The sequence below is a fragment of the Papio anubis genome, chromosome 3 (assembly GCF_008728515.1).
Source record: "Papio anubis isolate 15944 chromosome 3, Panubis1.0, whole genome shotgun sequence".
Lineage (NCBI taxonomy): Eukaryota > Metazoa > Chordata > Mammalia > Primates > Cercopithecidae > Papio > Papio anubis.
Window position 1 is genome coordinate 161,063,375 of NC_044978.1, and position 71,431 is coordinate 161,134,805.

Consider the following 71,431-nt stretch of genomic DNA (forward strand, 5'->3'; position numbering starts at 1 on the left):
TGAACCCTGCTTCCTGTTAAGATGTTTATCAAGACAATGTGTCCCCAGCAGGACATGGACTCTCATCAGTAATTCTAATTTCACACTTGCCTTATGCTCTTGCTCTGCCCTTTGTCTTGTGATCTTTTATTGCCCTTTGAAGCATGTGATCTCTGTGACCCACTCCCTATTCGTGCACCCCCTCCCCTTTTGAAATCCCTAATAAAAACTTGCTGGTTTTGCAGCTCAAGTGGGGATCACGGAAGCTGCCGATATGTGATATCACCCCCGGCAGCCCAGCTGTAAAATTCTTCTCTTTGTAATCTTTCTTTTTATTTCTCAGACCAGCTGACACTTTGGGAAAATAGAAAAGAACCTATGTTGAAATACTGGGGGCTCGTTCCCCTGATACAGCCAGGCTCAGTGGCTCATGCCTGTAATCCCAGTATTGAGGGCCAAACTTGAGGCCAGGAGTTTGAGACCAGCCTGGTCAACATGGTGAAACCCTGTCTCTACTGAAAATACAAAAATTAGCTGGGTGTGGTGGCGTGCACCCGTACTCCCAGCCACTCGGGAGGTTGAGGCTGGAGAATTCCTTGAACCTGGGAGGTAGAGGTTCAGTGAGCTGAGATCATGCCACACACTCCAGCCTGGGTGACAAGAGTTTGACCCTGTCTCAAAAAATAAAATAAAATAAAAAGGTATAGGCAAAATTAATTTTAATTAATATATTTTATTTAACCCAATATAACCCAAGTAATATCATTTTATCATGTATTCAATATAAAATATATTAAGATCTTTTGCATTCTTTTTTTCAAACCAAGTTTTTAAAATCTAGTGTGAATTTCACATTTACAGCACATCTCCATTCAGAGGCTAAAATGTCATTGGAAATAATCTGTGTCTAGATGTCATAAAATCTAGTTGAAGAAGTTGAAGAAATAGAGTCACAAAATTAAAAATTTGATAATACCAGTCACAAAATTAAAATTTGTTAATACCAGCCAGGCATGGTGGCTCACGCCTGAAATCCCAGCACTTTGGGAGACTGAGGGCAGCAGATGACTTGAGGGTAGGAGTTTAAGCCCAGCCACTGGCCTACATGGTGAAAATCTGTCTCTACTAAAAACACAAAAATTAGCTGGGCATGGTGGCAGGCATCTGTAATCTCAGCTACTCGGGAGGCTAGGGCATGAGAGCTTCTTAAACCTAGGAGGCAGAGGTGGCAGTGAACAGAGATCACACCACCGCACTCCAGTCTGGGAGATGGAGTGAGACTCCCTATCAAAAAAAAAAAAAAAGCTATTCACTTCCTTCAAGCACCACTTAAGCTGCATCCCATGAATTTATTTAAAAAATTATTAATCATTTTAAAATCATATTTAAATAGATTAAAATTAATTAAATAAAATTAAAAATTCAATTTCTCAATCACCTTAACCACATTTCTGAGGCTCAGCAGCCACACATGGCTACAATCTGCTGTACTGAACAGGCAGCTTTACGCCCTTATTTATTTATTTATTTATTTATTTATTTATTTATTGAGACAAGATCTTGGTCTGTCACCCAAGCTGGAGTGCAGTGGCATGATCATGGTTCACTGCAGCCTCGACTTTCTAGGCTCAAGTGATGTGATTTCTTCCACCTCAGCCTCCTGAGTAGCTGGGACTACAGGCACACATCACTATATCCAGCTAAATTTTTAAAATATATATTTTGTAGAGCCCTGGCATGGTGGCTCACACCCATAATCCTTGCACTTTGGGAGACTGAGTAGGGCAGATCACCTGAGATCAGGAGTTCGAGACCAGCCTGGCCAACCAAGCAAGATCACCTGTCTCTACAAAAAATACAAAAATTAGCTGGGCATGGTGGTACAAGCCTGTGGTCGCAGCTACTCAGGAGGCTGAGGCAGGAGAATCGCTTGAACCTGGGATTCAAGAGATTGTGCCTTTGTACTCCAGCCTGGGTGGCAGACAGAGACTATGTCACATACAAAAATTATATATATGTATAATTCCACCTCTCCAGTGGAAGAATGGCAAAACATGTGTGGCCTTCTTTAATCCATGAGATTTATGCTTAGAGTGGTCACACAACAAGTAAAGTATTTCCAGTGATCATTTAGCATCTGAATTGAGATGTGGTGTAAATGTAAAATTCACACTGAATTTTGAAGCCTTTGTGTGAAAAAGGAATGCAAAATATCTCATTAGTATACTTTATATTGACTACAAAAATAAAACTTTCTTTAAAAATCTAAGAGTGACCAGAATAATAGTGAGGTGTTTTTGTTTTGCTTTGTTTTGTTTTTTGAGATGGAGTCTCACTCTGTTGCCCATGCTAAAGTGCAGTGGTACGATCTAGGCTCACTGCAACTTTCATCTCCCCGGGCTCAAGCTATTCTCTGGCCTCAGCCTCCCAAGAAGCTAGGATTACAGGTGCCCACCACCACACGCAGCTATTTTTTGTATTTTTAATAGAGACGGGGTTTCACCATGTTGACCAGGCTGGTCTTGAACTCCTGACCTCAGGTGATCCACCTTCCTCGGCCTCCCAAAGTGCAGGGAGTATAGGTGTGAGCCACTGCGCCCGGCTGGTTATTTCTTAAATACAACCTTTTCTTCTCGGACAACAAGTCAGCTAGCAGACCTTCATGCTTCCAGTTGCAGAGAACTCCTACCTAGCTCTCTGAAGGTTCCACTAAAGCCATCTCACCAGACTTCGAGGGAGAAGGAAGCATGCCCATTGTCTTAGTTCATTTTCTGTTGCATTTTAATACCTGAAACTGGGTAATTTATAAGAAAATAAATTTATTTCTTACAACCATGGAGGCTGGGAAGTCCCAGGTTGAGGAGACACATCTGGTGAGGGCCTTCTTGCCACTGGGGACTCTGTAGAGTCCCAAGGTGGCACAGGTCATCACAAAGTGAGGGGGTAAGCGTGATAGCTCAGGTCTCCTTATGTTCTTATGAAGTTCTTATGAAGTTCTATACCCACGATAACCCATTGATCCATTCATTCATGTATGGATTAATCCATTTGTGGGTGCAGACTTCATGACCCAATCACCTCGTATTTATGTATGTATTTATTTATTTATTTTGAGATGATGTTTTGCTCTGTTGCCCAGGTTGGAGTGCAGTGGTGAAATCTTGGCTCATTGCAACCTCTGACTCTGGAGTTCAAACAATTCTCCTGCCTCAGCCTCTCGAGTAGCTGAAACTACAGGCGCCTGCCACCATGGCTGGTTAATTTTTGTATTTTTAGTAGAGATGGGTTTTTACCATGTTGGCCAGGCTGGTCTCGATCTCCTAACCTTATGATCTGCCTGCCTCAGCCTCTCAAAATGTTGGGATTACAGGTGTGAGCCAGCACGCCCAGCCTCAATCACCTCTTAAAGGCCCCGCCTCTTAACACTGTTGAATTGGGGACTAGATTTTAACCTGAGTTTTGGAGGGGACAGATATTCCAATCATAGCACCCATCTTGGACTGGCCGTCAGATGAAAACATATGAAGGGGTGGGGAGCAGGAAGTTAGTGATCACAGCCAACATTCCTCAGCTTAGCTTGGGCCACCAACAGCCAGGCCTGCTTCTGCCCACACTTCTTGCTTTATCTAAAAATATCTCTTGATAATGTCTTCCATCCACCACATACAGATTCTTAATACTTACGTTCCTTTTTTCCTTGGGGCGTAAGAATGAGAGTGATAGGAAGATCAAAGAAGTGTCATAAAACAAGCTTGGTCATGTTAAAATTTCAACCCATTTCCTGCTTGCCCCCCAAAATACTCGCCAGTGGCACTTGCAGCCACAGTGTTTACCCTGAGATAATTTTGCCACAAAAGATCTCGCTTTTTTAATTTTTTTATTTTTTTGAGACAGAGTCTTGCTTTGTCACTGAGGCTGGAGTGCAGTGGCTCGATCTCCACTCACTGCAACCTCTGCCTTCCCAGGTTCAAGCAATTCTCTGCCTCAGCCTACCGAGTAGCTGGGATTACAAGCACCTGTTACCACGCCTGGCTAATTTTTTGTATTTTTAGTAGAGATGGAGTTTCACCATCTTGGCCAGGCTGGTCTTGAACTCCTGACTTCGTGATCCACCCACCTCGGCCTTCCAAAATGCTGGGATTGCAGGCGTGAGCCACCGCACCTGGCGCTTTTTAAAATCATTTTTGCATTGCTCTATAATATAGATTTTGGAAACAAAAGCCATCATTCTACTTAGAGCATTCTGTTTTCAGTGGTGGTATTTCCATTGACAAAATATAGTCATTCTCAATCACTGAAAATGTGAAATCCTAGAAAACAAAACATTCCTACGCATGATGTTAGCATTGTTCTTGAATACTTGTTGGCCACAGATTCATTTGATGAATCTGATTTTTCAAAAAAAAGACCATTCTGATGATTCAGAGGATTCTGATGCTAGCTATGTTTAGAAAGAACTCCAGGAACAGTTTTTATATCTTCTTATTACATTGAAAATCAGTCAGATTTGCTTCAGCCTCCAAGAGTGTGTTTATGTAAAATTAAATGAGCGCTGCCAGTGAGCTGCACTTTTTGTTCTCTAAACGGGAAAAGAAGTAGAGTTTATCTAAGCAGGCAAGGATGAATCAGGTAGGGGCATGAAGGTGAGGCTTTTATAGGGTGAATGAAGAGGCAGAGCAAAGAAACTCTGTGATTGGTTCGAGTTTGAGCCATTGCTTTACTTGGCCTATCCCAGTGGGAGGTTAATGGGAAGACAACCAATGCCCAGGTAGCTGCCCGTGCTGGGCAGAGTTTAAGCTTCCTTTTCCTTTAAATTCTGAGTTAAGTTTCCCTTTGCTTATGTAGGATTCCAGGCTAATGACCTGTCATTTAATTATTTTAACAGAAGGAACAAGATTTTCTCACTGTTTTCATACAGAATGTTGGGGGACCAGGGGCAGGAACAGGGCCAGAAGTGGACACAATTTTCTAACCAAATTTTCCCATTGGTGGCCAGGCCTGGGGGCTCACGCCTGTGATTCCAGCACATTGGGAGGTCCAGGCGGGCGGATCACATGAGGCCAGGAGTTCGAGACCAGCCTGGCCAACATGGTGAAACCTCGTCTCCACTAAAAATACAAAAAAATTAGCTGGGCGTGGTGGCGGGCACCTGTAGTCCCACTCGTCAGGAGGCTGAGACAGGAGAATCACTTGAACCTGGGAGGTAGAGGTTGCTATGAGCTGAAATCGTGCCTCTGCACTCCAGCCTGGGCAACAGAGCAAGAATCTGTCTCAGGAAAAAAAAAAAAAAAAAGTCTAAAGATGGCGGCCTTAGCAGGGAGAGGTGCCATGGCGCTGCGTGGAAGTATCAGTCGGCCAGTTGTTTTTGTGAGAAAAATTCCTTGGACCACGGCGTCAAGACAAGGAGACTGGCTTTCACAGAGGTTTGGGTTGGGTTCAGTTTTCTTCAGAACTTCAGAATGCACTACAGCAGGAAAATCATATTATAGGTGGAGTAAAGCTCCAGGTTTAAGCTCAAAGGCCAAAAGTTTTGCAAACATCTGATGATGAAGAGAAAAATTTTTAAGAACGTTTCAGCCTATTAACTGAAGTTAACATAACTGAGAAAAACAACAAACGAACAAACAAATGTCCTCATTGGCTACCAGGGACGATAAACTCCAAGGGAAAGAAGGGTGACAACTTCTTCCCTCCACCAGCTAACCTCAAGGTTCTCACCTGGTTCCGAGGCGGCCTGCAGTGATAACCTCATTCCCTTTCCCCACAGTCGTGGATATTTGGGAAGTGATCTTCCTGCCTTGACACACAACGTGTCCCACAAATACTTCATGCAGTTGTGAAATGCAAGGACCAGGTCACTCCCGAGGACAAGGAAGCTGGGGCTTAATGACCTTCAGTAAGACCGAGTCTCTGAGTCTGAAACCTTTTCCTTTTTTTTTTTCTTTTGAGACAGGGTCTCACTCTGTCGCCCAGGCTGGAGTGCAATGGCGTGATCTCGGCTCATTCCAACCTCTACCTCCTGGGTTCAAGTGATTCTCTTCCTCAGCCTCCCAAGTAGCTGGGATTATAGGCCCATGCCACCACACGTGGCTAATTTTTGTATTTTTAGTAGAGACAGGATTTCACCATGTTGGCCAGGCTGGTCTGGAACTCCTGACCTCAAGGCGCCTCGGTCTCCCAAAGTTCTGAGATTACAGGCATGAGCCACCGCACCCGGCCTGCCCTTTGCTCTTATATCTGGGTGGCTCTGCAGCCTTTCTCTAAGTCCTTCCTTCCAGACACCTTGATCCTTCAACTCCCATGCGTCTGTCCTGCTCTAATAACTGTGATTACTGTGAGGTCAGTGAATCCCAAGGCAGCACAATTCAGTGGTCCAAGGGGTGGGCTGTGGATCTTAACCCTCTCATCTTGGGACCCTCAGCTATGTCCCTGGAAGCTTCTGCATCTCTCTCTCTACTAAATGGAGATAAATAACTCCTATTTTTCAGGCTATATGATGAGTCAGTGAGGTGATGAATGGAGAAGGCCTATGTAGGGCTGGGTGCAGTGGCTCACACCTGTAATCTCAATACGTTGGGAGGCTAAGGGGAGAGGATTGCTTGGGCCTAGGAGTTGGAGGCTGCAGTGAGCCATGATCATGCCACGACACTCCAGCCTGAGTGACAAGAGGGATACCGACTCTGAAAAAACATATATATATTTTTTTTTTAAAAAAGAAAATGCCTCCAAAATAATGAGGATTATATAAGAAAAAAGAAAGAAAGAAAATGCCTATTTTGGGAAGTCACCTGCAGTTCCTATTATGATTTTTTTTGTTTGTTTTTTATTTTATGAGACAGAGTCTTGCTCTGTTGCCCAGGCTAGAGTGCAGTGGCAATCTTGGCTCACTGCAACCATTGCTTCCCAAGCTCACACGATGCTCATGTCTTAGCCTCCTGAGTAGCCGAGATTACAGGCATGCACCACTATGCCTGTCTAATTTTTGTATTTTTAGTAGAGATGAGGTTTCTCCATGTTGGCCAGGCTGGTCTTGAACTCCTCAAGTGATCCGCCTTTCTCAGCCTCCCAAAGTATTGGGATTACAGGCATGAGCCGCTGCACCCGACCTTACTAGAATGTTAGAGTGGGACCTTCAACCACCCAGAGCATCCACGGTTGTCACATCTGGGCCTCCATGGCATCTGATTGTCAAGTCTGGGAGGAGAAAGAGCATGCTGAGCTCTGGAGCTCGCCCACCCATGGGTCAGCTGGGGAACCTCATGACAAGCTCCATTCTCATGGGAAAGGCCTGTAGATTCACCTCTGCCTGAGCCTGGGTGAGAAAATTCGTTTAATTCAAAGGTAAAGTGTTAGTAAGTTCCCCTGTCCCCACCTCCTGGCAATTCTAAATGCCACATCTTACAATTAGCTTCCTTAATAAATAATACAATGAATATTTTCATCTCCATCATTCTGTCCTGTGTGTCTTATTTTTTCAATTGATTCTAAATTCTGTAAGGTGGCCAGGCGTGGTGGCTCACACCTATAATCCCAGCACTTTGGGAGGCTGAGGCAGGTGAATCACTTGAGGTCAGGAGTTTGAGACCAGCCTGGCCAACATGGTGAAACCCCGTCTGTACTAAAAATACAAAAAAAAAAAAAAAAAAAAAAAAGAAGCCAGGCATGGTGGCGCATGCCTGTAATCCCAGCTACTTGGGAGGCCGAGGTACGAGAATCACTGGAACCTGGGAGGCGGAGGTGGCACTGAGCTGAGGTGGCACCACTGTACTCCAATAGAGCAAGGCTCGGCCTCAAAAAATAAATAAGTAAATAAAATAAATAAATAATAAATACATACATTCTGTAAGGGAAGAAAAGGATGTTATTTACTGACTTCCTAAGACTCCAACGAAGTAAAATGCAAAACTACAATCTCAGCACCAACAGGCAGGTTCCAGAGCCCCTCTGGGTCCTAGGTAATTAACCGGAGCCAAATCAGAAGACGTAATTTTACTTCATGGCAGCGTAATTTATGCTGTCCTCACAGGCCATATGTTAACCAGGGCCTGCAAAGGATGATTCACTGTGCTAATACGGCACACCAATGACTTGAAGCTGAAGCTAGTGATTTGTTTTTAACTAAAAAGAATATTTTTTAGGCCAGACATGGTGGCTCACACCTGTAATCCCAGCGCTTTGAGAGGCTAAGGTGGGTGGATCACTTGAGGTCAGAAGTTCAAGACCAGCCTGGCCAACATGGTGAAACCCCGTCTCTACTAAAAATTCAAAAATTAGCTTAATGTGGTGCTGTGTGCCTGTAACCCCAGCTACCCAGGAGACTGAGGCAGGAGAATCACTTGAACCTGGGAGGAAGAGGTTGTAGTGAGCCAAGATCATGCCATTGTATTCCAGCCTGGGAGACAAGAGCAAAATTCCATCTCAAAAAAAAAAAACAAAAATTTTTTTTAGAGACAGAGGCTTGCTCTGTTGCCCAGGCTGCTGTGCAGTGGCAAATCATAGCCCACTGCAGCCTCCAACTCCTGGGCTTTTGTGATCCTCCTGCCTCAGCCTTCTAAGTAGCTGGGACTACAGGCTCACACCATCATACCTGGCTAATTTTTAAAAATTATTATTATTGTTGTTATTGTGAGACACAGTTTCATTCTCTCACCCAGTGGCACGATTCTTGGCTCACTACAACTTCTGCCTCCCAGGTTCAAACAATTCTCATGCCTCAGTCTCCTCAGTAGCCTCCTGAGTAGCTACTGAGGGACTACAGGTGCCCGCCACCATACCCAGCTAATTTTTGTATTTTAGTAGAGACAGAATTTCACCATGTTGGACAGGCTGGTCTCGAGTTCCTGACCTCAAGTGATCCACCCACCTCAGTCTCCCAAAGTGCTGGGATTACAGGCGCAAGCCACCGCGCCTGGCCTAGACAATTTTTTGTAGTGACAGGGTCTCACTTTGTTGCCCAGGCTGGTGTTGAACTCCTGGGCTCAAGTGATTTTCCCACCTCAGCCTCCCAAAGCACTGGGATTGCGAGGTTGAGTCATTGTGCCTGGCCTGAAGCTAATGATTAACTAATGCACCCTGGTGAACCTGTGTCACCACGCCAGGCAAGAGACAGGAGGTTTCTTCTCTGAAGGAATTAACCAAAGGAGCCACAGTAAGAAGGACCAAGGGTGGGTGATGAGCTGCAGGAAATACAGCAGACTGAAGCCACGGTCTACACTTCAGTGTTGAATTCTGTATCCGTTATCTTGTGCTGTGTAACAAACAACCTCAAAATTGTAACGTCGTAAAAACAATCACCATTTTATTTGGTTACTCCATGGTCAGCAATCGGGACGGGCTTTTCTGCGCTGTTCTACTGGCCCCACCAGTCAGGCAGGATGCTGGCTGGATGCTCTATGGTGGCTTCATTTGCATGGCTGGTGACAGTGCTGACTGGATGCTGGGCCTGTCTCTGCTCCAGGTCACTTATCCACAAGATTCTAGAAGACAATGGAGCAATACTTTCCTTATGCCGAGGCAGTGGTTTTCAAACTATTGATCAATCTTGGGGCAAAAATACATTTTCACACACACATGGACTCAACGCATAGACCCCAAAATTTTATTTTCTCTATATCCTTTCTTGGGTTTGAAAGAAAGAGAGAAAGAAAAAAGGAGGGAGAGAGGGAGGGAGAAAGTGCAGAAGGTGAGCAAAAGAAAGAGAGACAGAGAGGGAGGAAGGGGAGAGGAGGTGAGGGAAGGGGAAGAGAGAGGGGAGGGAAGAAGCCAAAAGGTTGTCAGGTGATTGAAAGCAACTGGGGAAGATTATTTATAGGTAGATGACAGCACTGATGAAAACAAAGAAAGAAAATGTTGGTGCACTATTTAGTTCTGCAGTTTATCACATTTATATAATAATAATATTGTAAATATTAACTACTGGTTGGGAGAAGGAGTCATTGGTAGTGAGGGTGAGTGGCATGAGAACTAAATTCTGTCTTCTCCAAAACAGATCAATGGTTGCGTTAAGAAAAAGCCACTATAATCATGTGATAACTGCAGAACAAAATACAGAAGAAAGCACTGAAAGAGCTGGAAAGGATGATTGCCCCTGGGGAGCCAGACAGGAGTACTGGACAGAGAGGGGAGCAGAGCAAATGGCAATGTTGTTTATTGTACATCTCTAGAGATTTGATTTTTTTTCTGAGATGGAGTCTTGCTTTGTTGCCCAGGCTGGAGTGCAGTGACATGATCTCGGCTCACTGCAACCTCTACCTCCCGGGTTCAAGCGATTCTCCTGCCTCAGCCTCCCAAGGAGCTGGGATTACAGGCACCCACCACTCCTGGCTAATTTTTTGTATTTTTAATAGAGATAAGGTTTCACCATGTTGGCCAGGCTGGTCTCAAACTCCTGACCTCAACTGATCTGCCTGCCTTGGCCTCCCAAAGTGCTGGGATTATAGGCATGAGCCATTGCGCCCGGCCAGACATATGTGATCTTCAATCTTGACAAATAATAATGTAAAAAACCCTTTTAAGGCCAGGCGCGGTGGCTTGCGCCTGTAATCCCAGCACTTTGGGAGGCCGAGGCAGGTAAATCACTTGAGGTCAGGAGTTCGAGACCAGCCTGGCCAACATGGTGAAACCTCGTCTCTACTAAAAATACAAAAATTAGCCAGCCATGGTGGTGGGCACCTGCAGTCCCAGCTACTTGGGAGGCTCAGGCAGGAGAATCACTTGAACCCAGGAGGTGGAGGTTACAGTGAGCCGAGATCATGCCACTGCACTCCAGCCTGGGTGATAGAGCAAGACTCTGACTCAAAAACAAAAACAAAACCTCCTTTAAAATAACACTCACCACTGCCATTAGTTGGGACTAGAAAGTGAGTTTACAGAGCAACGATTTGTTTTGGAAATGTTGAGTGGTCCTTGGCTCCTGTCCCGTGGCTGCGGAGCCCAGTCCGAGGACTGCTCCCAGGCCATGTGGCATTTATTCAGCTCATCCTAATAATCCCAGGCCAGTGCTGGCCTCGGTTTCTTGGGTTGGTAGCAGCCTTCTTGATTTGGCATGTCACTTTGGAAATACTCAGAGGGAGAAAAATGCAAACAAGCGTGGGAAGTGTGTCTTGTACATCTGCCATGCATGTTCATCCCCTATATTTTGAGGCAGAGCCATATGCCAAGCACTTACAGTAAACCCACCCTGGCTAAATATTTACATAGATTGCTTCATTTGCATAATCACAGGAAACCAAGTGTTACTGTCCCATATTCCAGATGAGGAAGTTGCTATTGAGACAGTAAATGACAGAACTACGAGTGAAACCCAGCAACCTGAGTGATTCCAAGTCCAAATTCACTGTGCTCTGCAATCCGGATTAAGCCCTCAGTACAGCTGACCTACAAAGAGGTGTGACCTGCTTAGTCCTGCAAATGTTTCTTAAAGTCAACTCTTCCGTAGCAAGTTATTTATTTATTTATTTAAGAGTTTAGCTCTTTTTGCCCAGGCTGAAGTGCAGCGGCACGATCTTGGTTCACTGCAACCTCCTATTCCCAGGTTCAAGTGTTTCTCCTGCTTCACCCTCCTGAGTAGCTGGGATTACAGGCACCCGCTACCACACCCAGCTAGTTTTGTATTATTTATTTATTTATTTATTTACTTATTTACTTATTCATTTATTTCAGACGGAGTCTCACTCTGTCGCCCAGGTTGGAGTGTAGTGGCGTGATCTCGGCTCACTTCAAGCTCCGCCTCCCAGGTTCAAGCGATTCTCCTGCCTCAGCCTCCCAAGTAGCTGGGACTATAGGTGCCCACCATCACGCCCAGCTAATTTTTTGTATTTTTAGTAGAGATGGGGTTTCACTGTGTTAGCCAGGATGGTCTTGATCTCCTGACCTTGTGATCCACCCTCCTCGGCCTCCCAAAGTGCTGGGATTACAGGTGGGAGCCACTGCACCCCACCTAGTTTTGTATTTTTAGTAGAGACAGGGTTTTACCATGTTGGCCAGGCTGGTCTTGAACTCCTGACCTCAAGTGATCCACCTGCCTCGGCCTCCCTCCCAAAGTGCTGGGATTACAGGCATGAGCCACCGCACCCAACCAACATGTTATTTGACTAGCACAGGTGGTTGGCAGAACACACAGCACTGAAAGGCCATACTTTCCATTCAAACCAGAACTTTGTTTGAATGCAGCAAAAAGGTAGTGGCACTCCAAGGAAACAAGCAAGGAACAACTAAGAAACTCTATCCTGTTTTTCTCAGGCTGAAAAACGCTAACTTGGAAAGGGTGGCCCATTGCTCTTTTTCCTTTCAGTTTTTCCTTACTCATCAGGAAGGCAGAGAGCATGGGCAGAACGTGTACAAAACGTGAAATCAGGCTGGGCAGGGTGGCTCATGCCTGTAATCCCAGCACTTTGGGAGGCCGAGGCGGGTGGATCACCTGAGGTCAGGAGTTCCAGACCAGCCTGGCCAACATGGTGAAACCCCGTCTCTACTAAAAATACAAAAATTAGCTGGGCGTGGTGGCACACACCTGTAATCCCAGCTACTTGGGAGGCTGAGGCAGGAGAATTACTTGAATCCTGGCGGCAGAGGTTGCAGTGAGCAGAAATCACACCACTGCACTCTAGCCTGGGCGACAGAGTGAGACACTGTCTCAAAAAAAAAAAAAAAAAAAAATTAGTGAAATGAAAACAATTGAGTTAGTTTTGTGCAATGCCCTCACTGTTCTTTTAGGAATAAAATACATGTGTGAGCTACAAGTAAGAGCTACGTCATGTCAGTGATTCCACAGACGAGTTAACAGGCCTTATCTTTGTGTTTGAAATTGGCATTGCACAATATAAAACTACACTTTTCCCCAGGTTTTTGAACAAGAGGCTCCACAAATTATGCAGCTGGAGGGTCAGATAGTAAGTGGTGGGTAGTGACATTCGGTAAGGGAAGAGACCTCACTTCTTTATAAAATAGATCCAAGGAGGTCCCTATTTCCCTGTAATTAAAAACAACGTACTCCTTTTGGGTTTGATTATTTTATTTATCCCTTCCCACAATCAGTTAAAAAAAAAAAAATTACAATCAGGCCTGGTGTGGTGGCTCACGCCTGTCATCTCAGCACCTTGGAAGGCTGAGGAGGGCGGATTGCTTGAGCTCAGGAGTTTGAGACCAGCCTGAGCAATACAGTAAGACCCAGTCTCAAAATTATTATACAATCAATGCAAGTACAAAGATTCAATTTTTAAAAATCACCGGAGTACAAAGATGGCCACAGCCCCTGCCCGGGTTTAACTTACGTATATACAGAGTGGGTGGGGCGGGCATGGCCACAGAGGTGGTATTACAAAATATACAAAGTGGTTTCTTTCTTTACATTTCATAGAAGAACCCTGCCTCATTTCCAAATGAGAGCGCTAGAAGCACAAATCATCCAGACCGTTTACCATATAACTTATGAAAAATGCTGTACAGGGGTGTGACTATAAATATCGAGTATTCAGCTCTGTTTGGGAATTGGTATCTACAAGGGGGAGGGTCAGGGGAGGACTGTCTGATATCCTGACCTGCTGGGGTGGTGGAGAAGCTGGGATGGGGGAGGCCCCAGTCTTGCCACACAGCTACACCCACTCCTCCTTTCCTAGATAAGGCTGGAGCTCACTGGCCGGGAAGAATTGGAATGGCTGAGGGTGGGGTGGGGGCAGTCGTGTAATAAGGCAAGAGGCTGTGGAAGGCACAGAGAAGGCATCTAGGATGAGAAGGAGCACACCCCTTTGACCCGGGGACATACCTGTGCTAGACTGTACTCAGTGATCCCAGTTCACTGGGCAGTCCAGTTGGGTACAGCTTTCCCCAAAAATCTGGAGTTTTGCAGGCATGGAAAGAGGACAACTAATCAAAGCCCATCTACGGGAAAATGGAAAAATGTTTGGAAAAAGATTCCAGTGGGTGGGTGCATGGAAAGAAGGAAGTAAACCCCGCAAGTCATCTTGCACAGAAAGTGAGGAAGCAGAGCAGGGGGAGAGCTATTCCAGGCGCAGATACTCCCTGGGTTTCAAGGTGGCAGCATGCAGGCTATGAGCCTGGAGAACTTGCACGTTTTATTTCAAAAGATCCAACAGGGACGGTTTTTGTTATCTAACCAAGAGAGGAGCATTAGGCTTTAGCCACAATGCTTTTTAATTTGGCTTCTTAGTTTGCTAAATTAAGAACCTGAGGCCTTTTTGGCAGATAAACCATATCCCCTGAATGCTATGCTACCCATTCCCCACTTTCTTCTCCTCCATCTGCCCCACTCTCTCTGTCTCTTAGGAAGACAAGAGCAGCAGGTGAGCACGTGTATCCAGCCTGAACTCTCTGTAGTTCAGGTGTGGCTCCCATTCCCGAAGCATGAGGACAAGGACACTGCAAGTGAAGTGCTTGGACTAGCACACCTGCCCACGTGAGGAAACCCTGACGGGGAATGTGGGGAGTAGTAGGAAGTGGGATAGACCCACACCTGTGGTCTGCAGTTTCCAAACAATGACACTATGTCCCCTGACCCGGGCTGATCTGGGGCAAGGAGGCCATGGAGCTGCTGCTCTTGGTTGCCAGACTTTGGTTTAAAAAAAAGGGAGAGGCCTGAGCTTGATAGTCATGGAGAATATACTTCCTTATCTTAGAGAGCCTCTCATACATTCCTTCCCTGGGCCTTTTCTTTCTGAAGATGGTTTTTGAGTCTGAAAACAGGTTCTACTGACCAACCCAGCTAGGTGCAGGATTAGACCCCCGTCCAGCCAGGTGCATTCTCTAATTCTCTTTAGGTACTGTCCTGTGCCTTCCTGGAGTAAAAGACTACTGAGTGACCAGGGGCGGGAACAAAAGTGCCCTGCAGACCTATCCACCAAGCCAAAGGGAATCGAGTTAGGTAGGACTGCACCAGTTTCATTCGCTAATGGGGAACAAATCTCCTCGAGGTGGTGAAAGGGTGCAGGGTGCAGAAGTGGGAGAGAGGAGAGCATGCAAAACTTAAGGCCCATCCCCCCACCTCTGACAATCCGGGCCTCCCCCTACAAGGCTGTGCATTCGGTCTTTGAGTCTGGGGCACGGACCTCACCCTGAGCCTCTCTGCTAATGGTTATGTTATCAAAGGTCTCAGGGGCCTTGACAGGGACACCCTGCGCCTCCTGCCCCTCCTCCAAGTCCTTGCAGCACTTGCTGCAGCGGCAGCAGTTGGGGCAGCCACACAGCAGGCAGCACACGCGGCAGCACACGCGGCAGCAGCAGCAGCAGGGCATCTGGAAACAGCCGGTGAACTTGGAGATGACGGCGTCCCAGGGCTTTAGCGAGTGCATGCACAGTGGCAGGAAGTTCCAGTTCTGGAGTTTCTTGGGCAGGACGCGTGGACAGCGGGACTGCAGGAGTCGGAGGCACAGTACCAGGATGATGATGAAGACGACGGGAACCCCGACGCCCACCAGCACCGGCCAGCCGGCCAACGAGAGGCCAAACACCGTCAGCGGGATCAGGAAGAAGAAGATGATCAGGTAGAAGACGGCGAACCAGCGATACTTGGCAGAGATGTTGCCCAGCCCCTTGGCCATGCGGATGGGCAGACGAGTGAACGGGATCGGGTACCACAGTAAGATGCCGGAGATGTTGAAGAAAAAGTGGCACAGGGCGATCTGCAACACAAGAGGTTGGACAGGTGAGGGGCCTGTTGCCTAATGGGGTGGCAGTAGGGAGGAGGGGACGGGGGAGGTAAGCTAGCAGGCATCACAGGTAGCATAGTCTCGGGCCTTCCAGGCCTTCCTTGTCTTTACGGTTCAGCCCAGAGAGCACCTGGTTTCCATGAGGACCTACTACATGTCTGGGAGGGCCAGGAGCACTCAACTGTGCATTAGCTCAATCCTCAAAAAACACTCTACAGAGTGGCAACCATTATTTCTTGACATGAGATAATGGAGGCTCCTCAACTCCCACAGGTGGGAGATGGAAGAGGTGGAAATTCACATCCTGGGATCCTGGCTCCAGAGGCCAGGCGCTTAGTCACTTTTCCAAGGCTGCCAAGGTGCAAAGTACCATGCCCAGGCTATGAATCAGCACTGTCCAATACACTAGCCGCATGTCCACACGGAGATTTGCTTTAAGTACGAAATACACACTAGATTTCAAAGACTTAGTCCCAGAAAAGAACAATGTCAAATATCTCAATTTTTGACAGACTGATTACATGTTAAAGTGATAATGGTTTAAATCAAGCACATTATTGAAGAATGAATCTGCCTGTTTCTACTTTTAAAAATGTATCTGCTAAAATCTTTTAGGATGACATATGTGGTTAATTTATATTATATGCTTGAATTTCTATTTCTGTTGCATAGATTGCTTTGCCTCATCAGATCTGTATAATAATCCTAATGAGATAGGGGTTATATCCTCCATCTTTCACATGAAGGAATTGACACTCAGGTTAGATCACTTGCCAAAGGTCATTTGGGATGTAAATGGTGAGCTAAGAATTCAAATCTCAGGCTGGGTGCAGTGGCTCACGCCTGTTATCCCAGCACTTTGGGAGGCCAAGGCAAGTGCATCATGAGGTCCAGAGTTCAAGACCAGCCTGGCCAACGTAGTGGAGCCCCGTCTCTACTAAAAATACAAAAAATCAGTCAGGCGTGGTGGCAGGTGCCTGTAATCGCAGCTACTCAGGAGGCTGAGGCAGGAGAATCACTTGAATCCGGGAGGCGGAAGTTGCAGTGAGTGGAGATCGTGCCACTGCACTCCAACCTGGGCAACAGTGCGAGACTGTCTCAAAAAAATAATAAAATAAAATAAAATAAAATAAATTCAAATCCCAAAGGTCTTGCACAAAGTAACCTAGATGGTCCACGCCAAGGAGTTCTCCTAATTGTAAAGTTCCCCACAGGAGGCAGTGAGGAGATGGGAGGTGGTGGCTGTGCTTCTTAAGTACCCTTTCTACATCTATATCAAGGGGCCACCCCACTTCTGCTGAAACCACCACCAGTTATGGGAGTCTTACTGCCTGTCTCAGAACTGATAGTTTTGATTGTTCTTATATCAAGGTCCTGAAAACTTTACCTGTGGCTTCCCCTCCACATATCAGTTCCATCTTTTGGACAGCACAGAGAAAAGCCTGGCTCTTGTTAGAGACCAGTTTGCAAGATCATGTGTGGTCCCACCCCCAGGGCCCCTGCCCCCGGGCCCCGAGTCCTCACCTGGAGTGAACTCCTCAATGTATTGCCAGGGCTGGCTAAGGCGGCCAGGATGGCGGTGGTGGTGGTGCCGATGTTGGAGCCCAGCGTGAGTGGATAAGCCCTCTCAATGGTTATCACTCCGATTCCTTGGGGGGGATACAAACACAAACACATCAGCCCCATGGGATGACAGGAAATGGCAGTGGTGGCCAGAGGGAGAAGCTCAGGAATAACTCACCAATCAGGGGAGTCAAGGCCGACGTGAACACAGAGCTGCTCTGCACGATGAAGGTCATGCCTGCCCCGACGAGGATGGCCAGGTAGCCAGTCAACCACGCAAAGGGAAAGGGGAAATCTGGAAGACAGAAGGAAGATATATCAGGGCCTCTCTGGAGAAGGAATGGGCTGGTGGCCTGGGGCAGGGGCTGGGCTTACGGGTGAGGTTGTACAAGCACCGCCTCATCCCATATATGGTCTCAGATTACAGAGTAGAGTTTTAGAATCCAGTTTCATTCCCCATTGTCTTTTGCTCCACATATTCAGATGGAAAAACCAAGGATGCAGGTAAGTGTTATGGAAACAAAAACACAGACTCCCTGGAGGTCAGGTTAGAAAGAGTGAACCCACCCAACTAACCACTCTCCTTCCAGAAAGGCTGAGAGTATGCTTCCTCCCCTGCCCTGGCCTCCCATTAGCACCCACATTCGACCTTCAACCTCCATGTCTGCCTTAAGGAGTATCAGGAAAACATGCCTACTGAGTCTTCCACCCAACCAGCACCAGATCAGGCCCTGCCTTTCCCACAAGCATTCAGAGTTGCTCTGTTCCCCCAAGACAACCTGGGGTGGGGGACGAATTTTCTTGGCTATATTTAACTGAGTTGTCATGGAGTGATGATGTCATTGGCTTAGTGAGCTCTCATTGGCCAGGACACCCTACTTGGCAGGAAATCCTCTTGGCCAGCAGTCTCATTGGCCACCTCTAGATGCTGATGTATTTACACATCACATTTCCTTCACAAGAGTGAAGGGAGGTGGGGGTGAGGGTGGACACCTGGGGTCCTTTTTCTATGGGGTCTTGACAGAGCCAATAAAGCCCTGATCATACAGGAAACCCACTAGGAAGGAAGGCCTGATTCACAGTATAGATAGGATACTTCCTATAAGAAGATAGGAACTTCTTCTCAGGACCTTGCCAACATGCAATGGAAGCTTGGGCCTGCTCCCTAGACCCCACCCAGGACACCAAGAACATTTCCACGTGAATGATATCCTCACTTCTGCTGCTGATTCAATCTGAGAGAGAAACTCCATGAAGAGGCCATTGCTGGATGGGAATCTAAAGCACCCTCACACCCCATGCAGTGGCCATGATGACACCATCCCTCAAGGCTCACAAGTGAGGGCAGTGTACCTACCAGTGTTGATGGTCTTCTTGATGACAGTGGCGACCTGCCCCTTGAGCACAGAGCCCAGGATCTTGACAATCATGATCAGGCAACCACAGAGGACCAGCAGGGAGATTATGAGCAAGATGATACCCACAGCAAGATCCGGGAGGTGGAAATTCACGAAGATATGCTGGCCTAAAAAGACCACGAAGAACCTTGTCAGGAGGGCATGGAGCCACCATGGCTATAGATTGTTATTTATTCCCCCAGATCCTATCTTTCCTACGAACAGATTCCTGGTTGTTAGTTTGACATATGGCAGCCCCAAATCAAGACAGCCCTTCTCAGCCTCCTTTGCAGCAAAGGGCACCACTGAGATTATGTCATAATCAGTGGGATTGCATGAGGCTGGAAGATCAAGTGATGACTTTAAAAATCACACAACTACTCAGGGGCAGACCCAGCCCAGTTCTGTCTCTAAAGACTATGCTGTGGATGGTCTAATTTTTTTTACTAATGATAAGTATGCTTTGAGGGGTTCGATGGGTAAGTCAAAGTAAGGGGCATTGCTAATTATAAAGCCCCTTCTGCATGCCCTAGATAATTCCAGCAAAACATGGTTATGTGAATTAATATATAACCATTATATAGTGCCTAGAATGTGGGAGGTGGTATGTTAACTTGGTTCTTTGGGGTAATCATACCTAGAGTATTAAAGTATACTGCTCAAAATTAATGTAGTGGGAGGGTGGGAAGAGAGAAGCAGAGATATACAAAAGTATATGCAAGGAGTAATTAGAATAACGAAGGGTAGCTGGGTTGGAAAAAACATTACAGCTTCTTAATAATCAGAGCATCATGCAAGCTCACTGTCTGTTCAAGTGCTATAGCCCCAGTGCCCTGAAATGGGGCCCGCTGTACAGTGGGGACTGATTGAGTGAATACATCTGTTCTATGTGGGTCCCACATCTTCCTTCAAATCTGGTTGTCATCTCCCTAAAGTTATTCTATTTTGAGACAAGCTACCTCCCTGTTGCCCAGGCTGGAGGGCAGTGGTGTGATCTTGGCTCACTGCAACCTCTGCCTCCTGGGGTTCAAACGATTCTCATGCCTCAGTCTCCAAAGTAGCTGGAATTACAGACTTGTGCCACCATGCCTGCCTAATTTTTTTGTATTATTTGTAGTAGAAACAGGGTTTCACCATGTTGGCCAGGCTGGTCTCGAACCCCTGGCCTCAAGTGATCGGCCCACCTTGGCTTCCCCAAAGTGCTGGGATTATAGTCATGAGACACCATGCCTGGCCCCTAGAGTTATTGACTAAAGGAGTCTGAACAAAGCACATACAGGAAACCCTACAAAATCTGTTGGGCTTTTCTGAGGTGGTGTGGAGCTGGCAAAGGAAATGGACTCCAAGTTCCAGTTTTCCCCTTGCTGTGGGACATTGGGCCTGTCACCTCAGTTCCTAAGCCATAGTTTCCTCTGCTGTGAAAGTGTGTGGCTCCTGCTTGATGTAGGGCAGGTGCTTAGTGACTCCTACTGTCCTTTTCTTCACTTACTGGGACTTCACACAGATAAATACGTCACCCCCAGACAACACCTGTCATAGCGGCCAATCCACTGAGTTCCACTCACATTTGGCGATGTTCTCCTTGTAGGTCACATTCTTTATGGTCCAGGTTTGGATGCCATCCGTCCAACAGAGGGAAGGGGAGGTGCAGTTAGCCGTTGAGGGAACAGTGACGTTCATCTGGGTCTGGATGACAAACATGACAAATGCCCACAACGTTGGCTTTTAGTGGGGAATGGGAGGCAATGGCAGGGGTGGGAATGAACGGGCACAGACACCACACACGGTGCATGTAGTGTGGTCCCAACAGAACAGTTCTTTTCTCTCGAAGACTTATTTGTCACCTTTATTAGAAATCTCTTAGAATAACTGAGGACAACTGAAATCAGCCTTCACCATTTAAAAACATCTAGTTTATTTTAGTCTCCAGTCTTTAGCACCCCACAAAAACATACACGTACACCCCAGAAGCAAGGGCAAGCCACAACCCAGGTGCAAAGCAGGCTGGGTAGGTTCCTGACAGAGGGCATGAATGCTCTGAGCCCAAGCAGGGGGAATACTCTAGAAGAGTCTGGAAAGTAAGAGAGAGAATACTTGCTGCCAACACCCATAGGGCGTGCTGGACTATTTCCACAAGTCCCTCCAAAAATGAGAACAGAATGGCAGGCAGAGCTAAGTCTTGTCCAAGAAGCATGGAAATAACAAACCAGGAATAATGTATCCCTGGGATGGGGCAAAAGGGAGTCTGTCTGTCCTACTGTTTACCTGCATTCGGCATTCATTCAGGGACTTGTTTTCTAAAGGCATTCACTGGTCACTTTTGACTTTTCAGGGGCTCCCAATATTTCTTTCCCCTGACTTTCTATTTAAATTCCTTGAAGGCAAGATTTGGCTTAATGTTGAGATGCAAAGGTTCACCCACCCGGGACTATCTTGGAAACGTACCATGTTGGTAAAAGTTTTGCACCAAATCTTGACAAGACTCTTGTTTTTCGCGGTTTCATCGTTCATTGCAATTTGGCTGATAACTTTTTTATCCAGCTGTGGAAACAGTAGACAGGAGACCATCAGTACATCCTCAGAACTGATTTAGGACACAAACCCAGGGGGTTGCAGTGAGAGGGGCTCTAAGGAGATAAATGTGACTGTGAGCTCCCAGAGAGGCAAAGTGGGGCTCGCTCTATCTGCAGAGGCACTGATATCTAGGGAGTAGGCAGTAGATAGTTTCTGGATGACTGAATGGCCAAGAAAACCAGTAAGAGTGAAATCACAAGGTCCTAGCAAGGACCCAGGGAGAAGGGGCTGAGATGACTCTAGGCAGGAAAGGGTAGATCATACTTTATTAAGTCCACTGGTGTTGAGGACAGCAGTGGGAACAAAGTGGTCTCAAGTGTCCAGTCTTAAGAAGCACTTCCACCCCAATAAAGGTGGCATATCATGGAAGTCAAAGTAACCGTCAAGGTCACTCTATCAGGTGGCCCTAAAGTTCTGCCTCCCTTGGCCTTTTCCAGAGGCAGCTACAGAGTAGTGTTTATTCATCCATTTATTTTTTAAAAACAATCTCACTTTGTCACCCAGGCTGGAGTGCAATGGCACAATTCTCAGCTCACTGCAGCTTCAACCTCCCGGGGTTCAGGCGATCCTCCTGCCTCAGCCCCCCACCTAGCTGGGACTACAGGTGCACGCCACCATGCCCAGCTAATGTTTTGTATTTTAGTAGAGACGGGGTTATGCCATGTTGGCCAGGCTGGTCTTGGATTCCTGACCTCAAGCAATCTACCCGCCTCGGCCTCCCAAAGGGCTGGGAAAACAAGGGTGAGCCACTGTGCCAGGACCAGAATAGTGTTGTAGACACTCTATATCTGTCAGCTCAGGTAGGGGATGTGGTGGATAGGAAATCTGTCTCTTTCTCTCTCTGAAGGAGCCAAGTTACCTGGACAATGAGCTTTGTGAAGGGCTTAGTGATGACTTTGAGAAGATCTGGTGCATCTTCTCCATTCTTGAAGTGGAAGCTCTCCACTATAAGCTGGGTTACAATCTCAAGGTAATGGGTGGCCACCTCCACAGGCAACAGCACCAACACGGAGAGCCAGTTGAAGAAGTCATGGACAGTGGCTCCTGCAAAAGCTCTATGGGAGGGAAACCCCGACAGCCAGATTAGTCACTAAGCAAGTGGGCACCATGTGAGGTGGGCCATTACCTGTGTCATCTGCCACCCTCTGCTAGGTGTCACCTATGGAAGTGTGCACATGTATGCAATCTCATTTTTGTTCTCTCATAGCAATCCCCAAAGTGGCTGGTATCTATATTCCCGTTGGCCAGATGAGGAAGCTGCGGGCCAGCAAGCATGTTACGGCTGGAATAATTAGCTCAGCAATCACTGTTTCGAAGAATTGCATCAAGGGCACTTTTGTATCATGTATATAGAAGCCTACCTTCTTTTGGAAAGGTGGGGACCAGTATGAAGGCAACCAAAGCCCTCTATGAGGAGTTTTCAATTGTTCCAAACACAGAGAAGTCATAAATCCCCAAAGCAATTTTTTAAAAATTTAACTTAAAAAGACTTCCACGCAACTGAATTCTTAAACTTTTTTTTTTTTTTAAAGGTCTTGAAAGTGATGAAACATGAATAGTTTCCATGGGAAACAAGGCTATTTTGCATCCATCTGAGGAGGTTCAAAGATTCCTGCTCGATTCCATCTTATCTCCAGATTTAAAAAGCTCTGTTCTGGATGTTGTCTTCAATGAAACAGCTTCCCCTTAAAAAAAAAAACTGAAGAAAAAAACCAAAAAACAAAAAACGTAGCTAGAAGAGGCTGAGAAACACTTAATTTTCATATTAACCTTTTTGAAAGAAAAGAGTTTCCAACTGTCTACTTGCTCTATTTTCAGATTTTATGCAAGCCAGAAACTGCACTTTGTTTTTTATTAACTTGTAAGCGAAGAACAAAGAAAAGGTAGAATGGGTTGAGCTGACTGAAAGTGGAAGTTTTAATAAGTTATAATTATGACCAAACAAAACAATATTTATTTATTAATTTTTTTTCTTTTTTTTTTTGAGATGGAGTCTCGCTCTGTCACCCAGGCTGGAGTGCAGTGGCGTGATCTCGACTCACTGCAACCTCCACCTCCTGGGTACAAGAGATTCTCCTGCCTCAGCCTCCATAGTAGCTGGGACTACAGACACTTGCCACCATGGCTGGATAATTTTTGTGTTTTTAGTAGAGATGGGGTTTCACCATGTTTGTCAGGCTCCTGACCTCAGGCGATCCGCCTGCCTTGGCCTCCCAGAGTGCTGGGATTACAGGCATGAGCCACCATCCCCAGTCCTAATAAATTCTACTCTTCTAACTGGCCTTGTTTCAATTCCGCCACCCAGCGGCTAAGTTTCTAGCTAGAGTTTGCATTTATTTAGTGAACTCAATGTGCTGTGTGCTCTACCTGCTGGATTGTATATTTAATCAGTGGTGAGAGATAGTATTATCCCTGCTCTGCCGATCACGGAGCTGAGTCTAATCAGCTGGTGAGTATGTGATCCAACCCTAGCCATACCTCCCTGTGATTACTTCTAGGAACTCCAGGAATGAACCTGATAAGCATGTCATCTTTGACTGGTTAAAAGTAGTTACAACAACATGGCCGAGAACAATAGAGCTGATATCGCAAAGGCTGGTTTTGAGCCTCTTACCTTCTGAACTCACTTCGGTCTCCCACCTGCATGAGTGCAACAATAGTGTTGGTGATTGACGTTCCAATGTTGGCCCCCATGATAATGGGGATGGCAGCCCGAACAGTGAGCACTGGAGGATGGAAAAGTGCCATTAGCAAGCTTAGAAAGGCAGCTTGGAGGCAGGCTAAAGTGACCCATGCTGATATCCTCTGAAGAAGTAGTTTTTATCCCCTATGGAAGTGAATTCTTAAACTTTTTTTTTTTTTTTTTTTTTTTTTTGCACCTCACTATGCACCTCACTATGAATCTGATGAAAGTGCCTTTCTAGATTCCTCCCTCCTCCCTATTGCAGATCCAAGGCTAGCCTGAAGGAGACCAGGAGGCACCCACTGATTAAGGACTTAGGTGGAGTGCCAGGGCTTGCACGTACAGGTGAGTCAGTTGTGCATGGCACAAAGGCTCGCTTTTAAGGAAGCATCATTTCTTTCCTTCTTTTTTTTCTTTTTTTGAGACGAATCTCGCTCTGTCACCCAGGTTGGAGTGCAATGGTGCGATCTCAGCTCACTGCAACCTCTACCTCCCAGGTTCAAGCGATTCTCTTGCCTCAGCCTCCCGAGTAGCTGAGATTGGAAGCACGTGCCACCACATCCAGCTAATTCTTGTATTTTTAGTACAGACAGGGTTTCACCATGTTGGTCAGGCTGGTCTCAGCCTCCCAGAGTGCTGGGATTACAGCCATGAGCCACTGGGCCCAGCCAGGAAGCATCATTTCTGTGCTAGATATCAGACACTTCATTCCAGGCAGTGTAACTTTTTCAAACAAACTCAGCATATTGCTGCACTTTTTTTGACATAAACAAGTGAAATATTTTGAAAGTGTAATACCTTTTTCTAACTGGACCGGAAACATTCTAGTTAATTTTGGCTACAATGCTGGCTTGGAAAGAAAAATAGTTCTGGCCAGGGGCAGTGGCTCAGGCCTGTTATCTCAGCACTTTGGGAGGCTGAAGTGGGAGGATAACTTGAGCCCAGGAGTTTGAGACCAGCCTGGGCAACACAGTGAGACCCAAGTCTCTATTTAAAAAGAAAATAGAGAAAAGAATAATAATAATCAGTTCAAACTGGTCCCCCTCAGAGAGTCTGTCCAGCCTAGCTGCAGCAATTATCAGGCAGGTACAAGTTTAGTGTGCCATCTCCCCAAGCTCAATTGTCCCAGAGCAATTTGTGATGAGATTAGTTGTCTTTCTTCTTAGCGCTGAGAGTGGCCCTGTCCCAGAGAACTAACTTTCTGCAGTGATGGAAATGTTCTGTGTCTCTACTTCTCAGTAGGGTAGCTGCCAGCCACAGGTGGCTCTTGAACACTTGAAACGTAACTAGTACAACTGAGGAACTGAATGTTATATTTTAATTTTAAATCAATTAAGGTTCAATAAAATTAAGTTGCCACATGTGGCTAGTGGCTGTAGGTCTGGAAAGCACAGTCCTAGAGAATTCAGAGCTGAGAACTCCAGCAGCAGGGTCTATTTCCAGATCCTGCCATCGAAATGGAAACAGGAAGTTGCCTTGGATCAAGAGGGGAACACACTGTAGCCAGGACAAGATAGGAAGACAATGGTAACAAGGCCTGGACATATTCAGCGTGAATTCCTGCCCACCCCTTCCCTCCCCCAGATAGACAAAAGAGTGTCTGCAATGCAGGTGGGCTCATGGGTGCCCTGACTCACATGAAGAGGCCACCATGCTGACAACGATGGACGTTGAGGTGCTGGAGCTCTGCACGAAGACGGTCACCAGCACCCCGATCACCAGCCCCAACAAAGGGTTGGACATAATAGAGCTATTGCTGAAGAACTGTCCTGCCATTTTTCCTGGGGAAAAAAAACAAAAAACAATCATAACGTGATCGAGGGGGATTAGGTAGGCAATGAGTAAACAGAAGCCTCCATCCAAGGCCAGCTGGCTGTGGGTTGGAGAGTCCAGCCTCCAGTCTCCATCCCGGCAGTCACCCAGGGAATCTTGCTTCCCCATGTCTCTTCCCAGTGCTGCTGATAAGGCAGGAAACCCACTGGCTGCCCACACGTGCCTCCTGTCTCTGTCTCTCTGCCCTGGTTCCCGACCCACTGTGAGCCCCCGGTTAGTCTTGTTCCTTCGCCCTGCATCCTCCCACTCTTCAAACACTCCTCGGTCAGCAAGCCCTTCCATGCTCAGGAATCCAGCCTCAACTCTGTACTGGGACCAGTGGGTGCCAGTGAGCCTCCTGGATGTCTCTGGGGTGTATACCTAATTCAGATTTATCCTCCAAAAGTAGATCTCTCTATCCGCCCTTAGCCCTAGCACCAGCCTGTAATTGAATGGTGGGAGAGTTATCCTCAAGAGTGTGCCTGAGATCATCAATGCATTCCCAAGTCCATTGTATAAAGAAGATGGAAGCCCAGAGGATGCAGATGAATTGTCTGAGATAACCAGACAGCAAAGCCCATAGCCAATGTTCCCATGGACCAGGGAGCCCAGAAACAATGTTCAGGAGGCCGGGTGCAGTGGCTCATGCCTGTAATCCCAGCACTTTGGGAGGCCGAGGCGGGTAGATCAACTGAGGTCGGTAGTTGGAGACCAGCCTGACCAACACGGAGAAACCCCGTCTCTACTAAAAACACAAAAATTAGCCAGACATGATGGTGCATGTCTGTAATCCCAGCTACTCAGGAGGCTGAGGCAGAAGAATCGCTTGAACCCGGGAGGCGGAGGTTGCGGTGAGCCAAGATCGCGCCATTGCACTCCAGCCTGGACAACAAGAATGAAACTCTGTCTCAAAAAAAAAAAAAAAAAGAAGTTTTTGCCCCTCATGTTCTCCCATGAATGCCCACCTCCCCAACTCTCCCAAGCCACACAGATGGGTTCCCAAGAGAGGCACCAAGGGTTGCAGAAATCCATGGTCCTTTGTGACACCCAGATTTGAGACTGAATCTTACTCTGCTAATTACAGGCTGTGAGTCTCAGGCCTGGTTCACGATATCTCCGTAAATGGGAGAGCTTTGGGAAAGAATGTTTGATAGAGGGCCCCCCAAAATGCCTGCACCCAGTAGACACTCAGAGTGCTGCCTGTTTGTTTCTGATGTCACCATTGAGGTATCAAGGTAACCAAGCACAGGGTGACTTCACTTCCGGGTTCTCACACTGCATGGGCACACGCAGCCCTGAGGGCTGTGTAGGTAACTACAATGGATGCAGATTCCTCCAGCCCAGAGAAGGGGCTCTGTCCTTCCCCCAGCAAGGGCCCACCTTTGAAAGGGCGCTCTTTCTCATTCCAGAATTCTCTCTGGTGGGGAGGATATAGGAATTCCTCAGCTAAGTCTTTATGTCAAACAACTTCCTGCCTGGGGTTTGTGGACAAACTCAACTGGCTGATAGCTTGGAATAGTCTCTAGCCCCAGTTCCTGGCCTAAGCCACCTGGGCCAAGTCATAGCCCTTTGTGTAGGCCTCGGTTTTCTCTTCTGTAACAGAAAGCATAGACTTCATAAATGATCTGAGGTGGGTTCCAGTCCTAAAACACTCAAGGAGGCTGCAGCTGGAGAAGGCTTGCTGAGTTTTATTCTCGGAACCACATTTCATGATAACGCCCCTCACCCCCAGGCCTTTTGGTCTTTCATTCTTACCTCCAACCAGCTGGAAGGCGCTACTAAGAACATCCAGGGAGCACACAAAAAAGTAGAGAAATCCAAGAAGTAAAATCAATCTCCCAATCCCTTGGAAGACACAGAGAATCTTCCCTTTGGTGTCTCTCTCTGCAGCGGGTGGGGTGGCGGGAGAGAGAGAAAGGCATGAAACTTTCAGTGCCGGAAACACTGAGAAGTTCGGCAATGAGCTCAGAGCTCCCCCCGCCTCCCCTTCCTTCCCAGCCTGGCAGCCGTAAGTTCTTATGTCTAGCGAGGCTTACAGATGGGACGCAGCCATCGCTGTAGCTTTCAAAGCAGTTACCACTGTGGTCTATTTAGCTGAAACCCCTGGTAAAGTGCCTCTAAAGGATTTGCATTTGGGAGGAGGGGTTCAATGTGGTCTGTGACAGAAAAACCAGGCTCCATGCTCAGCTGAGCCACAGTGTCGCTGAGTGAGGCATTTAACAGCACTCGCCACCTGCTAAGTGCAGGGTCGGAGATAATGGCTGTCACGTTCCGAACAGCAGAGTATTTTCCAGAATGCAGCTGCACAGCAGCAATCAGCCTCAATTTATGGAGGGCTTGGGGCATCATACATCCTGGGATGCTACATCGTTCATCGTTAACTACTGTTTACTCCACTGGCTTTTAAAATGGTTCTCATCTTACCCCTCCCAGCTCTTTCCTTCCTACCTCTCCTCCCCACCCCACACCCCAATCTCCTTTTTCCTCCTTGCTGTCTAGTTCACTGACAGACCTTCTGCCCTACACACACTTGGAAATGAAACAGTGATTGTTTGCACCAGCTGTCTGGCTGCGTATTTTGTTTTTCTAGAAACCTTCCCTAATGCCCATATTTGGGTGAGGGGACCCCTCTGAAATCTCTCTGAGAAGAGGGGCCTTTTCTGTTTATCACTGTATCCACAGCATCTCCAAACCAGTACCTGGAAACTGTTCTCCCACAGCGGATTATAAGGAGCCAGACAATGTCCATCTTTGCTACAACCACAGTGCCGGGCACATTTGTTGAATGAATGACCCCCAATTGCTCCAACATGCTTTGACTCAACCTCAAAGATGGGAGGGTGGCCAGACACCGTGGCTCATGCCTGTAATCTCACCACTTTGGGAGGCCAAGGCGGATGGATCACAAGGTTAGAAGTTCAAGTCCAGCCTGGCCAACTTGGTGAAATCCCATCTCTATTAAAAATACAAAAATTAGCCTGTAATCTCAGCTACCCGGGAGGCTGAGGCAGGATAATTGCTTGAACCCCCGAGGTGGAGGTTGCACTGAGCCAATGTCGCACCATTGCACTCCAGCCTGGGCAACAGAGCAAGACTCTGTCTTAAAAAAAAAAAAAAAAAGATGATGGGAGGGTGACATCCCTAGCCAGGACCCTTGCTTCAAGGGCATCAGAACAATGAAAAGGGGGAGGGACACGAGGATGGTGACACCGTGAACCACAGGAAGTTTCCTGTTTCCTTCCTGAATGTCTCAGCTGGCTTCACTCTTACCTGACCACTTGATCCCCGAGTCCTGAAGCGTGGGTAGGTTCCAGGGGTCGTCCACCTCAGTGGGCTCCTCTATCAGTGTAGCCGTGGAGTAGGTCGGCAGAAGTTCAAACTTGGTTACAGGTACCTCAGTGTTATCTGCTGAAACAAGCAAAAGGGGTCATGAGGAAACAGACCTGGGTCTCCTGCAGACCCCTCACAAGAGGCCGATCTGCAGACAAACGAGCGACACTTACTTTTGTTGGTCTCTTTGCTTTTATCAGGGGTGATGGGTTGCTGACTTGTAGCCCCTTCGAGGTACTTACTGGGGTTGGGCTGGGCATCTCCCAATTCAGGCCAGGGAGCCATGGTCTGTGGATAAGAAAACAGTTTAAAGCAGCAGTCATGGAAAGGAGGCGCACCAAGATGCTATAAGAGGAAGAATCATCGGTTGCAAAGCGTCTACTGGGTGGGGGGTTCGGGGGAAGGTGGCAGCAAAAGGAAGGGAAGGATTTCATACTTATGCCCCCTAAGTGTGGCATCTTAAGTGCCATATTTCAGTCCTCTGTGGTTCCGCCTCACTCACCCGGTCACTAAAGCAAACTACTTCTTACAATGTTGAGTTAGCTGCACGCACCACCTTTAATCTCCTAAACTTGTTTTTTGTCTTGACTCTCTCCTTCAGTCAAAAGCAGGGAGCAACGGGTGCCGTGGCTCATGCCTGTAATCCCAGCACTTTGGGAGGCTGAGACAGGTCGATCACCTAAGGTCAGGAGTTCGAGACCAACCTTGCCAACATGGCAACTAAAAATACAAAAATTAGCCAGCGTGGTGGCACATGCCTGTAGTCCCAGCTACTCGGGAGGCTGAGACAGGAGAATCGCTTGAACCTGGAAGGCCTGGGAGGCAGAGGTTGTGGTGAGCCGAGATTGCGCCATTGCACTCCTGCCTGGGTGACAGGAGTGAAACTCCATCTCAAAAAAAAAAAAAAAAAAAAAAAGGCAGGGTGCAAGCCCATTCATCTTTGTTGTCTCATAGCATACCAAATCCTCACAACCCTTCAATGGCACTCCATCTACTTCTTATATCAAGACAAGTGCACTGCAGATCTATGCAAAACCTTGTCCGGTGAAATTTAACAGATTTATACAACTTAGTATGTATGTGAATATATATGCAGGGGCCAGGCAAGGTGGCTCAGGCATGTAACTCCAGCACGTTAGGAGGCCAAGGTGGGTGGGTTTGAGACCAGAAGTTTGAGATCAGCCTGGGCAACATGTCAAAACCCTGTCTCTACTAAAAAGACAAAAATGAGCAGGGGGTGGGTGCCTGTAATCCCAGCTACTTAGGAGGCTGAGGCATGAGAATTGCTTGAACCTGGGAGGCAGAGGTTGTAGTGAACTGAGATCATGCCACTGTACTCCAGCATGGGGGATACAGAGCGAGTCTCTGTCTCAAAAAAAAAAAAAAAAATATATATATATATATATATATATATATATATATATATATATATATATGCAAGTGTTTGTATACCATCTGCGTGTTTTACCTACCAGCCAGGGCTTCTGTGAAAAGTGTGATGGACCTGGTTTTAAAATCCAGCAGTGCCGCCTATTAGTGGGTGTGTATTTAGGCAAGTCCCTTTATGCCTCTGAGCATAAACTGCCAGTTTATCCATCTATAAAATGGAACAGTTCTTGCAGGGTTATGAGACTAATGGTGAAATTAAAAGTCTAGAAAGTGACTGGCATTGAGGAGGCATCCAATAAATAGCAGCAATTATTACTATGTCATGTTGTCTGGATTAATCATCCTTTGTTAGAACCACATTCTTTTCAGCCTTCATAAAAGACCTTCCTACAATCCATTTTCTTCACAAAGCCTTTCTCAGTTACAAGGCACTTGACACACCTCACATTCCAGTCCTTGCAGTCCTTTTTCTTTGACACTAGACAATTAGTCCTTGTCCATTAGACACAGCAGTCCAATGGACTGGAAAAAGGCAATTCACAGAAAAGGAACAAATGGCTAAAATGCCCATTAAAAAAGAAGCAATCCAAGCTGGGTGCAGTGGCTCACGCCTGTAATCCCAGCACTTTGGGAGGCCGAGGCGGGTGAATCATCTGAGGTCAGGAGTTCGAGATCAGCCTGGACAACATGGTGGAACCTCGTCTCTACTAAAGATACAAAATTAGCCAGGCGTGGTGGCACGCACCTGTAATCCCAGCTACTCAGGAGACAGAGGCCGGAGAATCACTTGAATCTGGGAGGCAGAGGTTGCAGTGAGCCGAGATCACACCATTGCAACCCAGCCTGGGCAAGAAGTGTGAAACTCCATCTCAAAAAAAAAAAAAAAAAAAAAAAGAAGCAATCCAATATATTCAAACTAAAACAGTGACAACTATCAAAGTAGCAAAAAGAATTTAAGTTTATTATGCTGTGCTGGAAAAGATGTTATGAGTTGAACACTGCTAGAAGCTCTGGAAAAGTTAGCAAACTGTCCAAAGTGCCTTTCGTTCATCACACATCTGTGACCCAGTCATTTCACTCTAGGAATCAGGAAGCTAGGAATATTTGCTCTCAGAAATACCTAATCTGCACTGATCGCTGTTTCCAAGAGGGCTTTCTAGAGCGTGAGTCCACCTGACCCCTTTTCTCTTCAACCTGTTTCCTGCTTACCAAACTGCAAAGCCTACCAAAAAGGAGACTTTGTCTTGTTCATTACTTCATCTTCAAGGTCTTAAGCTCTGCTGGGCGTATTTATGACAGAATGAATGGGATGTAGACCAGAAAGATATTTGCTGCTCTATCATTTACAGTGTTAAAAAATAAAATAAAATAAAGAGAAATTACTCCTTCTAACTATGGTATGTCCATACATTGTAAGAGTATGCTATTAAAAAGGTTATACTGCATCAGTAAAACCATAGGCAAATGCTTTAGATAAACCGTGAATCTAAAGCACTTCTTTTTCCCGTTCACAGCATCATCTCAACAAGGCAGACAAGATCCAGAAATGTTCTCTGGGGTTAAAGTGGGTGGTGAGGCTGTGGGTGGTTTTTTAAAATTTTCAAATTCTTTTAAACGATGCAACTCAATCCCTAAACCCACAAAGGTAAGATGGCTCAGTGATACCTGGAGAGAGGGACTCACAGTGGGGGAGGACTGGTTCTGCAGAGGCCTGCCTCTCACTACATGCAACCCTGAGCCACTCTGAGCTTCAGTTTCATCATTTCAAAAATGGGGACAATACCATCTCGCTTACTGAGCTGTTATGAGGACTAATTGGTTAATAAGTGTAGTGAGGCTACAGCAGAATAAACTGGCAGAATAAACACTCAGAACTCTTGTTTATTCTTCATGACACAATGTGGAAATGCACTGTGTCACGAACAATAAACAAGAGTGTTTATTATGTGGAAATGCATTGTGGCTGCACTGTGTGTACCCTACACCATAAGCTCTTCATCTCCAATGTTCAGCACAGTAGTGAATTTCAGTCAATATTTGAATAAATGAACCCAAAGCCTGTGAGAGAAAGATGCTAACATTTGTTCTGTGGCAGGGGAGTGTCCTATGCAGTTTGTGGCCTCATTAAATCTAATAAGGAAGGAGGTTTTCTTCTCAGTGTACAGACAAAGAAACTGAGGCACAGAGAAACAGAGAAGCTTGCCCCCAGCTACCTGGAGCTGGTGTCAGGATATGAACCCAAGACTGCTGGCTCCAAAGCCAGAAGCTTTTCCATAGATCTCACAGCGAGGGGCAAAGGTGGGAGGAGGAATTCTCCAGCCCTCAAAGCACCAGGGGACCCAAGGACCTTAGGTCTAGGCACATTGAGGGCTCTGAGTGTTTTTGGATAGCTAGCTAGACTGGCATGTCTACAGGTCACTCCCACGTGGTCATTCAGATGCTGGAGATGCCCACCCAAGAATGTTGCAATGGCTGAGCAGGAGCATGCGGTTGGGGGTGGGGGGAGGAGGGTGGGACGGGCGCAGGTATTACATGGTGCAGGCAGAGAATGTACCCTGGAGCTCTGAGCCCCTCTGAAACCTTTCTCCTACCCTCATAGACCTGGCGCAACCACTGCCTTGTTTTCTCCCAGCCTTCCCAAGGCCTCACTCCAGCACATTCTTGCCACCTACCAGAAGCGGCAGAGGAAGGGAGAAGTCATCATTTGGAATCTTTTTACTAAAGCCCACGGAGGGGCTCCCCTGCTACCCACACTGGCCTCTATAACTGAGTTGCCTGTGTGCCTCACCCTCTTGGCTCCACTTCCTGTCCCACATGGGCACCCACTGCCAGAAAGAGCTCTTATTCTTTCTCAAAGACCCAGGAGAGGAACTTTCTTGACTCGTCTCAGACTTGGGAAGCAGGGGAATGTAGGGCACCTGGCAATCACCCAACCCCTACATTCACATTGTTTGGGCTTCTCCAACCAAGACCTGTTCTGGGGCCCCTTGTATTCAGAGCAGCAGTCAAGGCCATCTGAAGAAATGGGGAGAAGAGGAAGCCCAGGGCAGTGGTCCTGTGAGGAACCAGGACATGGACACACAGTCTCCCACCAGATGGTGGCCTTCACCAGCACAGGGAGTACAGTATGGCCACCGTATCCACAGCACATAGGACAGTGCCAGGCACATGGTAGCCAGCAGTGTTTATTAAGGACTTTGTGCCTGGCACTTGCAAATTGGTGCACAAATTTACTCACAGCATTTCATGTATCTATGTAAACTAGAGTCTCCTTTAGAATGAACAGTATCCTCGTTCTAAAGAGGGAAAACCTGAGCCGCAGAGAAGGTAATTGCTTCAAATCACATAGGCACCAAACACTGCAGAGATAAGTTCAACCTCATGCAGGCCAATGTTCTCAGGATGCCCAGGAAAACTTTCTTGTACTTTGAAAGAATGACTCCGTGCTTCAAACATTCCCAAGAGGGTGATGGCTCTTTTTCCTCTGCTTCCCTTACAGCCATCACAAGGAACAATAATCACCCCTATAGGCTAAGGATGGTGGCTCACACTTGTAATCCCAGTACTTTGGTAGGCCAAAGTGGGAGAGTCCCTTGAACCTGTGAGTTTGCAACCAGCTTGGACAACACAGCGAGACCCTGTCCCTACATTACTGCTAATAATAGTCTCTTCAAGGACACAGTGGTGGTAGTGATGAGAGGAGTCAAAGAAGCAATTGGCCTGGGCCTCACATGGCTAGATAACTTCCGTTTACATTTTTGATGTCACACACTAATAAAATTTTAAAGACATTTATTCTATCACTTTAAACTTGGGCCATATCACCAAACCTCACCCTCACCATGCGCTATCAATTTGTATTTTTGACATCTTAAAATAAATCCTGTAAATAACTTCTAACTATATCATTTATGCTGCATTGTATTGGGGGGGTTAAAGCAGTTAAATTTGTAAATATAAACATCTTAAACATACCGCAATCTTTTTATAGCCCTCTTTTTGTACCTTTGCATTTTTAAAATTCACTGAGATGAATAAATTCCCTTGGATGTCCTGATTGCTCCCTGCTGTCCCCAGAATGGAAGTGGGGGTGTGGGTGAGGATGGAGGGATGGAAGATGCCTGAAACTGGTTATTAAAGCCCAGTTTATTCCAAAGAACTCTGATTCTGAGAGGCTGTTTTCCTCATTACATTGAATTCGGGCTATTTTTGTGTCCCCTTTGTGTCTAACAGCAACAATCAGAAGCCCATCTTCATACCACAGGGCACTTGCTTCAGTGAGACGGTTGAGCAATCTGGGAGAGTTTTGGATGGGGCAATTTGTTTAGTATCCAATCCTTTTACAAAGCACGCCCTTCTTATCACCCATTTCCCAAATTACAAAAGCAGAGAAGATCATGATCAGCTGGCATGGGACAAAAGAAGCAGTCTTTTTTATTTTCAATTATTTTTTTTAACAATCTGAAACAACGGCCACTCCTACAGGCACAGTTTTCCAAGAATACCCAACCCAGGACAAGTTAAAGAACTGCCAGCACACAAGGGAAGAAGGAAAAAGGAAAGAAGGACAAGGCCCAGAGCGATCAGGGCTAACACATAAACCCCCTGGGGCACCTGAACAGGAAGAGCGGACTCGGAGTGATGAAATCCATAAGCTGCTTCCATGAAATTAACATGTTTGAGAAAGGGATCTCCTCAAAGAAAACGAGATTCCAACTCTCCTCAGCGCAGTGCGAGCCACCCGTGGCAGGCATCGCTCCACAGAACGTGAACTACCTCCACGCCATGCAGCCCCCTACTTTCTGGCCTGAGGATGTGCAGTCCCCAAAGCCAACCACTTCTGTGCACATCTCTTTGTAAGTCATCTCCCCAGCCTGCTCACCCATTTCTGGCTTGGAAAACAGAAATTGTGGGTTTTGCTCCCCAAGACAGCTGAGGACGGACCCTTTGCTGATGGCCACGGGCCCTAATAGAAACAAACTAAGGCTGTCTCCTAGGTACCCTAAATAACTAAACAAGCACTGTAGCACGTGGAAGTCACACTTGGGTGGGGGGCAGTGTCGCATCACCAGGCAGCCACCACAAACCTAGAATTTTCATGGTCCTGAGCTGTCGCATTCCCCTTCTTATAAAGGGTGGAAGACGGCAGCCCAGGGGCTCACAGGGACTAGCGTTAAGTCACATGGCTAGTTGGTGACCCAGCCACAAAGAGCCTAGCCATCCTGATTCCTGGGTGGAGCCTTCTATCCCCTGGGCCTTTCTCTTCCAAACCACGACTCTCAAAACAGTGATCATTTTAGAATCCGCAAGTGTGGTTGATTAATAACACTGTCAATAGTAAGAGTGTAGCAGTAAGAGCTGTAATAAAATCAGTAACCGTGACATTAAGAAGAAAACAGCTTGAACATTGTGAAAAGCTTTGTTTTTTTCACTTCTGTGGCCCAAAGCCAGCCAAGTTCCTTGAAGTCAGCATCGAGGGGTATTTACAAGAATTAAGTGAATCAAAGTCCTTGAAAGAGCCAGGAAGCGCCCCTGCCCCGGCGGCGGTACTCACCAGCGCTCCCTCCGCAGGTGCTGGGCTGGAGGCGGCGGCCAGGTGGAGCGCAGCGCCCCGGGTATATATGGCGAAGGTGTTGCGCAAAGAGGCCTGCGGCCGCTGTCATCACGCCCCTCGCACATTCCAGGACCGCCTGCCGCCGCCGCCGGGGCACTGCCTACCTGCCGCCTTAATGAGCCCATCGAGACCTCGCCCGCTGCGCAGAGAAGACGGCCGGCCAACCAAGCTGCCGAGAGAAAAGCTCCGACTGGCCCCGCCGCGCGAACGGGCCCGAACGGCCCCGAACGGCCCCGCGCCCCTTGGCGCCCCGTGCGCCCTAGCCTGGCTGGTGCGCGCCCTCACCCGCCCCGACTCGGTCGCACGAGATTCCCGCAAGTGGGGGCTAGCGAGGCTCTCCCGCTCCTGCCTTCTCCTTAAGAACTTGAACCTCCTAGTCTAGTTCCTGTGAGGCTGAGGAGGTCAGAGACGTGAAGACACACATAAAAACCAGTTGGAAAGTCAGGGATAAAGCTGTCAGAAACAAAGTCTGGATTGTTCAGCTTTATCAGTCTGTGGGGAGCTCTCTGCCCTGGGAGTCTGGGCTCTAGGTCCGCAATGGGAAAGGCTGGGACCGTCAGGCTGAGGAAAGGGAAGGGGGCTGTTATCACCACTCGGTCCTAAGCCTGCTGCGGACATCCTGCTCTGCCTGTGTCACCTGCCTGTGTATACAACAGTTCTCCAAACCGCTGTGAGATACGATCTGTCCCAGGGAGAGTGCACCCCCGTGCTTATCGCAACAGCTTGCCCCAGTTCTGTGCCGGGAGCTGCTGGGAGGGGTTGTCTCCAATGTGCACACGAAAGTCTTCCCTGGGGCTTAGAGTGGCTCCCTCTCTAGCTGAGGTTTAAGGGGTTAGGGGACATGATACAATTACCCAGGATTTGCTAAGCAGGAAGAAAACCTGCGGCTTATTCCGAAACCCAGACCCTCTCCTCTGCTGCACTCTCCTGGTTTTGTAGTGGAGCAAAGTGAGGCTTAGCGAGCTTACTCGTTGCCCAGCTCCTCACAACAGCCGAAGCGCCCTATTGGAATTAGCTGGTTTCATTCCAACACCGAGTTCTCTCCACTGTGCAAGGGGAAGGAGTCGGGAGCACGACTTCCAGAAACCACAGAGCCTGGAGCTCTTTGGGGCTGGTGTTGGCCGTGGTTAAGCACACTGACTCTGGGCCCAAACTCCGGGAAATCAGTTCCCTGTTCTGCCCTTTGCTTTCCCTGGCTCCGTTTGCTCATATGCAAACTGGGAATAATGGTCCCTCTTAGAGTAAAATGAGCTAAAATATGTAAAGAATGTGGAATGGTACTTGGCATATAAATAGTATTCAGTGCGAGTTAACCATGATCGTTTACACAGGGAACCTCTGGTGTTGGGAGAAGATGGGTGGGAAGCCTTGATTAGACTCATCTGGAACCTTCACTGGAGAAATCAAATCGGCTTGGGTTGCTGTTATTAGAGGGATGATGGTTTTGCTAGCGGGTGTTGGCCTTCAAATCCAATGCTCAGACCGTGATCAAGCAGTACCTTTGCAATAAGCAGCTTCTGAAGCAGAGTCCAGTGAGGACAGGAATCCCCTGGCACCTGTTCACCAAGCTCAGCTCTGCCTCCAGACCTGGGCAAGGAGGACTGCAGATACCACTTGGGTTTTCAGTGAGAAAGGGCTCTATTGCCAGGGTGCAGAGGAGGAAGGGTGCTGCACACACTGCTCTCGGTGAACTTGACCCGGATTCGGCAAAGCCTGGCTCTTAGTTCATGTCCTGCTCTGCCCTGTGCTTGGAGGTTCACAGGAACAGGTCTTAACAGGACAATCACCTCACTGAGACTCCCCTCCTGACTGTGGGCTTTCATGTAGGACACAGACCTAATTGCCTTTCCATCACTTTCAACAAGGAGTGAATGTAGGAGGGAGACCAAAATTTTAAAAACTTGGAAAGAGAAAAAGGTATCCCTTTTATGTTCCAATTAAAAAGGCAAAACAGGTTCAATCCTGTTTTTTTAAGAGAATATTGTTCTCTTAATGTGTATAGATCTTGGTAGCAGATCAGGGGTGGTATCTGATTCTAGTGTGGGATGGTAATTTATATAATTTTTTTTTACAAAGTGTGGAGGAAAGGTAGATGGAGTATCTGTGTTCATCACTCTATAATCTCTCCCTTTGGGGGAATACAATTTGCTGAAGAACATTTTCCTATTGTTATTCCATCTGAGATACAAAATACTATCACCATTTAGTACTTCAAACATAGAGCCTTACGTGTAAACACAAACATCTAAAATACTTTCATCGAGACTGGGTGCGGTGGCTCACGCCTGTAATCCCAACACTTTGGGAGGTCGAGGCGGGCAGATCACTTGAACCCAGGAGCTGGAAACCCATCTACCAACATGGCAAAACCCTGTCTCTGCTAAAAATATTTTAAAAATCCCAGCTGCTCAAGAGGCTGAGTCATGAGAATCACTTGAACCCGGGAGGCGGAAGTTGCAGTGAGCGCTAACTGCAATCCAGCCTGGGTGACAGAACAAGAATCTGTCTCAAAAAAATTAAATTAAAAAAAAAAATACTTTCATCAAAAAAGTATTACCATTGTTTCAACTCATTTCAGTATATTTTTGTGCCTATCGTCCTATGAGGTGAGATTTCACAAGTGGGTGGGCTCTGTGTTAATCTGGAGAGGAAACAGCCCGTCCGGGGCCGGCTGCTACCCAGCCTCAGATATTGCATGAGAAGATATGGACAGATGCTGTCAGATCTTGACTTTTCTGTGGAAGCCAGATATACAGATCTTTATGTGAAATTTACCATTAAAAAAATACTGAGTAGGCCAAACAAAGCAGCCCTGTGAACTACTGATTTTCATCCCGGTGCTAGACACATTCTCAGCTGTCCAGACCTTGCCCCAGTGCCCTTTCTACCAGTATATGTCTTGTCCCCACGGCCCCCTGGCACTTCTTTTTACCCTTCATTGGGGCTGACTTTCTTTACAACAAAGTGGCAGAGAGATTCCATAGGAGTGAGTGGAGGACAACCTTCCTGGGAGGTGATTGTGTGCTGAGACAAAGGCACCCAGGAGTCCAGGTTCTCCTTTCTCTTCCTCGGCTCGATGCCTTACCCTCTGAGTCACCAGGCCTGGGAAAACCCAGGAGTTCAGACTGATGGGAAAGTCCTAGCTCATTCCAAACTCCCCGGCAGGATGAAGCTGCCAGTTACTGAAGACAGAACAGAGGTAGGGATGGCGAATAACTGTCTGCTTGACTCTCAGCTGTCCAGGCAGGGCCTGGAGAGGAGGCAACTGACTTCCGGGCTGGCCTGCCCAGGGTACCCACCCCTGGGGACCAGTAAGCAAGCCCACTTAGTGCTTTTTTCCTGGCCACAGCTGCTTCAAGAAAGGGGCACAAAGTGGATTGCATCATAAAAGCCAGAGAAAGTGTCTCCAAAAATAACACCTGAACAAAACCGCTTTGAACTTTTGCAATCATTAGACGCTTCTTCAGGGCCCTATGGCAGTGTTGATAATCTCAGAATTGTTCAGTCAGGCTCGGTGACAGGAAACCTATCCCCTTAGATACAGTCAGAATTCCGGAAAAGTCAAATAATGTGTTACATAGTCGTGAGACAGCACTAGACTTCAAAGAGTCAGGTTTAAATGGAGAAATGCTAACGGAACAGAACACAGGGCTGACATAATTACAGGCTGTCTTCAACCTGGCTTCAATATATACATAAATATGCAGAGAAAAATACTGGAAAGCAACACACAAAAATGTCCATAGTGGTTATATCTGGTTGTGGCATAGGGGACACTGTATTTTTCTATTTGTATGCTGCTCCTAAAAGGATTTAAGACAGCTTACAAATTGACAAAGTGTAACTGATTCGAAACTAAGTGAGAAAGAAGAGGCAAACAGAAACGTAGGGAAGTAAGATTGAGGCAGAGAAGAGGTAAGTGCTACTTATTAGGTGGAACCGTACGACACTGTCCATTTCTGTATGTCAAAGACAGCCTAAAAGATCAATCATGGTAATGACTATTAGTACTAGTAAGAGTATGTGAATATTTTGCCTGAGTTATTAAATATAACTAACAGTTCCTGATAATAAAGTTTGTATAGTTTGTAAGTTATTTGGTAAGTCAGTGAACATAAAGCATTATCATAGGCCTGGTACCTAGTAGGTAAATACTATTCCTTTTATTTCCTATTATGTGGCTGTTATGACTAGAAGCACCACCAGACTCTCAAACTCTTAGCCTCTCAGGGCTCACAGACCCTTCCCACCACACTGTATGCAAGCATTCAAATCATGGTAGGTCCAATACATAACTATGAGTTTAATGAATCAGGGCCTCCGAATCTCAAACTTCAGTTGACATTTGAATCTTGCCCGCATGAAATCAGGTTTTTTTGTTGCTGTTTTTTTTGTTTTTGTTTTTTTTGAGACAGAGTTTCACTCTGTTGCCCAGGCTGGAGTGCAATGGGGTGCGATCTCGGCTCACTGTAACCTCTACCTCCCAGGATCAAGCGATTCTTCTGCCTCAGCCTGCCTCCACCTCCCAAAGTGCTAGGATTACAGACATGAGCCACTGTGCCTGGCAGAGATCAGTTTTTTGTTGTTGTTGTTTTTGAGATGGAGTCTCGATATGTCGCCCATGCTGAAGTACAGTGGTGCAATCTCAACTCACTGCAACCTCTGCCTCTGGGGTTCTAGCAATTCTCTTGCCTCAGCCTCCCAAGTAGCTGGGATTACAGGTGCCCGCCACCACGCCAGGCTAATTTTTGTATTTTTAGTAAAGATGGGGTTTCACTATGTTGGCCAGGCTGGTCTTGAACTCCTGACCTCATGATCCGCCCACCTCAGCCTCCTGAAGGGCTGGGATTACAGGCATGAGCCACCACACCTGGCCGAGAGATTAGTTTTTTAAAGTTATAAATGTTCCCTTAAAACTCCCTGCTCTTGGCCTGGTGTGGTGGTTCATGCCTATAATCTCAGCACTCTGGGAGGCTGGAATGGGATAATCCCTTGATCCCAGGGGTTTAAGACCAGCCTGGGCAACATAGAAAGACCTCTGTCTCCACACAAACATTTTTTAAAAATTAGCTGGGCGTCGTGGCACACGCCTGTATTCCCAGCTGCTCAGGGGGCTAAGGCAAGAGGGCTGCTTGAGCCCAGGGGGTCAAGGCTGCAATGAGCAGTAATTGCCACTGCTCTCCAGCCTGGGTGATGAAGGAGACCCTGTCTCAAAAAAGAAAACAGAAAAAGGCCAGGTGGGACAAAAAAGATCTCAGAGTAGAGAACTGACACACTGACTTTCCCCTAAAAGGAGCAACCACTCCTCAACTTTGCCTGACTGTTGCTGTTGGGAATTGGGGCAAGTTTTGCTACTTTTCTCATATTTCAGAAGCTAGAAATTAAATCTTTCAGGTAAAATTTTAGAATTTTGGCCAGGCACGGTGGCTCACACCTGTAACCCCAGCACTTTGGGAGGCTTGAGGTGGGCGGTTCACTTGTGGACAGCCTGGCCAACATGGTGAGACCCCATCTCTACCAAAAATACAAAAATTAACCAGTCTTTTAACCCAGTCTCAAAATAAAATAAAAATAAATGAAAAAATGTTCAGAATTTAAGTGTGGTTATATATATATATAGTTTTAAGCAACTGTAGGAGCCAAGCAAAATCCATGTCAAGCTAAATGCAGCCCACTAGCTGCTTGCTTGCCAGCTTATTACCTCTGCCTGGTGCTCAAGTTTTTTGTTGACAGAAGATACTCTGCATGAGGATAGGGGTGCTTGTCTCTTACTCACTGCTGCGTCCCCCAAACCTATGTCTGCCTTGGAGCAGAGCTCAACTGACATTTGTGGGAATGAATGAATGGCACAGAGGACAGCCCTAAACCACCAATACCATGGCCTGTCTTTGTGCTAATTCCTCCCTTTAACAGAACCTCGTTCATCTCAGGAAGTTCTGGGATCACTAACAGAGCCCACCTGATTGTAGACATCGCATTCCCACCCCAAACCCTTCCTGTTCTATCCCATCACTGGAGGGTTGGGAGGGGCTGTTCATCTCTTTGATGTGTCCCTGTTAACACTAACCAGGTGTCCTGAGGATCGTATGCCAGGAACAGCACTCGATAACAGGAACAATACAGGTTCTTTGACCTTAAAGGAACTACATAAAATTGATGTATGTTTGTACCTTGCTACAGGCTTTGTAACCCCTGAGAAAGGCGGACGAGGCTTGCCATTTTTTAATGGCTACAGCTAACTTCCTTCATTCTTCCTGACCTGCAGGATCTGGGATCCTTGAGTGTGACTCGTAGAAACGTGCAAGTGGGCAGACACAGGAGGGAAACACAATCTACTTTCATCCTATTTCAGAAAGGGAGCCTTCCCAACTTGGGGTCATGCACAAGTCAGTCTCTTCTCTCACAACAAGTCTGGTCAAATGTCAGTTCTTTCCAGAAGCTTCCTGAGTAACCCCTTTTGATCCAGATCAGTGGTACCCACTGACCCCTTCTCACCACGAACCTATCAAAACACTCTCTTCCCTTCCAGGCTTGTAGGGTACCATCCTGTGTATAATTCTGCCAAAACCTTTGTTCAGATAAAAGTGTAGTCCTGCGATCATCAACTATTTATAGGCAACACAGAAGCGCAGACTGTCGAAGTTGGAGTAAACCATAGAAACCGTCAAGCCTGGTGACTTTTTCCAGTGCAAACAGATGAAACAAAAGCAGAATTGCTTGAGCTCATTGTCCCTCCACACTACCACGGTCTTTCTTCTTCTCCATCTCCCTTCCTGCCCTGGCATAACCTACAAAGATGGGGAGGGCAGGGTGGGTGGTGCATATCCAGGAGAAAGCTGTGGGATTCTGGGATTCCTGAGTTGCTGTTTGAAAATCTGATCCCAGCCTTTTACTTGGGGGAAAAAAGCTTATTGAAGATTTCTATTATAAAAGGATCTATAGTCATCGCGGAAACTGAAATTTCCAAAAAACGGGGCAGTTACTATCAACGAAAAGCCACGGTTGAGGTTCTGCTGCGTGCCCTTCCAGTTCTTACATTTTTCTATATAGAGGGTTTTGTTATTTTTCAACCTGAGGCTGTGTCCAATCAGAGTCAGAGAATCTCCTCCTAATTCCTACAGAAGACTGATGGTGGAGTACTATGTAGTTGCAGAGATTTCAGCTTATACCAGGCTGACACCATGGGTCTGGTTTCATTCTGTTTTGAACCACAATTGCCCTTTTTCAGTGACCTTGCATGTTAGTGTGGATATGCATAAGTGAAAGATCCAGGACCCTTGGAAAAATGGGTAGGAAAGTGGTATTACACTTAGAGCCAGGGTGAGGCCAGAGTTATAGCGATCACAGTGGGCCTCCGCCAAGCATTCTCCAACAGCTCAGAGGGGAGGCTGGGCATGCTTTAGCAGCAGGCTACAAACCATTGATGACTTTGGGTTTTTGTAGAGCAAGTAGCAGAGATCACAAATTCCCCTTTCCTCATTCTGGGCTAGCGATACTCTTTCTAGTCTTGCTGAGAAAAATGGAAGCCCTCAGAAGACACCTTCCCATCCTTCCACCAAATGAACTGATCTCCCTGAATATGTACCATATACTCATATACTCTGCATTTCCTGTTGCTGCCTGGCCAAACAGGTCTGTTCCTATCATAGACAGACACTTACAGAGGCACGATGCTCTCGCCCCTCTGATGTGCTCCCATAAATGCCCCACCTCTTGCATCTTTTAGTTCTTCCCTCAGTGGGAATCTTTCCCATTGGCAAACAACTTGTTGGATTTGCTCCCATCTTTAGAAGCCATCCCTATCTCCTTTGACCTCCCATCTCTCTTTGCTACTGTCCCATTTATCTTGGTCCTCTTTACAATAAGATTCCTTGAAAAGAGTTGTCCATATTCCCTCTCCGCTTCTTTTCTCCATCTCATTCTCCCTTGAACCGATTCTATCCAGTCTTTTGTCCCCAATGTGCCACTAGAAGTGCTTCCATCAAGGGTCATCACTGGCTCCCATGTTGCTAAACCCAAGGTCTGTGCTTAGTCATCTGACTCAGCCTATCAACTGCATCAAATACTCATAGTCCCTTGCGCTGACTTCAAATACTTTCATCACTGTGCTTTTCTGATATTCCTCCTACACTGCTGGCCATTCCTCCAGTAAGCCTCCCTTACTGGAGTCCCATCCTGACCTCCACATATCAAAGTGTCCCAGAGCTCAGCCGTCAGCTCTCTAGAGCCACTCATCTCTCAAACTTTCCTGACCGTGACTCACAGTAAGAAATACGTTTCACATCCTGACCGAGTCCATGGACATGCACACAAATACAATTAAAACATTTCACAAAACAATGGCAAACCTTAGGTAAACTGCACTCTAAAATTTTCTATTTTCTTTCTTCTCACTCTTAAAAATGATGGTCAGGAGTACCATTGAGTTATGAAATAGACTTCATGAGCCAGTAATAGGTTACTACTGTAGCTTGAAAAACACTGCCTTCATCTCTAAATGTCTTCAAGTGCCTTTTATGTTCAGACAACTTCCAACTTTATTACCTCCAGCCTGGAGCTGAGCTTTACACCTGAATCTTAAAGGCTACAGGACAGTTCTCCTGAGTGTTTCATGGGCACACCCCACCAGCCTTTCAAATTTCACATGCCCCAAACTCAACTCCCGACTCCCCCAGGCTTCTCTTCTCAGCCATGATTTTCCTAGTTGCTTGGATCAAAAATCTTACAGCCTGAATTTGCACCCCTTTGACTTTTTCACCCCACACCTACTGTCATAAAATCCTTCCAATGTCTCTCTTCATAATGCATCCCCAATGCACTCGCTTCTCACTGTCTGTTTCCATGCTAGCCTGGCCATTAGCTTCCCACTTGGATTATGTCTAGTGTCTTCACTCCAACCCCCTACAGTCTATTCTCCACTACAGCAGCCAAAGAGATCTTTGACACACTCTAGACTGTGTCCTTTTCTACTCAAACCTTCCCATGCCTCCCATCCCACTTACAATACAATCTAAAAGTCTTCCTGGTTCAGTTGCAGTAGCTCATGCCTATAATCCCAGCACTTTGGGAGGCCGAGGAAGGCAGATCACTTGAGATCAGGAGTTCGAGACCAGCCTTGCCAACATGGTGAAACCCTGTCTTTACTAAAAATACAAAAATTAGCTGGCCGTGGTGGGCACGTGTCTCTAATCTCAGCTACTCGGGAGGCTGAAGCAGGAGAATTGCTTGAACCTGGGAGGCGGAGGTTGCAGTGAGCCAAAGTCACACTGCTGCACTCCTGCCTGGGTGACAGAGGGAGACTCCATCTCAAAAAATCTTTCTAAGACTAAACCAAACTGATCTAACCCCATTTCCTTCCACTCTGTCCACAGCGTTCCCGCTGTTCCTCAAACTTGACTCGCATGCTCCTGTCTCAGGGCCATTGATTGACCTTTCTGGTCCTTCTTCCTAGATGGCCAAAATATTTGCACAACTTGCTTCACTCAGGTCTCTGTTCAAATGTTGCCTCCTCCGGGAGTTCTACCCTGACCACCACTTGGGTGCCATGTAACCCCTTACTTTGCTTTGTTTTCCTTTTCTTCAAACTTACAACATTGTTATGTATTTTCAACTTTTCCCATTGTTTGCTGACCATAAACTCTCTGGTGGTGATGGTGGGGTAGGGTGGCTGGGGCGGGGGTGCTTTCTTGTTCATTGGGACTAATAAGTGCCTGATAACACAATAGATACTTTGAATATTTATTGACTTAATAAATGAAACTTGGGGCTGGGTGGACAATTTAAAAAAAGAAAGAGAGAAACTCAATGCCTTTAGTGCAAGCAGGACAATGTATGGAATGGCCAGATGGTAACTCATAGGGAAATGTGGGGCTTGAGGCAAAGTGAAAAGGGCATGCCCCACCCTAAAGCATTTACATTTCCCTGCAAAACAAAACCAATCTAACCAAAAACACCACTGTGCTGACGTAACCAGAACCTTTCAACAGGGTTCCAGCTGGTGGGGCGGTGTGGGAGGGCCTGACTTCAAAAAGTGATAGAATGTTAGCGGTGGCAATCGACCCTCTGAAGGAGCCTTTGTCTAGTTGGGCTCAATGTAGAGAAGAGCAGGTGTGGAGAAGTTTCCGTCAGGAGTGACATGGCTTACCCACCCCACCCCATCCAGATGGTGCATTAGCATGAATTTTCCACTTGGAACCAAAGCTGGCTTTTACTAAGATTTATCTACTTGAAGCCAAGTCAACGTTTTACCTCCAGATTCGATATGGCTTCCTATTCTCATGTTGCTGTCTGCAGGCTGGAAGAATCCGAGCCAAAAAATAACTTAAGCACGGCACTAGGCAGGGGCACGTCTCGAACAAAGGTTATTTGGGCACCACTGGCATGGAAATGAGATGGCCAATGGAGATGTTCATGGAATTGCTATCATTTCATGAAGAAGCTTTGATTTCCCTATTTTTCCCTACATTATATTGTGAACACTTTTCTGTGTCACCAAATGTTCTTTGAAGCTGTCAACCTCCCAGCTTGCAAATGCTTCCCAATTCTGATGAGAGCGATTGCCAGAGAAACAATGAACCACCTTCACCCCATCCCTCCCCAGGTTGTCCTGCTTCTTTTTTTAAAATTTAATTGTTTAATTTTTTAATTTTTCAAGGTGGGGTCAGGCTCTATCACCCAGGCTGGAGTGCAGTGGCATGATCTCGGCTCATTGCAACCTCCACTTCCCAAGCTCAAGCAATCCTCCCACCTCAGCCTCCCAGTAACTGGGAGTGCTGGCATATGCCACCATGCCCAGCTAAATTTTTTTAATTATTGTGGAGATGGGGTTTCGCCGTGTTGCCCAGGCTGCACTTGAACTCCCGAACACAACTGATCTGCCCGCCTCGGCCTACCAAAGTGCTGGGATTACAGGTGTGAGCCACAACTCTCGGCCTAACCCATTGATTTTCATTTAAAATAGGTAATTGAATAATTGATTTAGACTTGTGAATTAAAGTTGAAAAAAATTTTTTTTCTGCATTGGAACTCTGATTAAGTTGAAATCTTAAGTTTGGAAACCATGTTGGAACCCCGATGAGAACTTCACATCCATCATTTTTAGGTTTAATTCATTAGATTTATAAAAATTATTCAGATAGATTGGAAGTTTTGTTATATTAGACAATTGCAATAATTTATAAAAATAAACTAAATATGTTAAAAGTATAAATGAAGTTTAAAATGTAATTAAAGTGTTTTTAAAATGTGTTGTTTAAACTTTAGTAAATGTATAAATAGTACAAAAATATTTATAAACTGAATTTAAGATGAAGAAAGCAAGAGAGTTTTTAAAAGTTAAAACTTTAACAACCACCCTTGATTCCATTATCCACATTTTGCAGATTACGTGCATCAGATGGTGAAACCAAGATGTCAAAACCTATCACTTTTCACCTCTAAACTGTCATCTTTTTTTTTAGATGGAGTCTTGCTGTGTCGCCCAGGCTAGAGTGCAGTGGCATGATCTCGGCTCACTGCAACCTCCACCTCCTGGATTCAAGCAATTCTCTGCCTCAGCCTCCTGAGTAGCTGAGATTACAAGCACGCGCTACCACACCCAGCTAATTTTTTTGTAGTTTTAGTAGAGGCAGTTTCACCATCTTGGCCAGGCTGGTCTTGAACTCCTGACCTCATGATCCACCCACCTCAGCCTCCCAAAGTGCTGAGTTTACAGGCATGAGCCACCCACCACGCCCAGCCTAAACTTTCATCTCTTAACTTTTGATTTCTAAACCTGTAATCTCACAAATTTGGGAAGGATGGATTTTGTGAGTCCAGGAGCTTAAGACTAGCCTGGGCAACATATGGAGACTCTGTCTCTACAAAAAGTTCAAAAATCAGCTAGGCCAGGAGATGCCTACCTGGGGCCCTAGCTATTTGGGAGGCTGAGGTGAGAGGATTGTTTGAGCATGAGACCAACGCTACAATGAGCTATGAGCACAATACAGCACCCCAGCCTGAGCAACAAATCGAGACCCTGTCTCCAATAAACGTCAAAAGCCTGAATACTCAATTGTTAAATTCTCACAACAACCTAGATTAGCCAGTAATTTTATCTCCATTTTGCAGATGAGGAGTCGGGCTCAGTTTAGATTTTGCCCAAGTTTCTGGTCCACTCAGGATTCAAACCAGATTCACAACTCTACCAACCTCTCATAAGCCTCAGCATGAATCTGTGAACATCATCTCCTAAATGAGACCCAAGCTCTCCAACAGGCCCCATGGGGAGCTCACTGACACACGAACACACTCTCATTTCACTGGACACAGAGATTGGCCCCTTGCTCCACTCCCAACAACACACGGAGAGCCTGCCAGGCCAGAAAATGGGGACCTCCTTGACTGGTCACCCCAACTTCCTTCATCACTCGAAGCCCCACACGACGCTCTGACACCCCAGCCTTCACCACCTCCCCAGAGACCACCTTTACCCACCCAGAACTTAAAGAAATTAGTTATACTGTGGTGAAGTTCCAGATACCCCGCATTGGTCTTCCTACCTGGAAAGAATTCAGTCCAGAAGAGCTAGAAACCACTGGAGTCAGAGCTGGAAACTGCTGGAGTCAGAGCTGGAAACCACTGGAGTCAGAGCTGGAAACCGCTGCAGGGCTGGAGACTACTGCAGGGCTGGAGACCACTGTAGGGCTGGGGACCGCTACAAGCTGGAGACTGCTGCAGAGCTGGAATCAGAGCTGGAGACCCTTCAGAGCTGGAGACCCTTCAGAGCTGGAGACCCTTCAGAGCTGGAGACCACTTCAGTCAGAGCTGTAAGCCACTAGTCTGAGAACTGGGAAGATAAGAGGCCTCAAATAGGTCCCACTTAGCCCCACCCATGCCTGCAACCTCCTTTATTTAATCAACACAGTCCCACCCTAAGGCGGTTTTAATCACCTCTCTCTGGTTGGTTCTATGCACACTCACATCAAACCTCTTGTTCTGGTGACCAGCCTGAGCAGGCCTGTCTGACACACACACACACACACACACACGTGTGTGTGTATCAGACATCAGGGACTAAAACACCTGGGCCAGCCCGCCCTGGCAGCCCCCACTAAAGGAGAAGATAGGACATTGGCAAGAAAATTCTGAACTCATCTGAGTAACTGGGCAAGGTGGTGCATGCCTGTGATCCTTGCTCCTCGGGAGGCTGAGATGATGGAGAGTTGGAGCCTAGCCTAAGCAAAATAGCGAGACTCTGTTTCCAAAGGAAAAAATAAAGCAAACAACAAAAAAGAAAGTATCTGTAACACTAACACAGGATAGAGAAGGCAAGAATATAGAAGAAAATTCAGAAGAAACTAAAGAAATGAGATGAAACAAGCCCTATAAGATATAAAAACACACTAATAAACTACAATGATCAAAACAATGTGGTAATAACCAAGGAGCAGCAAGATGAATGACTGAATAAAATGGCCCAGAAATAGATTCCTGCTATTAGGTTAAAAAGGTATTTCAAATCAATTTTTAAAGTTAAGGATTACTAATAAATTTTCTAGAGTAACCAATTGTCAATCAGAAAAAAATTGACTCAGACATATATCATATTAGATATCAAAATTAATTCCAAGGATGTTATTCGGGATGGAAAACAACAGAAAAAAAGGAAAAACAAACAAAAAACAGCAACAACAAAAATTAATTCTGGGAGATAGACTTTAAAACTCAGATCACAGAAAATCCATGAATGAGATAAACCCAAAGAGCTATAGTTTTAACAATATAGCTATGTAAAATTAGGCAAACACAGTGGGAAAAAATATCCCCACTGAACAGTATAACAAACAATAGACGGATCATTTGTAGAGTTCATTTAAATTACGAAGCCAGACACTAAGGGTTCCATAAATAAAAGGAATAAGCAGAAAATCCACCACAAAAGATATAGATCTACTAATTCAATCATGAAAAATGCCAATAATTTTTGAAGTACATATTAAAACCGTGAATAGGACACTTCTTCCTGCTAGTACAATTTGTTTGAAACATTAATGTCTAACAATGGTGAGGGGGAAATGTAATAGATATTGGTGATTCACGTCAATAGAACCTTTGAGGGAAAACTGGAAATATGCATTTATTAAGAAACATGACTTTTTTTATCCTTTGACTTAATAATTATATTTACGGATACCTACACTGAAAAAATATTTTATCCTTAAGCATGAAAATATTCATTACAGAGTAAAGAATAAAGGTAAGAAAGACACAAACTACATGTCCAGAATGGGAGAGTGACCTGAGTAAGTTGTGACCCTTTCACTAGATAAGGAAGACTATTTGCAGTCACTTTAAAAAATGGCATTTATGGGCTGGGCACAGTGGCTCACACCTGTAATCCCAGCCCTTTGGGAGGCCGAGGCAGGCAGATCACGTGGTCAGAAGATACAGACCACCCTGGCTAACAAGGTGAAATCTCGTCTTTACTAAAATTACTAAAAATTAGCAGAGCGTGGTGGTGGGCGCCTGTAGTCCAAGCTACTTGGGAGACTGAGGCATGAGAATGGTGTGAACCTGGGAGGCCAAGCTTGCAGTGAGCCAAGATTGTGCCACTGCACTCCAGCTTGGGCGACAGAGCAAGACTCCTTCTCAAAAAAAAAAAAAAAAAAAAAAATTGAAAATGGCGTTTATGAAAACAATGTAGCAACATCAAAATGTTTATGATACAATATAACAAAGAAATTATGAATTCAAAACAGAAATATGGGGTGCTATAGTGTGAATGTTTATGACTCCCATCCCCCAATACTTATGTTGAAACCTAATCAACGTAACTTATGTTGAAACCTAATCAAGGTAATGGTATTGGAACCCAGGGTCTTTGGGAGGTGATTAGGTAATGAAGGCTTTGCCCTCATGAATGGGATTAGTGTGCTTATAAAAGAAGCCCAAGAGGTCAGGAGCTCAAGACCAGCCTGGCTAACATGGCAAAACCCCATCTCTACTAAAAATACAAAAATTAGCCAGGTGTGGTGACAGGTGTCTGTGATCCCAGCTACTCAGGAGGCTGAGGCAGGAGAATTGCTTGACCCTGGGAGACGGAAGTTGCAGTGAGCCGAGATCGTGCCACTGCTCCAGCTTGGGTGACAGAGCAAGACACCATCTCAAAAATAAATTAAAAAAAAAAAAAAAAAAAAGAGGCCCAAGAGAGATCCTTGCCACTTCCACCACGTGAACACATAGCTAGCAGGTGCTGTTCTGTGAACCAGGAAGCGGCTCCTCACCAGACACCAAATATGCCAATGCCTTAATCTCCAATTCCCTAGCCTTGGAATTTTTAGAAATAAATTTTAAACCTCTGAAGTTTTGTTGTTGCTGTTGTTTTGGTTTTTGTTTTGTTTGTTTTTGTTTTTTTTGAGACAGAGTTTCACTCTTGTTGCCCAGGCTGGAGTACAGTGACTCGATCTTGGCTCACCACGTCTCCGCCTCCCGGATTCAAGTGATTCTCCCGCCTCAACCTCCAGAGCAGCTGAGATTACAGGCGCTTGCTACCATATTCGGTTAATTTTTGTATTTTTAGTTGAGAAGGGGTTTCGCCATGTTGGCCAGGCTGGTCTCGAACTTCTGACCCCAGGTGATTCACCTGCCTCAGCCTCCCAAAGTGCTGGGATTACAGGTGTGAGCCACTGCGCCCAGCCTGTTTTTTTATAAAATACCCAGTCTATGGTATTGTATTATCGCTGCCTATGGTAAGAAAAAAATAGGGGGGAAAGACAAGCAATGCAACAAAGACAAGATGCATCTAGATTTGTCAGAACGATTGTTTTAGGGAGATAAGATTAAAGGGAGTATTTTAAATGTTCCTTATTTTTCCCGATTTTCTTTGATAGAGGTTTTGTTTTGCAATGCGATGTTTTTTAAAGAGCACACCGTCAAACCTCACATTTGATCAATGTACTTCAGTTGTTGAAGGAAAGGCACAGAGAAGGAAAAAAGATGTCAAGGAAAATAAAAGACGAAGGGAAGTAGAAAGAGGAGTTGAGACAGTTGTGGGAGTTCACAGACAGCCACAAGGCAGAGAGGGAATATGAGCTGAGAAAGATGCTCAGGCTCACTGAGGAGCGAGAGCAGGGAGTGGCTCAGGCTCACTGAGGAGCAAGAGCAGGGAGTGGCTCAGGGAGTGGCTCAGGCAGCAGGACAGACCCACTCCCAGACCAAGAGACTAGTGAGATCCAAGGGAGATTAGAAGAAAGGGCTGCAGGGGAGGAAAGAGCCAGGTCATCCAGCTCAGCTGTGAATTCAACCTTTTCAAAAAATAAACATTTTAGACATAATAATATCTTCATTTCTATCTAAATTTTGAAAACACTTGAGGCTCTTTATAATTTTTTTCTTCATCTTCCATGGAGAAAATGCTCAGTTTCCTTTCTGACAAGTGAAAGGCATTACAGTTCATATTGCGAGGAGAAAAACTGACTGGGCGCAGTGGCTCAAGCTTGTAATCCTAGAACTTTGGGAGGCTAAGGTGGGAGGATTGCTTGAGGCCAGGATCCTGCCCAGCCTGAGCAACATAGCGAGACCTTGATTTCTTTAAAAAAAAAAGCAAGCCGCCATGCCCAGTCTTTGAAGTGTATTTCTATTTAATTGTCACAACAGCCCTACCTAGTACTATCCGGTACTATCAGTATCTGCATTTCGGAAATACAGAGTTAACTGGTCCAAGTAGGTATTATTTACCATCTCAGAGATGGGGAAACCAAGCTCAAGAAAATTAAATAATTTGCCCATGAGTGCCCAGCTGACAAGAAGCAGAACCAAGGATTTGCAAACAGGTCTGTCAGACACTGATGCAAAATCAAAGACTTTGGAGGCTGGGGGATGTGAATGAGTCAAGGGGGACCCCTTATACGGCAAGGGAATGATAGAGGGCAACCACTGATTGGGGCTGAGAGGCAGGGCCAGGGAAACGCCAGTTCTGTGTGTTCTGAAGCCCAGCCTGGCTCCCGCAACGATGTTAGTGTGGATCTGAAAGCACCTTCTCACTCCTGGAATTAAACCCCTCTCTGCTTAAAATAGCCACAGCACAGGATCTCAGCTGGGGCAGTTTTGCCCACAGGGGATATTTAGCAAAGCTTTGAGACATTTGTGTTGTCATAACTAGGGGCAAGGAGTATAACTGGCATCTAGTGGTAGAGGCCAGTGATGCTGCTGAAGATCCTATAATATAATGCACAGGACCGACCCCACCACCAAGAATGATCCAGCCCAGAAAGTCATTAGTGCCACAGTCAAGAAATCCTGAGCTGCAAAGAGGTTGCCACTTTGCAATCTCTGTCCTAAATCTATGTCCCATCTACTGCGTGGTGCTGTTTTCCAGCCTCATCTAGGAAGCTTATTGTGTGAAGAATAATTCCTCTCTGCAAGAGACGCAGGGAAGTGACCTTAAGGAAAGTCAAATGGTCTATTTCTTCTTCTAGTCCCCAGCAGAGCAGATCCAGGGACTTTGACATAAATTTGAAATACCTGGTATGACAATATGGAGTCTGTATGAAAAAACACAGCTGCCACTTTAACTATAACATAGTACTGGGGACACAGAAATTCCAACACCTTTTAAGAAAAGGGTACACTCTCTGAAATGATGCTGACCTTTGTGCCTGGTATCCGAAAAGCTTCAGCTAACGATAAGTTCAGGAACCAAGCTGTTGTAATCCGAATGATTTCTGATCTTTCATAAGCCCTTATCCATCTCAAGCTTTACGTAGTTGTTTTCTTTGTTTGTTTTTTTCTTTTTTGAGACTGAGTCTTGCTCTATCACCCAGGCTGGAGTTCATTGGCGTGATCTCGGCTCACTGCAACTTCTGCCTCCCAGGTTCAAGTGATTCTCCTGCCTCAGCCTCCCAAGGAGCGGGATTACAAGTGCCCGCTACCATGCCTGGCTAATTTTTGTATTTTTAGTAGAGATGGAGTTTCATCATGCTGGCCAGGCTGGTCTCAAACTCCTGACCTTGAGAGACCTGCCTGCCTCAGCCTTCCAAAGTGCTAGGATGACAGACATGAGCCACCATGCCCAGCCATCAAGCTTTACCTAGTTTCGACTTTTTTTTTTTTTTGAGACGGAGTCTCACTCTGTTGTCCCTGCTGGAGTGTAGTGGCACAATTTCAACTCACTGCAGCCTCTGCCTCCTGGGTTCAAGCAATTCTCCTGCCTCAGCCTCCGGAGTAGCTGGGATTATAGGCGTCCGCCACCATGCCCGGCTAATTTTTGTATTTTTAGTAGAGATGGGGTTTTACCATGTTGGGTTGGCCAGGCTGGTCTCGAACTCCTGACCTCGTGATCTGCCCACCTCAGCCTCCCAAAATGCTGGGATAACAGGCATGAGCCACCGCGACCAGCCTGATATTTTTGATAAACGCTTCTTTCTGGAAACACTTTCCACCCTCGGCTTCTGTGACACTGCATGGGTCTGGGTGCCCTCCCAGTTCTTGGCTCAGTTTGTTCTGCCAGTGACTGCTTGGCACCCTCCCAGCACCTCCCTCACCCCGATGAACAAGGTCTCTTCTCTACTGTCTCTAAATTCGACTGGTAACATATGCCTCGGGGGTCACTCCCCGGGGTTGGCTGGCCTCTTACCACCCTGCTGCCCCGGCAGGCCTGAGATTCACGTGACCAGGGAGATCCTGCCACCCACTCCTGTCCCATCAAGTGAGACAGCAACAGGACATATGAAAGAATTCCATCAAGTTCAAGGTATTTGGAGTTTGATAGAAAAGTATTTTAACAATCCTAAGAACAGAAAACAAACAAAAAGTCCAGAAAATCTAATCTAATCTATTTTTAAACATCAAGTCTGACGAAAAACAGAAAAATGTCATCTTGTAAGGGTCGTCTGGGTGGCGATGCGGGCCGTGCAGACTTCTAGGAGGAGATGACAGCCAATCCCTTTCAGAATTTTGGAGCCTTGATAGAAGGACTGTAAAAATAGGCTCCAAATTGGGGTGGCATAATCTTGTCCCCTGATTAAATGATATTTTATCTCTTGATAAAGTTTTTCTTGCCAGAAAAACTAACCCCAGGGGAGAGTCAGAATTTAGAAGAGCTACAAGGTAAATCAAACCTAGAATATTCACATTTTTTGTGATGAATTTAAAAATAATCCATACATGTCTGTCATTTTAATTTCTTGAAGTGTTAAGGATAATTTAGCATATTGGCATTTATAGTAGGTTAACCCAATGATTTTTTAAATTTTATTTTTAATTTTAATTTTATTTATATATTTTTTATTTTTTAAAATTTATTCATTTATTTTTGAGACAGAGTCTCACTTTGTTACTCAGGCTGGAGTGCAGTGGCACGATCTTGCCTCACTGCAACCTCCGCCCCCCAGTTTCAAGGGATTCTCATGCCTCAGCCTCTGGAGTAGTTGGGATTACAGGCATGCGCCATCATGCCCACCTAATTTTTGTATTTTTAGTGGAGATGGGGTTTTGCCATGCATTGCCCACGCTGCTCTAAAACTCCTAAGCTCAAGTGGTCTGCTGGCCTCGGCCTCACAAAGTGCTGGGATTACAAAGAGGAGCCACCACGCCAGGCCTAACCCAGTGATCATAATTTAAAATTGGTAATTGAGGCCGAGCACAGTGGCTCACACCTGTAATCCCAGCACTTTGTGAGGCTGAGGTGGGCGGATCACCTGAGGTTGGGAGTTCGAAACCAGCCTGACCAACATAGAGAAACCCCCATCTCTACTAAAAATACAAAAGATTAACTGGGCATGGTGGCGCATGCCTGTATCCCAGCTACTCGGGAGGCTGAGGCAGGAGAATCTCTTGAAATTCCCAGGAGGCAGAGGTTGCAGTGAGCCGAGATCGTGCCATTGCACTCCAGCCTGGGCAACGAGCGAAACCCCATCTCTAAATACATAAATATAAAAATAATTGATTTAGACTTGTGAATTTAAGTTGAAGTCTTTTTTTTCTGCATTGGAACTCTGATTAAGTTGAAATCTCACTAAGTTTGTAAACCATGTTAGAACCCCAATGAGAACTTCAGATCCATCATTTTTAGGTTTAATTCATTAGATTTATAAAAAGTGTTCAGATATATTGGAAGGTTTGTTACATTAGACAATTGAAGTAACTTATAAAAATAAACTAAATATATTGAAAGTATAAGTGAAGTTTCAAATGTAATTAAAGTGCTTTTAAAATGGGTTGTTTAAACTTTCGTAACTTTAGAAATAGTACAAAAATATTTATAAACTGACTTTAAGAAGATGAAGAAAACAAGAGCGTTTTTAAAAGTTAAAACTCTAACAAATTTGAAATGCTGTTTCAAAAACCAAAATCATTTCTGGAAAATCTTTTCCATGCATAAAACCCAACTGTCAAGGGCGCACACAAAAATGAAAAACAAACAAAAAACACCGATTTAAAAGACGTGTTTGACCAGGCGTGGTGGCTCACGCCTGTGATCCCAGCACTTTGGGAGGCTGAGGAGGGCAGATTACTTGAGGTCGGGAATTCGAGACCAGCCTGGCCAAAAAGGTGAAATCGCGTCTCTTCTAAAAATACAAAAATTAGTCACACATGGTGGCATGCGCCTGTAGTCCCAGCTGCTGGGGAGGCTGAGGCAGGAGAATCACTGGAGCCCAGGAGGCAGAGGTTGCAGTGAGCTGAGATCGCACCACTGCACTCCAGCCTGGGCAACAGAGTAAGACTCCGTCTCAACAAAACAAAACAAAGAAAGATGGGTTAAATTAGAATGCAAGTTTTTCTTTAAAAAAAAAAAAAAAAAATAGGCCGGGCGCGGTGGCTCAAGCCTGTAATCCCAGCACTTTGGGAGGCCGAGGCGGGTGGATCACGAGGTCAGGAGATCGAGACCATCCTGGCTAACATGGTGAAACCCCGTCTCTACTAAAAATACAAAAAACTAGCCGGGCGTGGTGGTGGGCGCCTGTAGTCCCAGCTACTCGGAGGCTGAGGCAGGAGAATGGTGTGAACCTGGGAGGCGGAGCTTGCAGTGAGCCGAGATCGCGCCACTGCACTCCAGCCTGGGTGACACAGCGCAAGACTCCGTCTCAAAAAAAAAAAAAATATATATATAAATATATGTATAGATAGATAGATAGATAGATAGATAGATAGATAGATCGGGCACTGTGGCTCACACCTATAATCCCAGTACTTTGGGAGGCCTAGGCGGGCAGATCACATGAAGCCACGAGTTTGAGACCAGCCTGGCCAACATGGCGAAACCCCGTCTTTACTAAAAATGCAAAAATTAGTCGGGCATGGTGGTGCATGTCTGTAATCCCAGCTACTCGGGAAGCTGAGGCAGGAAAATCACTTGAGCCTGGGAGGTGGAGGTTGCAGTGAGCCAAAATCGAGCCACTGCATTCCAGCCTGGGTGACAGAGTGAAGCTGTCTCAAAAAACAAAAATAAATTTTAAAAAATTATTTATTTATTTGTTTTAACTAGTCTCAATGACTGGTTATGAATGCAAGTTTTTCTAAGTTTGTGGGTAAATGAATCTTTCTGGGGAGCTTTTCGTGTGTTCACAAAGCTCCTTGTCCTAAAGGAATTTAAGAGCCTTTTTTCCTACAGCAGAAGCAACTTGTCTGTCTGTCTCTCCAGCCCCACAGGACACAGTGGCTGCTGAGGACACCTGGGAAGCCACCAGCACCCTACATGTAATAGTCCGCAAAACCGTTTCACTAATGTGACCCTCTCAAGTAAGTACTTCACACAGAGATCACTCCCTACCCAGCAACCCAAATTTTGTCAGCTTTCACCCTCTCCTTTACCAAAAATGTCTGGCCAATTACTTAATTCTGTTTCTCTTCCTATTGAATTCCCTAGTTCTATTGATCTCTGAAATTACCTGAGTCTCTTGATCAATTCTATTGGAAATCAATAGAATTTGGTAATTGATTGGAGATTTCCTTCCTCTTTGCCACAAGGATCTAAACTGCCATCAGGCCCTAGCAATGCTTCTCTCTTTTTTGTTGTTGTTGTTTGAGACAGAGTCTTGCCCTGTGGCCCAGGCTGCAGTGCAGTGGCGCAATTTCGGCTCACTGCAACTTCCGCCTCCTAGGTTCAAGCTATTCTCGTGCCTCAGCCTCCTGAGTAGCTGGGATGACAGGCATCCACCACCACACTCAGCTAAGTTTTGTATTTTTAGTAGAGATGGGGTTTCACCATGCTGGCCAGTCTGGTCTTGAGCTCCTGACCTCAAGTGATTCCCCTGCCTCAGCCTCCCAGCCCTGGACCAATAGCTCTCCATGCCACTCTGCTCACTCTGCTGTCTTCTGCAAACTGAATGACTTTCCCCAAAACGCTATTTGGTACCTAGGCAACATAGCAAGACCCTGGCTCTACTAAAACATTTCTTTTTTTTTTTTTTTTTGAGATGGAGTCTCGCTCTGTCTCCCAGGCTGGAGTGCAGTGGCGCAATCTTGGCCCACTGCAAGCTCCGCCTCCCGGGTTCAAGCCATTCTCCTGCCTCAGCCTCCTGAGTAGCTGGGACCACAGGCGCCCGCCACCACGCCTGGCTAATTTTTGGTATTTTTAGTAGAGATGGGGCTTCACTGTGTTAGCCAGGATGGTCTCGATCTCCTTACCTCGTGATCCGCCCGCCTCGGCCTCCCAAAATGCTGGGATTACATGCGTGAGCCACCGCGCCCGGCCTCTACTAAAACATTTCTAAAAATCAGCCAAGTGTGGTGGCTCATGCCTGTAGTCTCAACTACTTGGGATGATCACTTGAGTCCAGGAAGTCGAGGCCTCAGTGAGCTGTGATTGCAATGGGATGAGCCCAGGCAACGGAGTGAAACCCCATCTCTTAAAAAAATTTTTAAACAAAAGATGTGTTGTGGCAAAGCATTCTGTGGCTTCCTGCTCCTTCCATGACAGGTCTCATCACTCAGGCATTGATGACTTCATATAGACTCCACAAGCCACACCAAGGGGCAGACCTGTGTGTGCATTGCTCATTCCCGCCTTTATCCATTTACATATGGGGAATGCCCTTGAAGTACTGCCCTTCACTTTGCCTCTGGAAATCCGTCTTCTTTCGGGACTCACATCCTCCACAAATATTTAGGGATCGTTTTCTCCTTACAGGCACACACCACCACACCCAGTTAATTTTTGTATTTTTAGTAGAGACAGGGTTTCGTCATATTGGCCAGGCTGGTCTCCAACTCCTGACCTCAGGCAATCCGCCTGCCTCAGCCCTGCAAAGTGCTGGGATCACAGGCATGAACCACCGTGCCCAGCACAAAGTTGTTTTAGCAGTGGCACATGCATCAGGAGATCAAAACAGAGTTATGAGATAAAGAGGCCAATTATTAGAAACAGATCAACTTTAGCCTTCACTCAGTCAGGAAACAGAAGGCTAATTCAGATCTGGGTGGTCCTTCCTGAGATAGTCAACTGTGTGCTGAGACCTGAATGACCAGAAGCAAGCCCCTTGTGGAGATTAAGGGACAGCATGTCAGGGAGGAGGGACAACAGGGGCAGACATGGAAGAAGGGCCTGGGCACACTGAAGCATGTGGCTGTAGAATGCAAATGAGGAAGCGCTGTGGCAGAGAGGCCCAAGTAAAGCCAGAGCTGATCGTACAGAACTGTAAGGGGACTCTCATGGGTTCAAGTGCATTGAAGGGTCTCAGGCAGACAGAGGAATCCTATCCTCTGATTCATTCAGTTACCAGCTGACTCTGCTGCTGTGTGGATAATGTTTGCGGGTCCAGGAGGAAGCAGGGATGCTGGCTAGGAAGGGACAGAATAGTGCCAATTGGACTCGCATGGCTGTGAAAGATGAGGGTGACCAACGACCCCAGTTTGCCGGGTCTGAGGGGTTTCCTGGGACACAGGAACTGCAGTGCTAAAATGAGACAGTCCTTGGCAAACCTGGATGGGTGGTCATCCTAGGCCACCATGGGTAGACCAAGTCCACCTTACTCACTGATGGATAGAAGGAAGGAAAAGAAGAAATCGATGGGGACTGATAGAAATTTAGCTGGAGCAACTGAGTGGATGGTGGTGCCATTTACTGGGATGCAGAAAATGAGACAGGAACAGATTCGGAGAGAAAATCAAGAGTTCAACTTTCTGAGATACCCATGGCGAGCTCCATAAATCTCTGCCAAATGGCAAAGTCACTGTTATAACCCTTGAGAGAGACCTTCTGCTCTCCCAGATCTATGGAGATCCAAAGTGAATACAAAAATAGGCAATCTAATCAACAGCAAAATTGCTCTGGGATCCCGTAATTGCTGGCTAACAGTCACAAAGGAGTCATCCTTCCCAGAAAGAGGGGGATGCATCCGTTTCCAACAGATATGATGTTAGCAAAATCCAGAGTGAGCTGGGGGCCATGCTGACCCTGGCCTCTGCTGTCTCTTTACAGACCCCATCCCCAGCAATTTGTGATGGACGCAAATTTAATTCGAGATGGGGAGGGGAGGACAGCGGGAGGGGTCACATCAAGTTAATGTAGGAGCATCATTCTCTGTCTCTAGCTCCACCGAGATACTCCACCCTGGGTCCAATTATTTCTCTTTCCTCTGTTGTAGCACACCTTTCTCCTTCCTCTGACCTCAGCTGCCAAGGATGCCTTTACAGATGGGCTTCTAGAAGCATCTCCCAAGAGCATTAGTCCTCTGTCCTACAGATGCTAAAAGGACCACTTTCCTGTCCCTTGTGCTGGTCTTTCCCCCATGACCTTGCTCTTGGTAGCCACACACTTCCCTTGGAGGGAATCCCACCTCCTGCATTTCCTCCCACAAGCCCAGCCTGCTCCTTCTCCATTGCAGCAGCTATTCCTGCTGTCTGCAGACCCCTGCCCACCAGTCTAAAGTAAAGAAAAACCAGGAGATTCCCTAGGGCGAACTGGGAGGGAGGGGAGGAGAGGCTGGACCTTCCCGTCTCTGCTAACCTGCCCGAGGCTGTTAGCATTCCTGCTTTTTCTTCCTTGTGTCTGGTCCCATGTCTCCCACCCAAATATATGTGTTATCAGAGCAGGAAGAAGGGAGAAGTGATGCACTTGGCACCAATTCTTTATTTATGTAAATTTTATGGCCAGGTGTGGCGGCTCACGCCTGTAATCCCAACACTCTGGGAGGCTGAGACGGATGGATCACTTGAGGTCAGGAGTTTGAGACCAGCCTGACCAACATGGTGAAAACCCACCTCTACTAAAAATTCCAAAATTAGCCAGATGTGGTGGTGCACACCTGTAATCCCAGCTACTTGGGAGGCTGAGGCAGGAGAATGGCGTAAACCTGGGAGGCAGAGGTCACAGTAAGCTGAGATCACACCACTGCACTCCAGCCTGGGCAACAGAGCAAGACTATGTCTTATTGTTACTTTGTTCATTATGAATTGTTTGCATTAACTTAGATTACTTTTTAAATATTGCATTAAGATATTATTTCTCTTGGGTGCTGAGTTTTTTGGAATCCTTTAGATTTTGTGCTCCAGTTGAGTGACTCACTCACTTTGCCGTAACCTGAGTCCTTCTGGTTTGCCGGCAGTGACACATGCATAAGGAGCCTAAAACCTGGGAGGTGAGACTCTTTTTTGTTTGTTTGTTTTGGAGAGACAGCGTTTTGCTGTGTTACCCAGGTTGGTCTCAAACTCCTGGCCTCAAGCCATCCTACCACCTGGACTTCCCAAAGTGCTGAGATTACAGGCATGAGCCACGGTGCCTGGCCTGGACTTCCAGTTTTATTTATTTATTTAAGTACTATTTATTTATTTATTTATTTTGAGATGGTGTTTCACTCTTGTTGCCCAGGTTGGAGTGCAATGGTGCAATCTCAGCTCACCACAACCTCTGCCTCCCAGGTTCAAGGGATTCTCCTGCCTCAGCCTCCCGAGTAGCTGGGATTACAGGCATGTGCCACCACACCCGGCTAATTTTGTATTTTTAGTAGAGGCGGGGTTTCTCCATGTTAGTCAGGCTGATCTCAAACTCCCGACCTGTGGTGATCCGCCCCCCTCGGCCTCCTGAAGTGCTGGGATTACAGGCGTGAGCCACCGTGCCCAGCCCATTTATTTATTTTTAGACGGAGTCTCACTCTGTTGCCCAGGCTGGAGTACAGTGGCATGATCTCAGCTCACTGCAATCTCTGCCTCCTGGGTTCCAGCGATTTCCGGCCAATTTTTGTATTTTTAGTAGAGACAAGGTTTCACTGTCTTGTCCAGGCTGATCTCGAACTCCTGACCTCAAGTGATCTGCCTGCCTTGGCCTCCCAAAGTGCTAGGATTACAGGCGTGAGCTACCGCCCCTGGCCCGAACTTCAGCTTTAAAATCAAGATAGTTCTGGGAAAACCTGGAAAAGGTGGCCACCCTAGGAGTAGCTGGTGCTGAAGTCAGGCGGCCAGAAATCAAATCCTGGTGTTGCTGCTCCCAGCCAGGGAACAACCTCTCTGTGATTCTCTTTCCTCCTCTGTGCATTGAGGATGGGAGAAGCCTCCGAGGAGGCTATTGTGAGAATTAAGTGAGTTCATCTGTTCATCTGGAGTGAGCTTGGTACCGTGTCTGGCACATAGAAAGTGCTTCAGACCATTAGCCTTGATGTTGATTTATTACCTGCCACGTGCCGGCCACTGTTCTAGGGAGTGGGCATATAGTAGTGCTTGTGATGGACACAGCCTTGCCCTTAAGGAGCTCTAGGTGCTAGTGGGGAAGTCAGATCATGAACAGGTAATATCAAGAATTATGTGTACCTGTTGGAATGGAATGACTTTTATTAAAAAGATAAACATTAAGTGTTGCAGAGGATGCAGAAAAAAGAAAACTTTTTTTTTTCCCCCAACCAAGGTCTCACTTTGTTGCCCAGGCTGGAGTGTAGTGGCACAATCACAGCTCACAGCAGCCTCAATTTTCTGGGGTCAAGCAATCCTCCTCGCACCTCAGCCTCCCAAGTAGCTGGGACCACAGGCTCATGTCACCATGCTCAGCTAATTTAAAAAATTTTGGGGGCCAGGCGCAGTGGCTCACGCCTGTAATCCCAGCACTTTGGGAGGCCGAGGCGGGCAGATCACGAGGTCAGGAGATTGAGACCATCCTGGCTAACACAGTGAAACCCCGTCTCTACTAAAAACAAAACAAAACAAAAACAAAAAAAATTAGCCAGGCGTGGTGGCGGGCGCCTGTAGTCCCAGCTACTAGGGAAGCTGAGGCAGGAGAAGGGCGTGAACCTAGGAGGTGGAGCTTTCAGTGAGCTGGGATCACATCACTGCACTCCAGCCTGGGCAACAGTGTGAGACTCTGTCTCAAAAAAAAAAAAAAAAGAAGCCAGGTGCGGTGGCTCACGCCTGTAATCCCAGCACTTTGGGAGGCCGAGGTGGGTGGATCACGAGGTCAGGAGATCAAGACTATCCTGGCTAACATGGTGAAACCCTGTCTCTACTAAAAATACAAAAAAATGAGCCGGGCGTGGTGGCGGGCACCTGTAGTCCCAGCTACTCGGGAGGCTGAGGCAGGAGAATGGCGTGAACCCGGGAACGGAGGTTGCAGTGAGCCAAGATTGAGCCACTGCACTCCAGCCTGGGCAACAGAGCAAGACTCCGTCTTGAAAAAAATTAACCGGGCATGGTGGCGCATGCCAGTAGTCCCAGCTTCTCAGGAGGCTGAGGCAGAAGAATCGCTTGAACCTGGAAGGCGGAAGTTGTAGTGAGCCGAGATTGCGCCACTGCACTCCAACCTGGCGACAGAGCGAGGCTCTCAAAAAAAAAAAAATTTTTTTTTTTTCTTGTACAGACAAGGTCTCACCTTGTGGTCCAGGCCGGTCTCGAACTCCTGGCTTCAAGCAGCACTCCAGCCTTGGCCTCCCAAAGTGTTGGGAATACAGGTGTGAACCACCATGCCTAGCTGAAAACTCTTATACGCTGTTGGTAAATTAGTACGGCCATCATGAAAAATGGTACAGAGGTTCCTCAAAAAGCTAAAAATAGAACTACCATACAACCCATGGGAGATATTCCACTTCTGGGTATCTATCCTAAGGAACTGAAATCAGGATGTCAAAGGGGTATCTGTACTCCCATGTTTATTGCAGCACTATTCACAACAGGCAAGATACGGAATCAACTTAAGTCTCTATTAACACATGAATGGGTAAAGAAAATGTGGTATATGCCAGGCGTGGTGGCACATGCCTGTAATTCCAGCACTTTGGGAGGTCGAGGCAGATGGATTGCCTGAGCTCAAGAGTTTGAGACCAGCCTGGGCAACACAGTGAAACCCCATCTCCACTAAAACACAAAAAATTAGCCGAGTGTGGCGGCATGTGCCTGTAGTCCTGGCTACTCAGGAGGCTGAGTGAGACAGGAGAATTGCTTGAACCTGGGAGGTGGAGGTTGCAGTGAGCCAAGGTCATGCCACTACACTCCAGCCTGGGCGACAGAGCAAGACTCCGTATCCAAAAAAAAAAAAAAGAAAAGAAAATGTGGCATATATATATACAATGGAATATCGTTCAGCCTTTAAAAAGGAGTAAGTCATGTCTACAAACCATATATACCTACCATGTACCCGCAGAAATTAAAAATTTTAAAATTTTAAAAAACAAAGGAAAAAAATGCCTAAATCGTTATTTATTTATTTATTTATTTTATTTATTTTATTTTTTTTTGAGATGGAGTTTCGCTCTTGTTGCCCAGGCTGGAGTGCAATGGTACAATCTTGGCTCATCGAAACCTCTGCCTCCCAGATTCAAACAATTCTCCTGCCTCTGCCTCCTGAGTAGCTAGGATTACAGGCATGCACCACCATGCCCAGCTAATTTTGTATTTTTTAGTAAAGACAGGGTTTCTCCATGTTGGTCAGGCTGGTCTCGAACTCCCGACCTCAGGTGATCCACCAGCCACAGCCTCCGAAAGTGCTGGGATTACAGGTGTGAGCCACTGCACCCGGCCCAATATGCCTAAATCTTTGTGGAGGATGTGAGTCCTGAAAGGAAACAGATTTCCAGAGGCAAAGCAAAGGGTACTTCAAGGGCATGCCCCATATGTGAAAGGATAAAGTTCGGAATAAGCAATCCACACACAGTTCTGCCCTTGGTGTGGCTTGTGGAGTTTATATGAAGTCACCAATGCCTGATGATGAAATCTGCCATGGAAGGGGCAGGGATCCAGGTCTTGCTCTTGCTCCCAGGCTGGAGTGCAGTGGTGCCATCTTGGCTCACTGCAACCTCTTCTCCCAGGTTCAAAGGATTTGCTAAGTGAAATAAGCCAGCTGAGCATAGTGGCTCACATCTATAATCCTGGCATTTTGGGAGGCCGAGGCAGGAGGATTTCTTGAGACCAAGAGTTCAAGACTGGCCTTGGCAATATAGTGAGATCCCATCTCTAATTTTTTTTTTTTTAAATTAGCTAGGTGCAGTGGTATGCAGTTGTAGTCCCAGCTACTTGAGAGCCTGAGGCAGGAGGATTGCTTGAGCCCAGAAGTTCAAGTCTATAGCGAGCTAAGAAGGTTGGGTGACAGAGCAAGATCCCATCTTAAAAAAAAATTAGATAGAATAAAAAATGAAATAAGCCAGGCACAGAAAGACAAATACTTCATGATCTCACTTATAGGTACAATCTGATAAAGCTGAACGCATTGCCAGGCGAAGTGGCTCACGTCTGTAATCCCAGTGACTCAAGGGGCTGAGGCAGCAGGATCGCTTGAGCCAGGAGTTCGAGACCAGCCTGGGCAACAGAACAAGACCCTGTTTCTTAAAAAAATAAAATTAGCTGGGTGTGGTGGCACACACCTGTAGTCCCAGTTACTTGAGAGGTTGAGGTAGGAGAATTCGTTGAAGCTCTGGGAGGCCCTGTGGTGGGGTGGAGGGCAGATCACCTGAGGTCAGGAGTTTGAGATCAGCCTGGTCGACATGATGAATCGCGTCTCTACTAAAATTACAAAAATTAGCCTGGTATGGTGGCGCGCACCTGCAGTGAGCCGAGATCACGCCACTGCATTCCAGCCTGGGTGACAGTGAAAGACAATGTCTAAAAAAAAAAAAAAAATCCAGGTGCGGTACCTCATACCTGTAATCCCAGCTCTTTGGGAGGCCAAGGCAGGCAGACGATGAGGTCAAGAGATCGAGACCATCCTGGCCAACATGGTGAAATCCCGTCTCTACTAAAAATACAAAAATTAGCTGGGCATGGCGGCACACGCCTGTAGTCCCAGCTACTTGGGAAACTGAGGCAGAAGAATTGCTTGAACTGCGGAGGTGGAGGTTGCAGTGCGCCAAGATCGTACCACTGCACTCCAGCCTGGCGACAGAGTAAGACTGTCACAAACAAATCAAAAAAAGAATAAAAATAAAATAATAATAAACTTGAATTTATAGAGTAGAGAGTAGAACAATGGTTACCAGTGGCTGGAGGGTAAGGAGGGAGAAAATGGAGAGTTGTTTTTGATCAAAGTTTCAGATAGACAGGAGGAATAGGTTCTGAGAGCTATTGCACAGCAGGCAGACTATTGTCAACAATAATGTATTATATACTGCAAAATAACTAAGAGAATAATTTTCAAATGTCTCAACATAAAAAAAGGTAGGTAATTTTTCTCTTGCTGCCACCATGTAGGAAGTGTCTTTCGCCTCCTGCCATGATACTGAGGCCTCTCCCGCCATGTAGAACGAGGAGAAGAGACAGAAAATAAGGAAGTCATCAACCGGGAGCTGGAGGTCCCAGCTGAGAAGAAAGCAGTAGAAGCTAAAAGGCCAGTTGTGGTGGCTCACGCCTGTAATCCCAGTACTTGGGGAGGCCGAGGCGGGTAGATCACAAGGTCAGGAGTTCAAGACCAGCCTGGCCAAGATGGTGAAACCCCGTCTCTACTAAAAATACAAAAATTAGCTGGGCGTGGTGGCGGACACCTGTAATCCCAGCTACTCAGGAGGCCGAGGCAGGGAATTGATGAACTCGGGAGGCAGGGGTTGCAGTGAGCCGAGATTGTGCCACTGCACTCCAGCCTGGGGGACAAGAGGGAGACTTTGTCTCAAAAAACAAAAAAAAGAAAGAAAGAAAAAGAAAGCTGTAGGAGCTGTGACGAGGAAACGGAAACACATTGGCAAGCCCAGCTCCCTCAGCAGGCCAGGGCTGGACAGGGCCAAGATAGGGACTCCCAGCCAAACCCCAGCAAAAAGAAGCCCCTCATGGAAAATAGGAGAAAATGGGAAAGCAAAACCCAACAAGGACTGCAGGAGACTCTGGCCTCTGATATCACCGATGTCCAGAGACAAGATTCTTAGTCGGGGGACAGCCTGCCAGGGCCAGTTGTCCCACGGCTGCAGCACAACTCATCTCCACTTAAGGAGCAAGGAGCCAGCGGCTTCACTGGGTTTCTAAGCCCTCTCTCCCCGTTTCGATATTTCTTTAGGAAGAGCAGCCACTCTGAGCCTTCTAAATGCAGCTGAGGAAAGAGGATCCTCTTGTGCAGTGACTCCCCCCGAGCCATTCTTCCTCCAACTCTATCCTTTCCTTATGACACTTCAGTCGTGGGGAATGAGGTCCCCATGCTGAGTCTTCTGTGGGTTTATCCTGTCCTTTGCCCCTTTATAATAGTTGGATTTTTTTTTTTTTTTTTTTTTTTTTTGAGACAGAGTTTTGCTCTTGTTGCCCGGGTTGGAGTGCAGTGGCACAATCTCGGCTCACCGCAACCTCTACTTCCCAGGTTCAAGTGATTCTCCTGCCTCAGCCTCCTGAGTAGCTGGGACTACAGGCCTGCACCACCACACCCAGCTAATTTTGTGTTTTTAGTAGAGACGGGGTTTCTCCATGTTAGTCAGGCTGATCTTGAACTCCAAACCTCAGGTGATCCTCCTTCCTTGGCCTTCCAAAGTGCTGGGATTACAGGCATGAGCCACCGCACCTGGCCTATAATAGATTTTTTTTCCCCAAATTTAAAACATTAAGAAAAGAATGGAACTTTCTAAAATGTTCACGTCCTGAGGCCCAGTTTAGCCTTTTGTCTTCGGCACTTAGGATCTTAATGACAATAAATTATTTACGAAGAAAAAAAAGATAGGTAAGCAAGGTGACGGAAATGTCAGTTAGCTTGATTTAATCATGCCACGTTGTATACATATACAAAAACATCATACTGTACTCCAGAAATGCATACAATTATGATTTGCTCATCAAAAATAATATTAATAATACATTTTCATCTTGGTTTTCTTTTTTTGGTCCGTTTTCAGTCTTTTAAATTTCTTTCTTTCTTTCTTTCTTTTTTGAGACAGGGCCTCCCTCTGTTGCCCAGGCTGGAGTGCAGTGGCATGATCTCAGCTCACTGCAGCCTCGACCTCCCTGGCTCGAGCCAGCGATCCTCCCACCTTAGCTTCACTAATAGCTGGGACTACAGGTGTGAGCTGCCATGCCTGGTTAATTTTCTTATTTTTTGTGGAGACGGGGTCTCCCTATGTTGCCCAGGCTGGTCTGAAACTTCTGGGTTCAAGCGATTCACCCACCTCGGCCTCTCAAAGTGCTAGGATTTCAGGTGTTAGCCACCATACCCTGCCAATAACAAATTTTTCAAAAAAAGAATTATGTGTGCAACAGATATGTCAATAATAACCTGCGTCATTTCATATGATCCTCTCAACCAGTTTGCAATCCGTTTCACTCCTGCCTCCTGTTTAGCAGATGACACCACTCAGAGAGAGGCCAGAGCTTGTATGGGATCCCAGAAAGAATGCGAGAAGGCTTTGGAATCTGACATCTGCACTCAGCGCTGATGTTCTGCCCATTGCCTCTTGGTGGCTCTGGAAGGCGCTCAGTGTGGCTAGGATTAAGGAGGAATAAACTCCAGCGAACAGTTTATCTTACAGAACATGCCATGTACCGGCAACTTACATTCATTAATCAAGTTCTCCTCAAGAGGAAGGTTGGCAAAAACTTACCAGTTCCCCACTGGCTGCTTTCATGGGATGGAACTAGCTGCGTGGGGCACATGCACAAGGAGGGGTCCTTCTTCCTGCACACCCTTTCGCACTTCTGAACTTGGAGCCATCTAACTATAGATATTACCTCTTCAAAAATAAATGTTGGCTGGGCCCAGTGGCTCACACCTGCAATCTCAGCACTTTGGGAAGCCGAGGCGGAATGATCGTTTGAATCAGGAGTTCAAGACCAGCCTGACCAATATGATGAAACCCCGTCTTTACTAAAAATACAAAAATTAGCTGGGCGTGGTGGCACACGCCTATAATCCCAGCTACTTGGGAGGCTGAGGCAGCAGAAGCTCTTGAAGCCAGGAGGTGGAGGTTGCAGTGAGCCAAGATCGAGCTACTGCACTCCAGCCTGGGTGACAGAGCAAGACTCTGTCTCGAAAATTTTTTTTAATAAAAAAAATAAAATGTTAGAATTAAAATTCAAAATTAAAAAGAGAAAAGACTTACGAATTATCTTCAGAACACTGGAGTGAATTAGCCATAAAATGCATTCTATTTCAGCAAAATCTTCATGGGTTCCCAGAATGGTCTTCCCTGGCTGCCAAGTGAACCAGGCTCCCCAGCATTAGTTCACTCCTTGGACCCGCATTTTAGATTCCCCAGATATGCGACTTTCTGCTAATCTCGGATCGGCCCGGAGCAAGACCGGGCCTACAAAGTTTTTCCTTTGGGTTCGAAATGATCCAGTCTCAAGAACAATCTTCACAGGACAGCTCCCAAGACTGCACTGATGAGGGGTAAGTGGCCTGGCCAGCCAGTCCTTAATCCTCTCTCGGTCTGTTGGAGGGGAAAAAAGGGATATCGCAGCCAGAAGCTCACAACTGGGATTAACTATGAAATCTAAGGGGACACCAACCCCACAGTGGCTCTGAAAGAAGCTCACGTCCTCCCTCCTGGTTGGGTCACCCTGCTATGGAAGGAGCAGTGCTATTCAATAAAAGATTGTAATTAAAAAAAAAAAATGAGACACGGGAGGTAGTACGATGGCATGGGGAGTGCCCAGATGAATAATCCAGAGACCTAAGTATAGGTTCCAGCTCTGTCACCGGCAGCAGGCATTGGATCAGGCGTCCCATCGCTGAACCTCTGAATCTGTGAAGTGGAGAGTTGGGCTGATGTGCCCCAGCTTCCCCCCTGGCCTAATTTCCCAATTCGAGCTTGTCTTCTGACTCTCTCCTCCTTCCCTGGATTCAGGCTCAGACCTCAAGGGCTGCAGTCCCAGTTCATGGGCGGCTTGCAGGCACCACTCTCTGATGGCAGGGAACAGAATCTTTGGTCCTTTTGTGCATCTTCCCACAGAACATAGTCCCCAGTTCTGCACATGCTGCCTCCCCCAACCCACCCTCCTCTTTCAGCATCTCTTAGGTTGCCCTGACCAGCAATGTTCACTCCTGGCTCATGTCTTACTATGACAAGTGTCTTATTGTCTCTGCCCTGCTGAGTTGCTAGAGTCTCCAAAGACCCCAGATATGCAGGAGATGCAAGGCTAGGGCATCTCCCCTGAGATTGGTCTGGGATCTTGGGGCCAATGAGGGACTGTTTAGTAGACAGGGACTTACAAACCCCATAGACTGGGGTCATATCCTATGAGAGGTCCCCAACTCTGTCTCACAAAGTGCTCCCCTCTCCCAATCCACACTGGTAGAGTGTTCAGATTGTCTCCACCCTCCAGCCTCAACTGATTGGCCCACAAGTAGACATCTGACCTGAGTGGAACCAATGGGTCCCTGGCCTCAAACTTTGAAATCATGCTAAGAGATTTCAGTCCCATGGTGGCTGGGCCAGTCAAGAAATCCTAAGGCCTTGGCCAGGTGCGATGGCTCATGCCTATAATCCCAGCACTTTGGGAGGCCGAGGTGGGCAGATCACCTGAGATCAGCAGTTCAAGACCAGCTTGGCCAACATGGTGAAAACCCATCTCTACAAAAATACAAAAATTAGCCAGGCATGGTGGTGGGTGCTTATAATCCTAGCTACTCGGGAAACTGAGGCAGGAGAATCATTTGAACCAAGGGGCAGAGGTTGCAGTGAGCTGAGATTGCACCATTGCACTCCATCCTGCGTGACAGAGCCAGACTCCATCTCAAAAAAAAAAAAAAAGAAAAGAAAAGAAAAGAAAAGAAATTCTAAGGCCTTTTCTACACTGGGAACGATAATAGGTTGCAGAGACAGCCTGTTTTCAGGAAAAGAAAAAGAGAAGCGTGAAGCAGAAATACAATAAGGGCTGAAATGGGACTTGGAGACAGTCCTGTGAGCATTCCTGTCCCTGGCAAGTCCCCGGTCAGGGCCTCAGGAGGTGTAGGTTTGTGTGTTTTTAACAGTCCAGTACCCATTACCTTCCAAAACAGGCCCCCATTTCCACTATGAGTGCTATGTCTCAATATTTATATTCCCCCCAAATTCATATGTTGAAATCCTTTTAAGATTATGGTATCAGGAGGTGAGTCCTTTGGAATTAGTCGCCTTATAAAAGAGGCTCACAGGAG

The 71,431-nt window shown here is 46.4% G+C and overlaps 1 protein-coding gene and 1 pseudogene across 4 annotated transcripts; one reads left to right on the top strand and one right to left on the bottom strand.

Moving 5' to 3' along the window:
- Window positions 1-5,248: 5,248 nt before the first annotated feature.
- LOC110743208 lies at window positions 5,249-5,964 on the top strand (annotated as a pseudogene).
- Window positions 5,965-12,973: 7,009 nt separating this feature from the next.
- SLC34A2 (solute carrier family 34 member 2) lies at window positions 12,974-36,223 on the bottom strand. Of its 4 annotated transcripts, none has more exons than XM_009206623.3 (13): window positions 35,944-36,223; window positions 29,174-29,288; window positions 28,941-29,075; window positions 27,426-27,554; window positions 25,496-25,639; window positions 23,790-23,901; window positions 22,035-22,230; window positions 21,047-21,142; window positions 20,167-20,287; window positions 18,562-18,729; window positions 17,383-17,499; window positions 17,166-17,290; window positions 12,974-15,614 (listed from the first exon to the last, which is right to left on the bottom strand). In XM_009206623.3, the coding sequence occupies exons 2-13, from the start codon at window positions 29,283-29,285 to the stop codon at window positions 15,000-15,002; spliced, it is 2,070 nt and encodes a 689-aa protein (XP_009204887.1). In that variant the 5' UTR covers window positions 29,286-29,288; window positions 35,944-36,223; the 3' UTR covers window positions 12,974-14,999. The 4 variants fall into 4 exon arrangements, with proteins under 4 accessions (XP_009204887.1, XP_003898602.1, XP_017814110.1 ...); XM_003898553.3 differs by having other exon boundaries at window positions 28,941-29,078; window positions 35,944-36,014; XM_017958621.2 differs by having other exon boundaries at window positions 29,243-29,288; window positions 35,944-35,990.
- Between the last annotated feature and the right edge of the window lie 35,208 nt (window positions 36,224-71,431).

Excerpts from the sequence above, each read along its gene's own strand:
- SLC34A2 (XM_003898553.3), bottom strand. The coding sequence starts at position 29,285 with ATGGCTCCCTGGCCTGAATTGGGAGATGCCCAGCCCAACCCCAGTAAG. Across the intron at positions 21,143-22,034 it reads TCACAAAGCTCATTGTCCAG|CTGGATAAAAAAGTTATCAG; the intron begins GTAACTTGGCTC and ends CTGTTTCCACAG. Across the intron at positions 15,615-17,165 it reads CATTGAGGAGTTCACTCCAG|ATCGCCCTGTGCCACTTTTT; the intron begins GTGAGGACTCGG and ends CTTGTGTTGCAG.